General features: G+C 35.8%; 2 protein-coding genes and 2 pseudogenes across 2 annotated transcripts; 3 read left to right on the top strand and 1 right to left on the bottom strand.

The window, feature by feature from the left end:
• Positions 1 to 8,383: 8,383 nt before the first annotated feature.
• On the top strand, positions 8,384 to 9,595 carry LOC114263195 (uncharacterized; annotated as a pseudogene).
• Positions 9,596 to 17,269: 7,674 nt separating this feature from the next.
• On the top strand, positions 17,270 to 32,720 carry LOC114293004 (Protein kinase superfamily protein). Its single transcript, XM_028237011.2, has 6 exons — positions 17,270 to 17,723; positions 21,433 to 21,674; positions 21,809 to 21,944; positions 31,526 to 31,784; positions 31,931 to 32,063; positions 32,258 to 32,720. Exons 1-6 carry the CDS (start codon positions 17,567 to 17,569, stop codon positions 32,507 to 32,509), a joined length of 1,179 nt encoding a protein of 392 aa, XP_028092812.2. The 5' UTR covers positions 17,270 to 17,566; the 3' UTR covers positions 32,510 to 32,720.
• On the top strand, positions 27,972 to 28,771 carry LOC145795192 (elongation factor 1-alpha pseudogene; annotated as a pseudogene).
• Positions 32,721 to 55,357: 22,637 nt separating the features above from the next.
• On the bottom strand, positions 55,358 to 57,868 carry LOC114293003 (uncharacterized). Its single transcript, XM_028237010.2, has 2 exons — positions 56,815 to 57,868; positions 55,358 to 56,065 (listed from the first exon to the last, which is right to left on the bottom strand). The coding sequence occupies exons 1-2, from the start codon at positions 57,318 to 57,320 to the stop codon at positions 55,825 to 55,827; spliced, it is 747 nt and encodes a 248-aa protein (XP_028092811.2). The 5' UTR covers positions 57,321 to 57,868; the 3' UTR covers positions 55,358 to 55,824.
• Positions 57,869 to 72,089: the final 14,221 nt, after the last annotated feature.

The following is a 72,089-nucleotide window of genomic DNA, read 5'->3' as shown; positions in this document are numbered from 1 at the left end:
AGGTAAGGAGTTCAGTGTTTTTGTCCTTTAATGAAATGGGAACAATAGCAACATTAGGGCCTCATTAGTGAAATTCTGGATCCTCACTGTAGAGTAAATTTCTAGAAATTCATGCAGATGTTTATAAGGGTCATCATGAGCTAGTCCATGGAATGATGGTAGCATTTGGATAGTGCTTAATCTCATAATGAGCAGTAGTGGTGTCGAGTAACTGGATGCATGATGGTGATGTATATGCAGTGGGTGTGAAGTAATCCTTAAGGGTCTGGTTAGGTCCATTTAGGCCATTCGTAATTCACCATCTCTATTGGTTCGAAGTATGGATAAGGGTATTCAAGCCTAGGAACACAGGAAGACGCTCTAAGTTTCCTAAGATTCCTTTCTAGTTCAAGGTCCAAACTCCACAATTCAGGGCGACAAGAACGGCACCCGTACATACACTACTCATACACACACACACACACACACACACATACACATACACACACACTAAGTTTCGACTCTGTGCACTAAGTTATGAAAGCAAAATACCAAAGGGAGAAATACTCACAATAATTTAACGAAAACGCTTTACTCGTCTTGCGGGTGCTTGACATGTAGATGCTATCCCCAATTTCCATTTGAGCTCTCTAGTTTTAGCACTTTGGTGCTTTCCTTGCGAGTATTTGCTTCTTTTTTTTTTTAAGCACTTTGGTGTTGCGGTTTGTTTTTAAAGCTCAGTTGTGCTCTGCTCACACTTCGGTAATAACTCTACTTGCAAACACTCTGCACACTTAGCAATACAAAAATATAAAATCCTAAACTAAAAATTAAAATAGGAATGTAACTTTAAATTACTCAATTTCGCCAGAAGTCTCCGGCTACGGCGCCAAAATTTGATGGGTCGTTTCACACACCAAAAATAAATACTAAACTATACCAAATTCCTTAGAATAATGGTAATTAGTCCAAGTATCGATCCACAAGGACAAATGGGAAATTAAACTAATTTAATAGTCAAATTCCTAAATTAATTTTGGTAAAAAGATTGAGGGAAACATAAACTAATAATAATTAAATTAAACAAAGTGATTAAACTATCAATTATAAATAAAATTCAAATTATTGATTTTTGGGAAAAACTTAGGGTAATTAGTCCACCACTAGTTACATAAACAATGCTGCAATTTGAGATTCAATTATGTTACAGTTCGAACTAAATAATATTTCGCAACTACAAGCTCGAAGCATTTATCAAGAAAATTAACGCGTTCAACGTATAGGTACGAACCATCTCAAGTAGTACGAGTCATTCGCTCTAAACTAGGGTAGCAACACTACTTGTCTCTCGTAGTATGACTCGTTTCATACCTTGAACATGAAAGAGTAGAAAACTATTGTATGGAAAACATTCAACAATCACAGAAAGTAGAATACTCGAAGAAATAATGGAAAGTTATATTAGAAAACTTCTTGAGAACCATACAATTGTGAGAACCATTATATTTAAGAAAAAAAAAAAAAAAAAAAAAACTATTTACATGGCTAGGGTTTCATCAAAACCCTAGAAAAGAAGAGCCTAACCACTCATGGAGGAGTGGGAAGACATGAAAGAGGTGGAAGAGGAAGAAGCCCCCATTAAAGTTCTCCTTGAAGCTTGAGGAAAATCACCTTCTCTAAACCCTAGCCTCCCTTTCCTTCGAATAATTTTCGAACCCCCTTTCAACTCATTTTTTATTCTTTTTATTCCCAGCAGAAAAGCACAAAATTTTCATGCACACAACCCTTGTTGGGCCGCTCAAGCACCCATGTGGGCCACTCGAGCGGTGGTGCGCCGCATGTGTGGTGGAGCTTGGTCGCACGTGTGGTGAGGTGGCTTTCGTTTCTCGCATAGAGAATTTGCTTTCGTGCCCTTTTTGATCGAATTTGCATGTTTCCTGCCAAATCTGTATAAGTGCACAAAACATATCATCTCCACCAAATAAACAAAATTGAATGACTATAAATGTAATTTAAGCGACCTCAATGTGGTACCTTTCGGCCTTCATCACACTCGGGCAACTAAAACAGCCCTCAAGTGACTAGACACAATAAGTGAGACCGCTTGAGCGAACAAAGTTACCACTCGAGCGCATAATGACACCCTCCCAAAAGTTTTGTAGACAAAGGCTAACCATTTAAGCACAAGAAATACTGCTCGAGCGAAGAATGCCATACTCTCAGCATTTTTGCAGACCTGAAAAAATACTGGAAGTTCTCAAAGTTCGTTCAACAGTTTTGAAAAACTAACTTCCAACTTGTTTCAAATGTGACCAAGACACTCCATTAACCAAACTTAACAAGGAATAAGATGAAAGAAGACATGAACAACCGTGCACGACACAAATTCCCTGATCTAAATCAATAAACGGGTCGAGTCTAAACTAGAATCGCTATATCTATTGTTGTCCTCTAGAGCTCTCTCATTCTGTAGATTGAACTAGGTTCCTCCTCCAAACTTTGAAATCTAATTTTAAATCTAGATTATAAAGTTAGGGTTTTGATTGAGAAAGTAAAGTAGATTTGAAATTTAAAAAAACTAGGGCTTTGATTTGAGGCTTTAAAAAATTATTTTCATCGTGCATGATAGTGGTTCTGCATTGAATATATAAATGGTGTTCATAGTTTCATATTGTTCATGTATTTATAATCTCATTTTAGATTTTTATTGTTATTTTTGGAAAGTATTTATATTGTTGTTGTTGGTGTATTGTTGATGAATACAGTGACTTATCCTTATTATTAAGCTATTTAATTTGATTTTTTTCTCTATGTGAAGTTCAACTCGTATTACATTCAAAAACTCATTCAACCCTGCTTATATGCAAGATTATGCAAGACTATTTTCTAAGTGTCTCTACATTGATAATATACCCAAGAGAGCGATTATATACATATAGATTATTGACTTCTAGAGAGACAAGAGCAATATATATATTCTCTATTGCATGGGTATAAATGTTGCAAAATCAATAAAGAAAAGAAAAGAAAGTGGGAATATTTATTTTTGATCAAAGAATGAAAGTGGGTAGGCAACAACATCACCCCTCTCTCTTAATCCATTTATTGTTCAATAAGAAATTTTTGGAAACCCAATTTTTTTGTGATCATTTATTGGAAATCCAATTTTTCATGAAGTTAATTTGTGTTTATTGGAGGTAGATTCCCCTCAAAGTGAATCAGATTTGTTCTAGTTTCTAGGTGTGTTTCTACCATAGCTAAGAATAAGAAACAAGTTGTTTACAAAAGAGGCTGCTATTTGTTGGTGAGGTTGCTTGACATTAATTATTTTTGCTATTTTATATTTTTTTGTAGGTCAATGTCAATGTCAATGTCAAATACAAGTATGGCCAGCATTCATGAAGTTAGATTTGACAACCACAATTGTTGATGTGGCAGCAAAGCTATGGGTAAGATTTCTCAGTCAACGAATAACCCAAATTGTTTATATTTTGTATGCCCCCATTCTGTGAATGGCTATAAGTTCTTTGAGTGGCATATATACAGCATAATTTGAAGGTGGTCGAGAATGATATTCTTGAAGAACGCATGGATGTCTTGTCTACTCTTAGAGAAGTAATTATCTTGAATAGGGAACTCGAAGACATGATTGTGATGAGTAGGAAACAATTGAGAGATTTGACAGTGGTGATTAAAAGAGTTGGTGATAAGTTGAATTACGTCTTTGCTTTTATTATTGTCTTGTTGGTGGTAGTTGTCCTTCTAGTGTATTTGAAATAGTGTATGTAATGTCAGGTAGAATGAGTATGACTTGTATTTATGCTAAAATGACTTATAGGTTGAATGTGTATGTAATGTATAGTGGACGGCTACCATTTTGTTGAAGTGATAATGAATGTAATAGGTTTTTTTGTTTAAGGGTTAAATGTAATGACTTGTTTCTTCTTATTAGCTAGAGACTCGTAACAAAATTGATGGCTAAAAAAGGTTTAGTGTGTAAACAAGGAACAACTATTCAAAAGTTTATTTCAACATGATTTATCTAGTGGTAGAATGCATTGCAAGGAGGAATTTCCTCTTAATAGGCATGCATTACAGGCACAAAACATATGATGTGAACTGAATTATATGCAAATATGTCAAGATAACCCAAAATAAGATATGGTACAAAAGAGTATATGCAATAACATTTGGGCAGCAAAACATAATGAAGTACCCATTTTTTTTTGTCCTGATTTATTTAACAAACGCATCTCAAATTTTACAAGAACCCAAATGCACTCATCTTCAAATGCTACTAGAAACAAAATGGAATTTGTGCTATTCTCATGTTGATTCCAAAAGCCCCAAGTTTTACTACAAATGGATTAGAACATGAACTCAAAATAATAATAATAATAAATAAATAAATATAAATAAAAATAAAAATAAAAATTACAAAACACCCACATATTCTATAGTATATATATAGAAATATGACCAAAAAAAATATATATAACAGCAGCAACAATTGTGAGGCAAAAAATAGAAGCAGCAAATTGTGAGGCACAAATACCAACAGTAAAAAAACCACAAAAGCATCAACAAATTCAGTAATTGGATGCAAAATTTAGCAACAAGTTTAAATACAATTAATCTCTTATGCTTGAAATTTGAAGTGTCTTCCACCTCTTTGTGCCCATCTATACCCTGAGGAAGAAAAAAAAAAAGTAACATCAACATCAAATTCAGCAAAAAAAAAAATAAAAAAGAAGAAGCAATTTCAGCACAAAACAATAGCAAAATAGCAAAAAACAGCAACAAAAAAAAAACAAAACAACAGCAATTTCAGCAGCAAAACATCAGCAATTTCAGCACCAAAATAACAGCAAAACAATAGCAATTTGAGCAAAAACAACACCAAAACAGCAGCAAAAGAACCTGGCTACACATTACAGTATTTGTTGGTTGAGAATCTGTATTTGAGACTTCAAAATCTTAAATGTCATACCCACATTGAAGTAATGTCATAAATGTTAGTTGAGCACAATACGACAAATTGTTTTCCTACAATGAATTGATATTATATGAGGCCACATAATCATATTATACCCACACTAGCCACAAAAAAAAAAAAAAAAACACTAGTTAATAAAATATCATTCACATTATATATAGGCTACATCAGTGGAGGAGGAACTGAAGTACCACCCATGGCAAAAGAATGAGGAGGATGAGGATGAATAGGAGGAAAATTTTCATGAATGTAGACATCTCCTCTAGCAGATAATGGAGAAGGTCTAATTGTTGGTGCTGCTATTGGTTTTGAAGAACTTGCAGATTTCGCATGGGATTTCTTTTTAAAGCTTGCTTCCAACGCCACCTCACGCGGACCTTTTATCCTCCTTTTGCCCTTACTGGTTGGGTGCTTTTTCTTCAATTCTGTTGAAATTTGCACAACACGATTGTTGTCTTCACAAGCCATTTCTAAGTTTTGCGGTTGATCATCAGTACTTACTTCTTTTTTAGTACAAAAATGGGCACTTAACTTGCTTTCAACATTTGCACCTAATGCAGCGACTTGTGAAAATGAAAAATCAAAAGTTTCCTCAGTTTCAACAGCTCTATATGTTATTACTCTAAATGTGGTCATCAATGTCTTATATCGCGAGGCTTGTTAGAATTTGATATCTACTTGAATCTCATTCCCTAACTTGTCCTTCACAACTTTTGCTTTTGCTTATATGATCTACCTCTTTATAATGTATTGTAAAGGAACCTCTTTCAACTTCAATATTTCTTTCATAACCTTCAAACAGTGACTGCACAAAATCCCTTTCCTTTCAAACTTTGTACAATTACAAGCCAAAAAGCCATCCTTCTCTATCTTCACTTTCCTTGCATTTTTCCCAGTAGCATCAACAATTGTGTATAGGGTACAAGCCTCACGATATTCAATTGCTTGTATGTTTGATTCAACAACCATATTCAGTTGCTTGTATGTCTGATTCAACAAAAATAAAATACTCATCTTGAAACTCCTCAAAAATAATTTTTGTGTACACATTACCCATTTGACTTAACATTCTGAATGGGCTCTCATCCTTGGCAACCTTTGGCACAAAACATATCCTGTTTCTAGCTCCTTGTACTGCTTCTCACAGAGTACCCTTTCAAAATACATGAAGATTTTATTTAAATTAAAAGGAGAACAAATGTAATCCTTCAAAAATACATTAAAAGATTCACTGAGTTGTGTTGTACTTATTCCCGTAGCTCATGTTGATCTAACATATGTCCAACCCCATTTTTCTTCACCCTAAAAGTCAACTTCAACCAATGATTATCACGAGCATCATATGCATCAAACATTTCCCTCCACTTCGTTTTCCATTCATTTTCATTCTCAATACCAAACATGAATTTATTTAATACACCTTTCACCCCTTATCTTGGAAGAGACAGTTAACATGCCTTAATGCATTTTGCATCAAATGCCAAGTGCACAAATGGTGACTCGTGTCAAGCATCACAATGGGTATGGCCTTAGCCATTTGCACCATCTCAATCGGTAAACAAAGTTTTTGGCGCCTTTTTTGACATAGTCTCCAAAAAATTTGAAATAATCATACAAATGTTTTAGCAGTCTCATTATACAAAAAAGCGGCATCAAAAACAATTGTTCTCCTATGATGGTTAAATCCCACAAAAGATGCAAAGGGCCTATGCTTTTTATTTAACTTATAGGCAGTATCAAATGTAACTACATTGCCAAATTGGGCATAATCCATGATCATTTGTGCATCGACCCAAAACATATTTGTTGTTTGCTCCTCATTATCTAACTAGAAAGCATAAAAAAGAAGAAGATGGATTCTCTAAAGATTTTGGTTGAAAGTATTGAAACACATTACCTACTTCATCATATGCTAAACTTATTTGTCTTTTGGTTCTCAAATAATTTTTTTCATCTAATTTCAAAAACCTAAGAGACTGCCTCCCACTAGTTTCCCTACCCATGAGTTCAAAAGACTACCCTAAATGAAAACCAGATTGTGAGGCTAAGTCTAACTGAATTGCTTGGATAGCTGATATCTTTCTTTACGATGGCAATATGTGGGCACAATTTGGAGATACAAGTTCGTGGTTGTGTTTTTCTTTGAAATCACTCACAACAAATTTCCCAATAGTGACATCCAATTTAACAAAAAGTCGGGCTTTACAACTAGTCCTAGTTTTAGCTTTAGGATTTTTTTTTTTATCAATGGGTCTCGCTTGGCAACCTTCCGAAATCCCTCCTTGTTGCAAACAAAATTTCTAGAAATAATTTATTTAGTAAACTTGTTCTTGTTACAATATTCCCTTCTTATATTAAACTCCATTCTTCCACATGCATTATAAAAATCATACGCACTTTATTTTGATTCAAATGTCATTTCTACTTTTGGCTTCCAACCACAATCGTTGTTAGCTTCCATATCCATATGAAAACACAGCTGAAAAGTAAAAGCAATGAAATGGGAGAAGTATCAAAATGCCATTCATCATAACTATGAAGAGTTAATCCTATAGAAAATCTTTCTTCACGCACAACTTTAGATTTTTTTTTTTGAATTTATTAGTAATTAATTTGATTAAAGAAATGGTATCAATGGTTGTCTTATACATTAATTTAACATATACTATTCACTCTTACATTAATTTAACCTTTACGAAAACCACTAGAAAAGACGTTTCTATAACAAAACTAGCAACAATTTGACAAACAAAATTAAGAACAAACCAAACCAAATCTGACAGATTAATTAACCATTATTTGAACTACTCATCAAAATCGTAATGATTCTACCTTCATAACTTTGATGGAATTTAACAGTTCCAATCATCATAACTATGAAGAATTATTCTTATAAAATCATTTCTATAGAAAAACTTGCTTCACACATAGCTTTAGGAGGAAAAATAAAATAAAATTGAGCCTTTAGGAAATCAAACATCAATTTGATGTCTTAGAGCATCTCCAACGGTGAACTTCTTTTTTCACCAAATCTGAGTAAAAAATGACTCATTTCACCAAATCTGATATCACTAGCTCCAACGGTGCATCAAATCCTGTGGGGCGATCGGTGGGTCGATCGGTAATTGTAAATTTTTTTTTTACCCTTTTGAACTGTTTGAACCCACCTTTGTGAACCGGGGAAAGGGGAGACCGGTTGGTTGACCAACGGGTCGATCGGTCAACCAAAATTTTTTTTTTTCTTTTTGTTTCCTTCCATTTTTGTTCCCAATTCTTTTTCCTATTTCTGTTTCCCTCCATTACATATATGTCTGGCATATGGATTATGTTGTCGTATAAACCCATTATTCATATGCTAGACAACTCCACACAGCTGATACGATCATAGCTTAAACAAAACAGAGCGTAATGAATACCTTCAAATTCAAATCCATGATATTGACTTCATTTTCATCCTCTTCTTCTTCCTCTTCCTCTTCCTCTGATGATGAGTCTGATGATGATGAATATATCGTCACATTTTTAGGAGCTTATGAGCAGAATAATACTAGTATGTTTCAGATTCTTAAGTCAAGTGATAGCTCAAAGAAAATAGGTGGTTCTATTGTAGGTCATAGATATATACACAGAGATAGAAGGCAGGGTCATGATAGATTGTTTGCAGATTATTTTGCTGCAAATCCAGTGTATTCACTTACAATATTTCGGAGACGTTTTCGAATGCGTCCTCCTTTGTATCTACGCATTTTGAATGCAATCCAAGCACACAATTCATATTTTGTTCAAAAATAAGATGCAGCTTATGTACTTGGATTATCTCCCCTACAAAAAATGACTTCAACAATGAGAATATTATCATATGGTGTCGCAGCAGATGCAGTTGATGATTACATTCGTATTGGGGAAAGCACTGCAATTCAAAGTTTGCAACAATTTTGTAATTCAGTGATTGAAATTTTTGGAGAAGAATATCTGAGATCTCCGACGCCAACTGACATTGCTAGATTACTTGCTATTGGGGAGGTTCGGGGGTTTCCTGGCATGTTGAGAAGTTTAGATTGCATGCATTGGGAGTGGAAAAATTGTCCAAAGGCATGGCAAGGTCAATATGTAGGCCATCAAAAAAAGCCAACCATTATTCTTGAAACAGTAGCATCTTATGACTTATGGATTTGGCATGCATTTTTTAGAATGCCTGGCTCACACAATGACTTGAATGTGTTGGACCGATCGCCTTTGTTTTCTGATCTTGCGCAAGGTAAAGCTCCCCCTGTCCATTACACAATTAATGGACATAGTTACGATATGGGTTATTACCTTGCTGATGGTATATACCCTCAATGGGCAACATTGGTTCAAACAATTTCTTCTCCCCAAGGAGCAAAGAGACAACATTTTGCAATGATGCAAGAGTCTGCCAGGAAAGATGTAGAGCGGGCATTCGGAGTCCTTCAATCTCGATTCGCAATTATAAGTGGTGCTGTACGTTATTGGGATTCGAAAATGCTTGCCAACATAATGAAGAGTTGCATCATATTACATAATATGATTGTCGAAGATGAAAGGGAGGAGCACCTTGATTTCAATTATGATATTTCATCAACCAACACACCAGTGTAACTTTCCTCTACTCCTACCAATGACTTCCAATCATTTTTGTCTCATCATTTAAGTATTAGAGATAAGGATGCATATCATGCCCTCCGTAATGATTTAGTAGAACATATGTGGCATCTTCATGGTGAACACTAAATTCACCACATCAATACATGTAATTTTGTTTATAGTTTTGGAATGGAAGGTTCTCTTGTTTGTAATCTTCATTATGATGCACTATATTAACTAAGTAATTCAGAAGTTATGCGATGATGTGCTGTTGTAATATTCAATCTTTAATATTCAGAATTGTGCAGTGTTCAGTTCATGACAATTACAAATGATAATATACATAACTTAATCAGTTACAAATGATAATTTCACATAAAATTAATATGATTTTCTTAAATTCTGTGTTGATGTGCCACAAATGATAATACCACATCCATTTATGCACATTTCATAATCATGTCTTAAATGATAATTTAATAATAATATATTAAATTACTGATGTTCATGTGCATAATCATAATGTCTTCAATTACTGATGTTGAAGTGCATAATCATAATGTCTTCTTTTACTGATGTTGATCTGCATAATCATAATTTAATAATAATGTCTTAAATTAGTATTCTTAATTCAAGGCCAATTCTTAAATTACTGCATAATCATTATTTTTGCATATAGAAATTTATTGATGTGGCATTGATTTACTGATGTTGATCTTGCCATTCATTTATTACCCCACTTAAAATGCATTCAACATACATAGTTAAAAAATACATAATAAGCCATTCATTTAATCAATAGATAAATGCATTCCACCTACAAATCATAATGTCTTCAATTATTTATGCACACACTGCATACATTTGAACCACCTACCATTCATTTTACACACACCACCTACCATTCATTGAATGCATTTCATCTACCATGCCTCATTTTACACACTGCATACGGTTGTTGAGTATTAATTTCCTTACCACCTACCTCAAGAAAGGAGCCTCTATATCAGCTCAAAATTATATACAAACCTGCCATCAAAAAATTAACAACCTTCACAAAATACCTCTGCCCACAGATTGCTTGTCTGTCTACAGATTGCCTCTAAGAACACAATCAGTGTATTCCTTCCACCACTACCTTCAAATTCGGCTTAACCAAAATCTAATCCCAAACTCTGCATATTCAGTGTAGTGTAAGTGTGAATCCACAGATTGAGCAAGGGAAACTATTTGAATCAAGAAAGGCAGGAACAGAAACAAGAAGGCATCATCCAAGAGGTAGTATGTTGCATGGTGAAAGGCACGGGTCAACTGGTTGGTCAACCGGCCCTGTGTTTTTTTTTTTTCTTCTTTCAGTGTGTATGCTGTATTTTTTAAGTGTGTATGCTGTTTTTGTTCAATTTTATGTTTTATTTGTTCAAGTTTAACTTTCTCAAGAGCATGAAATTCATGTTTGAATCAAACTTTATGTTCAATATTTTAAAACATAAAATTGTTCAATATTTTAAAAATTAACAGAACTGTATGTTCAATTACTGATGTTGTTCAACTTTAACTTTCTCAATATTTTAATCAAACTTTCTGTGGTACTGGCATATGATGATTTTTAGGATTATTCATACAGAACTATAATTCATACAGAATAGAGAATATGTTGAAAGTCAACATAGAATATGAAAATGAACTCCCTATTGATTTTAAGGCAACACATAACTGTAATACAACAAATGAATAGCAAATGAATAGAGAATGTGCTGTATGAATTTTCAACTCCCTATTGACTTTCATAGCATATTAAGGCAACACATTCATACAGAACTGTAATTCATACAACATATTCACTATTGACTTTTAGGGTAATTAAAAAAACATGTAATATGAAAATAACATGTAATTAGTATGCATACTGAAATATGGTAATGTTTTTTCATTTTAATATGCATTGTAATATTAAAACTATATTCATTTGAAATTCAACAGATTTTGACATTATGCCTAAAACTAAAGAGCGAGAGCACAAGTTGGTGAAAGTTCCAACCCTCCACGACGCGAAGAACAACAGCCTCAAATTTAGTCATATCCTACTGATGATTTTCTCAGTGAAAGTCATGCACTAGCCTTTCCAAACTTCTCTAGCCGACCGATTGTAACAAGGAGGAGGGTAAATCTTCCATCTCAATATGATGCACTATTAATTAGTAAACTTGAAGCAATGGGATGGCTAAACTTAATTAATTTGCCCCAAAAGGTATATCCACGGCTGGTATCTCTATTTTATGTTCACCTAAGAGGTACTCAGGAAGAAGATGGAAATTTTATTCTTTTGTCATATGTGAAAGGAAAGGGTATACAGTTTGATATTCCTACTTTGGCAAGCATTATTGGAGTTGAGTTAGGTGATGAAAATATTCATTTTCAGACTGAGGCTGAGTTAGCTAATATCGTTGGTAATGCTACTGATGTCTATACTACTATTTGTCGGAACAGATTTACTGGGACTAGTTTACAAGCAAGACATTTAAAACCTTATCTTTGGATTCTCCACCGGTGGATTGTAGAAAATGTCACTCCAAAAAAAAGGCATCATGATGCGGTCCCATATTTTAATGCCTATTTGTTATACTGTTTTGAAGTTGGTCAGAAGTTAGATTTGTGTTACATAATTATGAAAGAAATGATACTGGCAAATCAAGGTCAATTCACGGGTCGGTCATTACTGTTTAGGGCACTCTTAACAAAAATTTTCAAACATTTTAAGGTTCACCTTGTAGATGAAATGGATATCAAAATTCGTTCACCAATTAATCAGTATACAGTGACCCGTGCTGGTGCAGCCTCCAATTTAATGGGAAGTGTTAATGCTCCAGACGATTCAGAAGATGAAGTCCCAGAAGATGATGCTCTAGAAGATCCTCATGCCAATGTGATGCCATCAACTGAACAACCTCAATATTGGACTGAGTTGTTGGCCATGGAAGAACAACGTTATAATCAACGCGTTCAATGGGAACATCAAATGGCTAATCAGGTCAATTCGTTGGGTACTCAGTTTGATACATTTGCCACTGCACATAACTCATTAATTCAACAATTTGGTGATTTCCGTGTAGATATTGAGCATCGTGTAGATATGATTGAGTATCACGTAAATGACATATACCATCACTACTACCCTTCTCCACTACCACCACCAGATAATGACTGCTGATGTGTTTCACATTATGTATTTGTATTGTTTTGTATTTTGTTATTTTAACAACCTTTTGTTGGGTTAATTTGTTAAAGAGGACGACATTAATTAAAACCTATTCAGTTATGACCATTGGCCTATGCAGTTATTATCACTTTACATTGTAGTTTTTCATTTTAATGCCTAGTTGACAAAGGACATGATTATGTACATCCTGAAAATGCTACAAAAAGGTCATTATCCAGTTATGATTCCTCTAGTACAAATCATGTTATAGTAGTCAATGACTTCACTTTAAATATCATTTTAAAGAAGACGAGGTTAATTAAAAAAAAACACATTGAACTACAGGCCAAAGATCTCCCTATGCAAAAAACATGGCAACAATTAGATATTGAACTTGGAATATGGCAAAAATACGTATCGGGGGAAATTCATAAAACCAATAAAACTAACCAATACAAGTTAGACGTAATATTTTTAAATAATAAAACCAATAGATGAAACCCACAAATACGGAACCTTTCAAGGCAATCTATTAGTTGTTCGAAATAAAATCTATCATTGAAGATCTTAGTAGTACGCCCTTTGCATAGGATTTAAAATTGTCATGTCCATTGACATAATTTTATGATCTTCATTTCGTTGTTTTCTTTCATTCATCATAGATAGGAGTTTTAGTTGTTCCTCCCTATCTTCGGCCCTTCTTCGACGCTCTGCAGCCTTCTGCTCACGGTCTATCGCCTTTTGTTCATCTCGCTGAATAGTTCTAGCGGAGATAGTTGATAACACTTCAACAATTTTGGATTGGTTGGCAGCCATTTCATCAAATCTACTATCGTGCATTGTTTGATTCTTCAACTTCTCTTTCGCTGCCTTAGTACCAATTGGTCATGTTGATGTATTAGATGGTTGTTCGTGCACCGCATTATTCTGGTTGGATTGAGAAGCCTCATATCCACTTGGTGGATTCGAACATGGATCAGCATGTTGCGTGCTTCTTTTTGATTGAAATTCATCCCACTTACAACTTTGGCGCAAAATCTCCCAACATGTATCAAATGTGAAGTGTTTTTTATGTATTGCATGATACATCCGTTTCGCTTCAGTGACTTACAAAAAAAAATTACAAAGATTTCAATAACAAGTATACATTTAAAAAAGAAAATTGATATTTAGTAACACAAATAAATTTTACCATATCTGCCCCAGTTGTTCTACTTTGTTGCCTCAGTTGAATTTGTTCAAGAAAACCACAGAATTTATTAATTACCTTTTGCATGGCAGACCAACGGTGAGTCAAAGAAATACGATTTCGATTTGATTCACTGCTCAATTGTGAATTAAAATAAATAAGTACTCGTTCCCAAAATATAGCCATAGTCTGACTATTACCAGTAATGGGATCTTGAGAGACTGCTAACCAAGATCTACATAAAGTTTTATCTTCTATAATTGTGAATGCTTTACCATGAGAAACACGAGAAGTTTCTAAAATAAAATGATTATCACTGTTCTGCGTGTTCTGTTCTCGTGAAGATTCCAACATAAAATTAATATGAGTGTTATGCTCAAACATTTGTGATTCCTCAAATATTTCGAAATCTTCCATAGTTTAGAAAAAATACAATACACTTACTGAAAAATATTATAATGATATAAAGCTCAAACTCAGAATCAGATAATTTAATCAGATAATATTAATTAAAATTTCAAGGGAAACAAATATCTAATGACACAAAAGAAAAAAAATTCACAACATATAAATGTTATTCTGAAAATGAAATACTCTGTCAGCTTGATATAGAAATCAGATCTATTTTATAGAGCACATCATCAACGGTAAATTTTCAAAATACTTTGTCCATCCAACGGTAAATTATTGTAACGGCTAGTTGTGAAATATGTATGTCAAATATATAGGGAATTTAAATTCATATCACCCTTCAAATTATTCATAATCCACAATTTAACCTATGTCCAAATACACCAGCTCAAACAAGTTGAAACCAACCAGTTCCAACATGTTCTTGCTAGTTGTGCACTGTAGTCGAATTGCCCAACCCGGTCGACTGGTTGGTCAACCGGCCGGTCAACCGGGTGGTTGACCGGTTGCTCTCCAACGGTCACGCGAGGCAGTAGTTCAAACCAACCCGTTCAAACCAACCAGCTGAGGATTCAAACGAACCAGTGGCTTAAATGGTGTACCGGTCGATTGGTTGGTCAACCGGCCGGGCAACCGGCTGGTTGACTGGTTCCTTCCTCCAACGGTCACACACAGTGTTTTGGTGAAATTTGTATGTTGTCCTCAGTTTGATGAATTGTTTGGTGAAATCTCAATTTGATATCGATTTGGTGCAACCGTTGGAGCACCAAACAGTAACTTTTCATCAAAATTTAAATTTGATGTCAACTTTGGTGAACCGTTGGAGATGGTCTTATACATTAACCTTTAAAAAATCAAACAATATCCTTTAGCTAGATGTCTTATACATTAATTTCATGTATGCTCTTCATACATTAATTTAACCTTTAAGAAATCAAATAGTAACAATTTTACAAATAAAATCAGCAACAAAATCAACAATTTGACAAAGGACAATTTGAAAAAACTAGTGAAAAAAATCAAACAACAGTGAAAAAAAGAAAAAGAAATCAAACAACAACAAACAATAAAAAGCCTCAATTAGTATCAAATACACCACTGAAAAAAAAAATATTACCTTAGGTTTCAAATTGGTGAAGAAAGCACATAGAAGGGTTTTCTTGTTAGGGCTCTAATTTGTAGTGTAAATCTTGAAGGCGGTAAGAGTGACGATGATGTGCTGAGAGAGAGGGAGAGAGGGAGAGATCGAGAAGGATTTTGGACCACTTTGCGAGAGTGGGTTTTGGGAAGAGAGGTCGCTGTCGATGTTTGCCGCTATAGAGCTTCGTTGTCGAGTTTGCGAGATGGAGTCGTTGTTGGTGAAGAACTCAAGAGGAATGGAAAATGTTGATGGGAAGATATCAGAGGGAAAATTGAAAGACTCTATTTTCCTGAAACAAATTTGTTTTCCTTTTTAGCTGAAGCAATTTGAGCCACAGGTTTTTCAGTGGGGTGATGCGGCCTAATTTGGTTTTGGTTTTGGTTTTTAGAAAACACTTTTCAGAAAAATTCTACTTTTTATTTTTCGTATTTTTTTATTTTCAATGAATTTTTTTAATAAAAAAAAAATTTAGACACACTTAACATAAATACACTTAAAAATATAATATTTGTGATTTTTTTTTAAATTCACTAAATACCAAAGATATAAAAAAATAAAAATTCTATATATTTTTCGTATTTTTATGTAATTATTAATTTTTAAAAATATTTTACTATTTAGATACATTTGAGTAATGTGCATCTAAAAAAATAAAAAAATTACTTAAAATTTTAAAAACATTTGTAAAAAATTAAAAAAAAAATTTAAGTTTTAGAAATTTGAAATCAAACCCACTAATTTCTTACTAAAAAAAAAAAGATAAATTACACTTACACCCTTGAAGTTTAGGTTTGATATATATCACTCATGACGTTTGGAAAATTATACTAACCACCTATCATTGTAATTATTTAGACGGAATAAAGACATTGAATTCATGCACTCTCTATTTTACTTTTTTTACTTTGCTTTACTTTCTTTTTTTTTTCCCCTTTCCTTTACTTTTTTTTTTAACGTAATTTCCTTTATTTTTCTACTAAGAATTGTTACCTTTTATATTAACAGAATACTTATGAAATGAGATTATTAAACATAAAAATAAAAATATAATTTTTAAAATGTCCACGAGTGAGTAGAAATTGGATTAAACCTTAAGGCCTCGTTTGTTTCCAGAGATGGAATGGTGAGGATTAATAGTGAGGGGATTAATAGTGAGGGGATTGTTAGTGAGGGTCGTTTGTTTTCAGAGATAGAATTGAGGGGATTGATAGTGAGGGGATTAATAGTGAGGGGATTGTTAGTGAGGGGATTGATAGTGAGAGGATTAGTAGTGAGGGGATTGTTAGTGAGGGGATTAGTAGTGAGGAATTGTTAAATTATTTTTATATAAAATAATAAAACAAATAAAAAATATAAAAAATTTAAAATTATATTTTTAAAAACATTTCCAATATATAAAAAATAAAAAAAATAAAAAAATTTCTAATCCCCTCACTATTTTTCTAATACCATCTCTACCTCCTCACTATGAATCCCCTCCCCAAGAGTATTAGTAATGCCAAGGTATTAGTAGTACCCTACCTATCTCTCAAAACAAATAAGGTATTAGTAATACCAAGGTATTAGTTAGTCCCAAGGTATTAATAGTCCCAAGGCTATTTCTCAAAACAAACACCCCATATACTAATCTCAAGGTACTAGTAATCCTAATCTCCTTGCTATAACGCAAAACAAACGGGGCTAAAAGTGTCAATGTAATTTATCAAAAAAAAAATAAAAAAATAAAAAACTAAAATAGGCGCGGTTCCTTCCGTTCTATTCAACTTTTTTTTTTTTTTTTTCCTTATTCTCCGCGCCACGACAAGAAGACAACAGTCAGCAGAGAGAGTACTGGATGGAGTGGGAGTGGGAGTGGGAGTGAGAGTGAGGGAGAGAGAGAGTGAGTGTGTGGTGAGCCATTGAACCTTTTTCCAGTTACGGAGCGCTTGGAATATCTCTGTGTGCTCAGTGGCTCGCTTCGGGAGAGGATAGCATACGATTTTCAATTCTACCCTAGGGTTAGAGAGAGAGAGAGAGAGAGAGAGAGGGGGGTAATTAGAAGAAGCAATAATGGAAGCAGGAGAAGAAGAGTACAAAATGAAGGAGCGCATAGCTGTGGTGGTGATCGTATCTCTGGCGTCTGTAGCTGTTGCTTCTCTTTTGGTGGCCTGCATCTACTACTGTTACATTTCCAACAAACTCTCCAAGCGTCAAAACAATCCCAAAAGTATGCTTCCCATCCCATCAACAATGCCATTTACTCTATTTTTCCCTCTCTTTTTTTTTTTTTTTGTTTGGATGGGAGGGTTGAAACGTTTAAGTCTCTGATTTCATAAATGTTTTGGCTTGTCGAAACCCTAAATCAGTTAAAATTTCTCAAAGCTTTTTATTTATTTATTATTTTTCTCTAAGAAAATTAGGAATTGGAATGAAAGCTTTAGATCTTAACACTATGTTTGGATTGAGTGATTTTGGGAGAAAAGAAAAGAAATGGAGTGATATGTATTTCTCTTATTTGTTTGGATAACCTAAGTAGAGAGAAATGAGAAGAAATGGAGAGAAACTCATTTCTCTTATGAGTCTCATTTTCAATCTTTGGAGAGATTGGGAGAGAAAAGAAATCATTATTTTTATAATACCTATTTTGTCCCTATAAAAATAAAAGAAATAAAATGATTGAAAATGTAAAAAGGTTATTTTGGTAATATAACATAAAATAATTTCTTTTCTTTTCTCTTAATGAAACCTAACCAAATTAGAATGAGAAAAATCACAATCATTTCTTTTCTTTTTTTTCTTCCTTATCCAAATAAAAATGAGAGAAATCACAATCATTTCTTTTCTCTTATTATTTAAGTAATCATTTCTTTTCTTTTCTCTCCTAAGTTACCAAACATAGTGTAAGTTTTTGGGTACTTACGGACTAATAATAAGTATACTTATTGTCTAATAGGTCTTATGTGAAAAATTTATCATAAAAAAAAGTCACTAAATGTAAGTTTTAGCGATAATTTATAAAAGTCATGACAAAAAAAAGTCACTAATTATTAATTTTTAGCGACATATATAAAAAATTGTCTCAAAAAAATTATTTTTAGCGACAATTTTATCAAGACTTATTTTCAGTTGGACTTGATGGGAATTAAGTCCAATGATTAAGACCTATTGGTAATTTACCTAGGTTTTTAATATTGTAGTTTTCTGGCTTCTTTTCAGTGAAGGTTATTGGCTATTGTTTTCCAGAGGTGGCTCAAGCATATTTGGGGCTTAAGGAGAAAGATCTATTTGGGGCCCTTTATAATTTTACAACGTAATTTTTGTTTTTGACATTATAGTTTTTATTTAAAATTTTTAACATTCACAAGTAAAACAATTTCATTTAGTCTAATTTCAATAAATGTACCTGTTATAATTTTGATAACTAAGTGAGGAAAGAGATTACTTTTTGTAACAATATGAGATTTTTCAACACAAAAGAAGAAGAGGGGAGAGGGTATAATGAGATGAGTTATTTTGTTTTAATCTGCATGATAAGAGAGAAGGGTACAAATCAGGGCCGTCCATGAGCTTTCAGGGGCCCTAAGCGAACCCATAATATGGAACTCTACATTTTACATAGCACTCAAAAAGATAAAATTAGCTTTAAGAAGAAATTATTACAACAATGTTAAAAATAAAATATAGTCTTGTTGCTTTATATTTTAACCATTTACACCAGAGAAAAAAAAAAACCAAATAAAAAAAAATTGAAATTGAATTAGCTACACTATAGTATCACTTCAACATTTTTGTTCTTGCAAATCTAATTACAAAATTGAACTAAGTGCTCCTATTTAAAATTGAATTAATTCTTCTTTCTTTCTTTCTTTCTTCTTTTATTTATTTATAATTTTTTTATTTTTATTTTTAAATGCGTAGATAAGTACTTTTTAGGAAGTTTGACTAAATCCACAATCCAACAAGCAACGAATCAACGATCAATTCAAATTCTAGATATTTTAATTTTTAGGTATAGTTAACAAACAATTGAAGTAGAACCTGGAATGATACAAAATCTATAGGCATCTAGAGAAAATCTAAGAAAGTTCAATCTCAGAATGGTGAATTGGGTTGGGAAAAAGTTTGGTAAAGTGAAATCAATTTCTTTGGGCCCTCCATTAATGAAAACAAAATTGTTTTTGGGTTTAGTATTAAGCGTTGGACTTAGTTGGGTTTTGATAAGTTAAAATTAAAATTATTGGGGTCCTCCATTAATAAAAAACAGTATTGTTTTTGGGTTTGGTATTGAGGGCTGGACATAGATGGGTTTTAATATGTTAAATCAAAATAATTGGGGCCCTTCATTTCATTAAAGTCTTGAAAAGAATTATGTTCATCCTTAATATAAATATTATTCCTAGATGGGGGCCCTATTTTTTGGCCCAAAGTGGTTGCTTTGTCGGCTTGCTGTCCGGGTTGACTCTGGTACACATTTATTTTTTTTGATATATATAATGACAGAGAAAACTCCATATTCCTTTTGCATTAATTGATGAGAGATAAAGAAAAGGAGTTGTATAATAGCACTTTGCTTTTGATTGACTATGAAAGAGAGAATAAATTATGATTAGGACTCTAAACGAGCTGAGTAGTAGGTTGTGCAAGCTTAGTTTGAAAACTTAATGAGCTTCAAAATATGTCCAAGCATGGCTTGTTTACATAATGAGTGGATCTCAAACTAGCTTTTAACGAGTCAAACACGAGTTGAGTAGCTTTATTGTGTATAGTGCATTTATTGAGCCAAGTAGTAGGTTGTTCAAGTTTGGTTTAAAAACTTAACAAGTTTAAAATTGTGTTGAAGCTTGGCTTGTTTACATAACAAGCCAAACTTGAATGAGCTTTTAACGAGTCAAACATGAGTAGAGTTCAAGTAGCTCGATTTGTTTAACAACCATAGTTATGATGAACTTTTATTTAATGAGTGAGGCCATTTTTTGAGAGTATAACATAAAAAGATTAAGGGAAAGCGAGTTATAATAGGTTCGTCTTTTAATATAAACAAGAAAGTGATAGAGAATAATGTTGGGTGTTTTAATTTTTCTTATAGTGTAGAAAAAGAGAACATGTCATAAGAGGTATAAAAATATCTTTTTTGTCCTGACCGAGAGATTTTTGAAAGATGTATAAATATTGAGGTCCTTTTTGAAAGATTTTTGAAAGATTTTTGAAAGATGTAATATTGAGGTCCTTTTTAATCCAATGAGAGAAGTGGTTTTGCTTTCTTGTTGATTTGATTGATATACTAAGATGACTAATGGAGTGATATTTTGTTAGGATAATTTAAGATTTGCCCATTTTTTATTTATCAAACCAAACCAAGCCTGAAGTCTCATTTTTTATTTATTTAAAAAAATATTTTTGTTTATTTTTTCCAATTTCTGAGAGATATTTTGATTGATGGTTTCTATCTATGGACACTGTATAATAAAAATATGATAAATGTGGCCGTTCTCTACTTGGGGCCCTAGGCAACCCTTGAACCGCCACTGTTGTTTTCTCAAATCCTATTTAGAAGATATATATATATATATATATATATATTTTACATTTTAATTATTTCTTCTAGTATTTTGTATTTTCTCAACAAGCAGAGCCAAAATCTTGCGCTGATTTTCTATCTTTAAAATTTGTTTTGCATTTTTTTCTCGTTCCCATCTTTTGCTTGCAAAGAAAACTGGGGACAAGAAATACAAAATAAAATTTAACAATAAAGAAAAAAGACTAATCTTTCGTATGTGCACAAATGAATGCAATTTTGCCTTTTCAGGTCCATTTGACGAATACTTTGGATTTTATATCTTTTACTTTCTTGTATTTCCTTGTTGTTGGTGGCTGCAAAACAGAGAATTAGTTGATTTTTATTTTTATTTTAAAAATTCTTTTCATTTTGTTTGAAGGGGTTGAACATGTGGAAAGAGGTAGCAGCTTTTCAAATATTGAAGTTGCCAGTGAGAAAGGACTTCAGGTATTCACCTTCAAGCAGCTACATTCGGCTACTGGCGGTTTTGGGAAATCTAATGTGATTGGACATGGTGGGTTTGGGTTAGTCTACCGAGGAGTGCTTCAAGATGGTAGGAAGGTTGCAGTTAAGTTGATGGATAGGGCAGGAAAGCAGGGGGAGGAGGAATTCAAAGTAGAGGTTTGCTTTCTAAAAAATTTCTATTTCTTTGCTTCATGTGAAATGTATAGGAATATTTTCCCTTTTATTTATAAAATAAAAAAAATAAAAAATTGGGGTTGCAGTGCTCTGAACGGTAACTGGATGGTTAACAGGTGGAATTACTAAGCCGGCTACATTCTCCATACCTACTGGCATTAGTTGGCTACTGTTCAGACAGTAATCATAAATTGTTGGTTTACGAGTTCATGGCTAATGGTGGTCTGCAGGAACATTTGTATCCCATCAATGGTAAGTGGATGCCATTGGTTTACGAGTTCATGGCTACTGTTCAATGTCTTTCTAATTTATTGTATTCATTATGCTTGTTTGATCCAAAGTGGTGTCATTTTAATGATTTGTCCATCTAATGTACAGCCTCACCCAAAAAAAAATTCAAATGGATTTCTGTTTGTAGAGCATATATCATGTGTTTTGACGAACTATATGCCTGCATGTAATGACCCAAGTTTTTAAAAGATTAATTATGCGGGAGATTAATCAATCTAGGCGGAGTTTAATGAGTAGGAAATATCCCTTTTTATTTCATCATTTAGGTTGAAAGTGTTCAAAAATTGGTAATATGGTGAAAGGTGAACAATAGAAAGGTTTAATTTCCAAAAAATAATTGTTAGATTTACAGAACTAGGATTAACTGCATTACATTTAACAAAAAGGGCTTAACGTCAATTTGTCAAATCAGTCCTAGTTCTAAAATCGTTAGTCCAAAAGTAGGTCTCTCTCCGTAATCAAGGCATCATGTCCCTAGTCCATGCCTGGAATGTACGGGATGAGCAAAAGAAGAATGTGCTATTCGATATCTCAACACATGTATGCTTGTTATGCCAAGTATAATTTCAATACTAAGAATAATTGAACCACATCACAGTTACTAAGAGTTGTGCAACTGCACCCACACATACTTTCATACTAAATAAAATACAGCATGAGGCCGTTTCCACAATTTAACTCACACTGCTTCTCCCTTCGTCATTAGGAAACACAACCAAAGGTTACTAACCCCCTACACTACGCAGTACCTTCCCAGGAACCGATAGATGAAATTCCACATGACCCAAATCAAGCTTACACCATCTTGGACTCAACAGTCCACCCATTAACTCATTATTAATCAAACAAGATTAATGCATCTCAACTACTCACAATTGATCAAAATGACGATTTCTCATTTCCATTTCATTCACTATAACTAACACAATGATTAAACAACTATGGAGCCACAAAATCCACTATTATTCACTCAAATATGGACAAAAAGAGTCCATAAACCACCCCTAAAATTCCCAAAACAAGTTGCAAAACTCCCAAGTTTGTTCTCCCAGCCTTCAAGACACGCCCAAGGCCTCACACTCACAACCCTAACTTAAGACAAAGAGAAGAAAAGAAGAGAGAGGAAAAAGGGAGAGAGATTTGTCTGCGAGAAGTAATCTCTCTATCAATACGTATATAGCAAATATAAAGGGGGGTGTACCACACAACCCCAAGGGGTTGGCCTAGTGGCAAGGCCTTATGTTTTGAGGGTGTGCTCCATCAAGATTTAGGGATCGAAACCTCTTATGTGCTAACAATTCCTTGGAACCATTGGACTGGGGGAAAACCCTTAAATTAACTGTGGTGGACTTGCGGGAAACTTCTTGTCAAGGGCTTGTGCATCCCTGGGGATTAGTCGGGTTTTGATCCGGACAGCTCAGTGCCAATCAAAAAAAAAAAAATGGGAGGGGGAGGGGGGGGGGAAGGGTTCCGCATTCTCTCCATGTGAGTACCTCAAAGCAAGAGGTGAGAGTGGTGGTAGGTGGAAAAAGTAAAATCTCCAAGATGTCCCTAAATTTAAATTTCTACCATAAGTCCCTCCATTTTTTGAGTTTAGGATCCAAACACAAAAATTAAGTTTCCCTACTCCCAGGTAATAAATATAAGGGGAAATTACAAACAATGACTCAAGGTTTTGACTCTTGTGACAAAATAAACTCTGAGTTTTTAATTTTTCAATTTAAACCTTAAATTTTTAATTTGTTTTTAATATAAACCATTTGCTTATTTCCGTTAAGTAAAACTGAAGGAAAAAAATGGTATTTTAATTATTGAACTCAATAAAAAGGGTAGTTTAGACATTTTTTATTCACCTGTCATTTTTATTTAAAAGAAATAAGCTGATGGTTTAGACTAAAAACAAATCAAAAGATTAGGATTTAAATAGACAAAATTAAAAATTCAGAGTTTATTTTGTTACATCAAACTCTGCGGGTTTTTTTCCTCCCTAAATATAAAGTCAATTAAATAGATCATTACAATTTTTTAACATTAAATCATATTTAAATTATTCAGGTCCTTACATTGCACCTGCCTTTGATGTGGTCTTTTAATGTTATTGGACTCCATTTGAAGCAAGAAGAGAAAGGATGCAAATCACCCAAAAGCCTAAAGATAAGAGATGGAGAATGAACTCACAGAATTAGTGGTTATATGAAAGAGGAAAATGGAAGAGATATTGAATACAATAAACTTATCAGTGTATATGGTTGACTTGACGGGCATTGTAAATGTCCTTTGTCTTTGTTGTCATTAACATGGATTTTGGATTTCTAAAATGGTGGTATAGACATCTGTCACAATTAAGGGAGAAAAATTGAAACAAACGAGGAAATATGGAAATATTTTTTTGGTTTTTTCCCCCAACTTTAAAATCATACTTATCCATATTGCACATTCATGTCTATGACCCAATTAGTTGTCATATTAGTAAAGCTATCTGAAATGGAAGAGAAATGTAGTTTTGAAATCCATCAGTTGTGTCTTGTTATGTATGAATCATGGAGTAGTGTGTATATGAATTTTAGGGTGTAAAAGGAGCTTATGATGGTTTGACGGTGTTGGAGAGTACTTCACAAGCTAAAAGGTAGATTTTTGTTCATGTTGTGTAGTTCATATTTTAGGAATTGTTAATCCTTCTATTGACTAGTTTTAGTGGGATGACCCTATACAACCCCACTAGAAATAGAGTGATGACCTATGTCACATGTATTCGGGTGCGGATGCAGGTGTGTATCTAGAGGTCGGATTCAGCAAATCTTAAATTTAAGGGTATACAGACTCGGCAAAAAGAGTCATATTTTTAATCTATTATGTGAGATAAAATGGTATTATATGTAACATACAATGTCAAAAAGGTGTTTTATAGCAATTACACAACAAATGATGCGTATAAGATAGTGTTAGTGTTAAATATAAATATATGAGAAGTGTCAAATGGAAAGTATCAGTCACATATCTCACACTCTTGTCTGAGTGCCGGGTGTTCGACATGGTATTTGATTTATTTTGAAGTGTCTATGTAACATTGGTGATGACCACCCAATAGTCATAGACTACTAAGGCCTAACTAAAACAAATTGATAGTAGTTTGTAGTATTGGGGTTATACTTGTTTAGATAGTGGAAAAATATAATCCTTGAATCTATTTTTCCTACAATTGAAGAGATATGAGATATTCATATATCACACAATTGTTAAGAAAGCATGTAGAGAGTTGAGGAAGCATGGAATGGATGTGTGTTTTGTTTTAGGTTTTGGAATGTAAGGTCCGTGTAGGGATATATTGGGCTGCCTGGTTTTTTGTCTGTATTTGGATGGCACCTCCATTTTGGTGCCTTTCTAAATTTGAACCGTAGCAGAAAGAAATAAACATTTAATGAAGTAGTGTTTGGTCTGGCATAGATGTGGTTCACCTTTAGAGTGTTCATGCCACTTAACTGGCAGCATCTAAGAATGAAGTATCCGTGATAGACATTCAATTAAATCATGCAAGTTACAGCTCAATAACAATGAATATACATAAACTAGTAGATATACAGGACTGTTTGATTGGCTGGACTCATATTCTAGCGTTTGATTGTAATTTTCTGTTAATGCTAATCCCACAAAAATGTGGGATACTCAGTATTGAGAGAGGTGTGGTATTCACAATCCTACGCTAATATTCAGGATTATTAGTCCACTCACTATTAATCTTTCCAGTCAAACAGAACCTATAGATGTTAGTTATGAGGGAATAATGGTTATGTGGCACTTAAGTGGCGAAATAATAACAGCTTGGACTTGGATTCTATGGCCATTATAGTCGGTGGATCAAGTCTTCTTTCATTTATCTTTGTCATGTTCTGCAATAACATTATTTTTCCTCAGACACTGAGTTTGAACTATCAGTATAGAAATAATAGCAAAAATGGGAGGAATGAAATTCACAATTGGAAACCTAGAGAACCTCCGAAATCTTGGGAAGATATTATCCAAGATGAACTAAACAATACTATTTCTGGTATTGAGAAGGAAGATATCCATCAGTAATACAAAATGTAAGGAAGCTATTCAAAGCCACAAACCTATTGCTTGGATAGACATGTTCAATCAATGGCAGTACTCAGCAGGTGCATGACTTTGAGCCATTTTAAGGTTGTGGTTAGGTGTAGAAGCGAAAGTGCTGAGGACTCAGAAATGGAAGGAATGCTTCAATGGCTACTTTCTGGATAAGAAGCTTCCTTTCATGCTGTAAACAATAAAGCTATGACAATATGGGAAGATTTGGACTGGTAGATGTACTATCAAATGATAATGGATTCTTTTTCTTTCAGTACAGGAAAGGAGACAAAGTTGCCTCACAAAAATCTTAAAGCAAAACCTGAATAAATGTACAATTTTATAATATACCTGTAGAATTTTGGACTGAACAAGGCCTCAATTGTATAGCCAGTGCTCTGTATCTTGATCTGATGAGTTAGCCATGCATAACGTCTACTTAGGCAAAAATCTGCTTAGAAGTTGCAATTGATTCTCACTACCCAGAAGAAATTGAGCTCCAGTTCTGAAATGGGAAAGCACGACTATTTCAGTTAAGTATCCATGGAAACCTCATGGGTGTGCCATGTGCATAATGTAAAAAATTACGGCATATATGAGCAACAATGTGTTGAACAAAAAGATAAACAGTGGAGAGATAGAGCTGGAAAAGAATCTGAATGAAATGAATCTTGGATCATCAAAACAGGCAAAAAAGAAGGTTGCGCTTAATGATGGCAAGAGCACTTGTGAATGTTCCAAGTACTGCTGATGAGGAGAAACTAGGGATTCAGGGAACTTGAACTCACATACTCATATTGTTGAACTGATGGCCCATATTCCTGTATACTCTGATGATCGGCAAACTAATACTGAGGCAATGGTGGAAGATAGTGAATTTAACAAAGCTGAATGTGAAATATAGAATAGAACAGATCAGTTGGAGAGTATGAAATACAGATGACATTGATCTGCTTATACACTTTGTTGCTCTGAAAACTATTGTTGATACCAAGAAGAATAAAAAGGAAAACATGTGTAAAGGTCAAGTTCAATTGGCCTTGGGGGCAAAGGATGCAACAGTAAGAAAGGAAGTAATTGATTATTAGAATTGGCGTGTAGAATATCAGGGGTCTTAATTACCCCAATAAGCAAAGGGAAGTCAGGAAACTGGTTGTAGAGTGTTTGTCACTCTTGGATAAAGTTGGGAAGGAAAATATTCATAGCACAGTTCAAAACTGTTTGCCTGAGCAGTGGGATATGATCCATAATGTTTCTGAGAATCCTGTGGAAAGAATCTGGTTCACATGGGATCAAATGACTTTTAAACATCACAGTTGCATTCTTCTGAGAAATGATCACCTGTAAAATGGAGATTATGGAAAATAGGAAAATCTTCTTTGTATCCATTGTATATGGGTATAATAAAGTTGCTATAGGAGAAGCTTATGGTCAAAACTCATCTCCCTGAACAACCTGATCATAGATGAGGCATGGATTGTTGGGGACTTTTAATATTGTCGGAAAACAAAGTATTAATATGAACTACATTTTGGGCTAGCTTAATTAGTCCAATAGTTTAAAGGCAACTCTCAATGTTCTTGTTAGAATTTACCATCACCTACCACCACTACCACCTCACCTACTCCACTAAACCTAACCCACTACACCACTACCACCATCCACTACACCTACATCTATATAAGGAACCATTTGTAATAGACAGAATATCAATCAATATAACATCAAGATCAATCAATAAATAATACAATTCTCTATTTCTCTTTATACATTAAATTTTCTACATGGTATCAGAGCAAGGTTAAACACTTAGTATTTTTCGCTTCACCGGCGGGCGGCAACCTCGCCTTGGCCGCCCGCCGGACCTCAACCTAATCTGCTAGAATTTTCTACACATACCTTAAACTTTCTTCGAGTCCACCACCACTGCCCCTCCTCTCACTGTTGTCCTCCCATACACCACCGTCTCGGTCGTCTTCATCTACAATGTTGCAGTGAAGGATCTCAAGCGTGGTTTTGTTGCATCCAACTCAAAGGATGATCCAGCCAAGGAAGCTGCAAATTTCACCTCCCAGGTTATTATTATGAATCACCCGGGTCAGATTGGTAATGGGTATGCTCCAGTTCTTGACTGCCACACCTCCCACATTGCTGTCAAGTTTGCTGAGATTGATCGTCGATCTGGCAAGGAGATTGAGAAGGAGCCCAAGTTCTTCCGTGAACATGCTCTCCTTCCTTTTACTCTTGGAGTGAGGCAGATGATTTGCTGCTGTAACAAGATGGATGCTACCACTCCTAAGTACTCAAAAGCAAGGTATGATGACATTGTGCAGGAAGTCTCTTCCTATCTAAAGAAGGTTGGTTACAACCCTGACAAAATTCCTTTTGTCCCCATCTCTGGTTTTGAGGGTGACAACATGATTGAGAGGTCCACCAACCTCGATATGATTACACAGCCCAAGAGGCCATCAGACAAGCCTCCTCTTCTCCACATTCTTGATAACACCAACAGCAACAGTTTGACGCATTTATTAGAGAAAAGGTCCAAAGGCAGCTCCTGTCAAAGCTGATGCTCAGCAGGCTGTACCACCTATTGAAGTGCCAGCACTATCCTTGCACATGGGGGGCACCCACTCATTTCTTTATTGTTTTCTTTTACTCACCCATGTGACCCACGATGCAACCTATACTTTTTCTTTTCATTACACTCTTGTTCCCCACTTTCTTTATTATATATATATATATATATATATATCTTTTTATTATATTATATTAAAAAAAAAAAAAAAAATCTTTATCTCTCCTCCGTTTGATTTCCAACTCCATTATTTTTATTTTTATTTATTTTCTCCAAACCACTTTCCTTATTTCCTCCATCTTTCATTTTTTGATTTCAAATATATTTTTATTATTTTTTCTTTATTTTTCTTTCACATTCTTTTTAATCTTTTTCCAATTCCCTTCATACCATATCGCTTTGCACACCAAATCATATTTTATTCATCTCAGGGATCAACCCCGATCACAATTTTACATAAAAAAAAAAAAAAAAAAAAAAAAAAAAAAAAAACAAACAAACAAACCAAAACAACAAAACCACATCCACAGGCGGGATTTTTCTTCTCTACTCTTTCGCCGGTCTTTTCTTCTTGCCTCCGTCCTGGGCGGCCCTTGACGGTGTTGCGTCCGTGTTTCCCACTCCACTGGGCACGATCACTCCACCCTGCTCCTCCACTACAGCATATGGCGGACCTCCAAATCGGAACATCACGGTGGCCTTCCGCTTCAGCTCCTTGTTTTCTGCCTTTAGCACACTTATCTCTGCTCACGCATCCTTATACATGCGTTGGAGCAGAGCCAGTTGGGCGTTTAGCTGCTGCACCTCATTTGTTCTACTCTGCAGCCGGTTCGACAAATTTGTAACCGCAGTCATGGTTTCCACACATGACTTCAATGTATACTGATTGGCCTCCACATCCGACTGCACTGCCATTCTTTGCTCCACAGACCGCATAGGAAAGTTCAACGGAGCAAACTCCGGGGCGCTTGGTTGAGGTTCCAGTGCCACCGCACCAGTTATCTCTCTTGTTGACTCGTTGAGGTCGGGAAAGAGAGTGAGCAGACCACGGGACGAAGAGGCCATATTCTGGGTAGCTGAACGGGAAGACGAGGCCATGTTATGGGTTGCTGAGTGTTTCAGAGAACGGTTGGTTACAGAATGGCAACAGAGTGTTCCAGAATCTCTTTCTCAGAAACAGAAGAGTTTTTTCAAAGGATTTTCGGCGGTTTCAGACTGGTTTGCACAGCCTCCGCCTCAACCTTGGTTAAATAGCCGAGGCCGACACGCCACTCTGTCGCTCACGTGCCTCGCCGCGTCTCCGGCTCACCTTTTGATGGCTCGACGCTTTCTGTCAGGCACGCCTTTTGATGAAGTGGGCGCGCCTTTTGAGGGCGCGACTTTTGAGGGCTCACTATATATATCCATATATATATATATTTGGGCAGCCTATATACACCATCATACAGTGTATTTTTTAAGGGTCTGACAAGACTCTGTAAACTGTCCCGACATTGATTCCGGTTAGCTCCTTCAAGGGTCCGACAAGACTCTGTAAACTGTCCCGACATTGATTCCGGTTAGCTCCTTCATGGGTCCGACAAGACTCTGTAAACTGTCCCGACATTGATTTCGGTTAGTTTCTACAAGGGTCCAGCAAGACTCCGTAAACTGTCACAACAACTATCACAACATTGTCTGCTACAACGGTCCGACATAAACTGTCTTCTACATCGGTCTGACACCGCCATCCAGTGTCCTCTACACCGTTATAACACCACCATACAGTGTCCTCTACAACGTTATGACACTCTCATACAGTGTCCTCTACAACGTTATGACACCACCATACAGTGTCCTCTACAACGTTCTGACACCGCCATCCAGTGTCCTCTACACCGTTATGACACCACCATACAGTGTCCTCTACAACGTTATGACACCCCCATACAGTGTCCTCTACAACGGTCTGACACCACCATCCAGTGTCTTCACCAACGGTCTGACACGACCATACAGTGTCTCCTATCCTTTTTTATTTTTATGTATTTTCTTGTTTTGTCCCTCTCTTCAAACTCAAGTTGGTTAGTTTCTATCCTCCTTGAGTTTGCGGGGGGCTGTTAGAATTTACCATCACCTACCACCACTACCACCTCACCTACTTCACTAAACCTAACCCACTACACCACTACCACCTCACCTACTCCACTAAACCTAACCCACTACACCACTACCACCATCCACTACACCTACATCTATATAAGGAACCATTTGTAATAGACAGAATATCAATCAATATAACATCAAGATCAATCAATAAATAATACAATTCTCTATTTCTCTTTATACATTAAATTTTCTACAGTTCTTTTTTTAATAATATGAAAATGAAAAACATTGATCAGGAGCTTAAAGCTCAGTAGAATTTGTTTCTTCCTCCCCACTCCCTCATTTTGTGAGAAAACGTCCAAACTGTGCTGATCTCTTTAATTCTGATCAGAACTTCAATTACTGAGTTGTATATAAATCATGTGGTCCCTATGTGTCTACCCGAGCTTTAAATTTGAAAAGAATTTCTAAATTAAAATACTAGTATATAAATCATGTTTATATTTTTTTTCCCTAGTTATGTTGCTATACATTACCTTACTTGCTTGTACCCAGTGCACAAGGCTCCCCCTTACAGCAGAATCTGGGAGATGGGAATAGGACGGGCAACCTTCCCCCCACTTTTTTTGTGGAGAGGCCGATTTCCTTGGCTTGAACTTGTGCCACTGCGCTGGAAGCAGATAACACTTGCCATTGCTTAATATTAATGTGTGGATCATGATAGCTGTAATTATTGGCATTTGAGATTCCACATGATGGAGCTTTTATTAGCCCTTTTTTGTCAAATCTGCAGGGTCTAACACTATTTCTTCAAGGTTGGACTGGGAAACCCGGTTGAGAATAGCTTTGGAAGCTGCAAAAGGGCTGGAATATCTCCATGAACATGTCAGTCCTCCAGTAATTCACAGAGATTTTAAGAGCAGCAACATCCTTTTGGACAAAAATTTTCATGCTAAAGTTTCTGATTTTGGATTGGCCAAGCTTGGATCTGATAAAGCTGGTGGCCATGTTTCAACCCGTGTGTTGGGCACCCAGGGATATGTTGCTCCTGAGTAAGCAATTTGATGAAAACTCTTTACCTCCAATAACAACAGAATAATGTATATTCTCTATTTACCATGTCGAATGTTAACAGAGTTTGTTGCAAAAATAAAAAATAAAAAATTAATGTTTAAATTTGACATGATATGCTATACAGGTATGCATTAACTGGTCGTCTGACACCAAAGTCGGATGTTTATAGTTATGGAGTTGTTCTTTTGGAGTTGCTCACAGGCAGGGTTCCAGTTGATATGAAGAGAGCTCAAGGGGAAGGTGTTCTTGTATCTTGGGTGGGTTCCTTGTCTCTCTCTTTAGTTGATTCCATGACATTTTATTTTATTTGATTAGAAGACCAATCATATCCCTCCACATAATATTTTATTTTAGTTTTTTCTCTGCTCTTTGTTTCATTTTCAGTAGTCCTTTTTGATTTCCCTCCTTGTCCTTGACTTCTTACATTTTCCAATCCTTTTGTGCAAAAAAGGTTTTGCCCCAGCTTACGGATAGAGAGAAAGTTGTAGAGATCATGGATCCAGCACTGGAGGGTCAGTACTCGATGAAGGAGGTTGTTCAGGTGGCCGCTATTGCTGCAATGTGTGTACAACCGGAAGCAGATTACAGGCCACTGATGGCAGATGTTGTCCAATCACTGGTTCCACTGGTCAAGCATCACAGGCCTACTTCTAAACTAGGCAGTTGCTCTAGCTTCCATGCTACCCAGTCTCCCAAGGCCTAGGACGAACTGTGATAAAGCAACTAACATGAAGCCAGGGTTGTCTATTTCCAATGAGTTTCCTAGGTTGATACTCGGTTTTTCCGTATTTAGGGCTTTTGAAGTCTTTTGTCATCTGTTTGGAGAAGAAACAGCATCTAGACTTTTGTGTCAGGGAAGAGTCTGTAATATTTATTATCCAAACCAGTTTTAATCCAAAATTATGGTTTACCAACTGCCTTTGATTTTTACACCACTAATTTGCTGAGCTGAGAGTGAGTGGACCAAATTGTCTTGCCTCTGCTAAAAGTTTGCTGATGTACTTTTTGATTATCCGAGTTCTGAATTCAGTAAGATACTGACGTGGGTCAAAAGAGTATTGGAGTAACAGATAATTGAGATCATCTGAGTTAGGTTCACTCCTGCAGCGCTGTTGCAAACCTCACTCACTCACTCTGGCTTTGTTCAATGAGAGAGGATGATTTTGGCACCTGATAACATCATGTGAGTAGGAAACTCGGGGCACGAATCTAATCTAATGAGCATTTGTCTTGTTTGCTTGGATTATGAATTATTATTATTATTATTTGAAGTTCAGGGAATAATATGTGCAAGTTTGAGGGAAAGTTACACTATGAAAGATATTGCAAGATTATAACATCAAACAGGTGAAAATTGCACTGTAGTATTTGTGGATCTTACCATTAAAAGAAGAAAAAAGAAGATATGGCTCGGCTCAACTTAGCTTGTGAGCTAGTTGTTGATTTGAATGACTTAAATTTCTAAATGTATTTTTGTTAGTGGACGGAGGGATTGGTTCCTTAGATTAGTTGGTTCAATGGACTGGATGTCGAGTTATAAAATAAAATATAAAAAAAATTTAAATGTATCGAGAATGACTTGAAAAGTTTCAAATTGAATTAATCCTAGAATCGTGCAGTTTGGTGATTTGCAAATTTGACTGTATTAGAAGAAAATTGAAGAGAGAGCATAATCAATTCAGGTGGTGAGTCAGTGGTGACCCTAACCTAACTCGACTCATGAACAACCACCCTAGCTCAGATGAAGCCTGAATGGAAGAGAAAAAAACCGCGCAGGGCCAGGAAGAAGCCCTGGTGCCACGCCATTCAAAGGCCTTGCTTCTTGTTTTCAAGTGGCACCACAACATTCAGCAAATGGTGCCATGCCATCTCTATTTCTGTCACACTAGGTTTTGTCAAAACTTATATTTTTGGTCCATGGGGGGCTCAACCCAAATTCTAAAGAGAACAGCCAAAACCTTCCTATATCGATTATTCTTGGTCTCCATGTACTCTATCTTGATTCCCAATACCATGCTATATAACCAACCATTTTCTCCACAGAAAAAAGGGTTTCAACATCCTCTGAGAGAGCTATGAGTGTTTTTCACCATATTGTGTTTAATTAATTCTTAATTAAAACCCAACTATACTGGAATATTTTTCAAAATTGAAAGAAAATGGTTTTTGGACGAAGCAATTGGACAGTTAATGAAAATTAATGAATCTGTGAATATTTAAATCAACTTATTTCAGCCTATAGAAACCTTTTATCATCATCATCAATAATTGAGACGAATTCAAATATGCTTCCCGAGAAAATATAATTAAATATTTTTTTGGAAGGAAAATAAGGAAATAAAGGTTGGGAAATAGTTACAAACATCTCCAACAAGCATAGCTAAATGAGTCCGGATCCCCTCCTTGCAAGTCCTCCTTGATCTCCTCCTTGCAATGGCTGAGATCTGCCGTTGCACATCCAACGGCCATTAAAAAAAATATATATATATTGAAATTTCATTTTCATTTCCCCGCCCAAAGACAGAACAGAGCCTATACAGATTTTGGTTTTGAATCACACTCACAAAGACACATTCATTCTTTCTTCTCCGTCGAACCCATCTTCACCAGCGACCCAATACCGACGGCGACCCAATCTTGACGCCGTTGCAGATCCGACGACGGAGAAAAACTCTCGACGCTGTTACAGATTCTGCGTACTTGGCAAACCAGAGCCGTCATGCTCTTCTGAAGCACACAAAAGAAGCATCTGAACATTATTGTTGGGCTATTTGTTTTCTTATTATTTGCTAATATGGAAGACGTACTGATTTGCAGAAAAAATGGTTTGGTTGCATGCAAGCCCCGGATGCTGAATCTTGAGGCTATTTCCCTGAGCAAGAGCTTCAGTAAAAGAACATGTTCATAGTTGGTCCCACCACATTTTAGGAGCTGTAGATCGATGATGGGTGCTGCTTGAATCCATTTTATGTGTTGTAAAACTGCATTTTGTGTGGGGAAAGAGTAAAATATGAAAAGAAAAAAAGGAAAAAAAAGAAAGAAAAGAACTTTATTGTATGTATATGTATTGATTTGGTGGATTATCATGTGAAGCTTTAGCTATTGGTTTGTTGTCTCTGCCTTGTACCATGGGCTGTAGAGCTTGTCCATTCTATGATTTTCTTTTTCTTTCTCATCTCATGTCTTACTTATTTGATTAGTGGAGTGGTTTTTGGTTCATGCGTTCTCTTGGACCTTTTTTTTTTTTTTTTAAACAAATCCTATTAAGTTATTTGATTTTGCTTTCAGAATCTGTTTCTGAAAAACATTGAAACTAATTTGGTAATAAAAAAAATTAAAAAATTTTGTACTACATTTTATTTGGGTGCAAGAATATTTTTAAAAAGGTATTTTTAAGTGTTTATTTTCACCAAATTAGCTTTTATTATTTTTAGAATACAGATTCTGAAAACAAAATTACAAAAGTCATATCCATGTTTGTTGGCAGGAAAATTGCCAACATCGGGCAACTAATATCAACTCCTGATATACCTGATCACCCTGTTCTTGATGGATCTATAAACCAAAAATTGATCACAATGAACAATCACATGCATCAGCTACGACGAACAACTAATTTCAATGCCTTGTTCTATAAACCAAAAATTGATCACAAAGATCCAAAACCATTGCATTTTGAGCAAGTTATTGATCCTTCATTCCAAAAACAGCCATCGTATTCAACCTTGTGTGAGAAGCATTCCTCCCTATCAATCACAAATCTAATCCCAAAGACCAATTGCAGGCTTGACAATAAAATTGCGAGTGTCACAACCACAGCAAGTCCAGTGGACCAAATTTTCATCTGAATTAGAATTCAAATTCCATGATTTTTTTAGCACAGTGCAAATAACTCCAAATTTTGGAAAGGAACTAGAAAAGAGAAGTTTGTAAATCAACGTCAATTATAGAATCAAAACTGCTGTTTGTTTTCGGAGAAAAAAAAAATTGATGGGTAAAAAAGATTTTAACTTTAGGGGCTAGAAGACAATCTCTACTGCAAATTCAGGGGACCAAGTTTTCATCTGAATTAGAATTCATATTCCACACATTGTTTGGCACAATGCAAATAACTCTAAATTTTTGGAAGGAAAAAAAAAAAGACTAGAAAAGAAAAATTCACAAATCAACCACAGCTAAGAATCAAAAACCTTCGTTTGTTTCCAGAGAAATAATTTCTTTGGACAAAAAAGATTTGAACTTTAGGCTAAAAAAACATTCTATTCTGTAAATTAAGGGGCCAAGTTTTCGTCTGAATAATTAGAATTCAAATTCTAGGATTGTTTAATAACTCCAAATTTTGAAAGGAAGAAAACGAACTAGAAAAAGAGAAATTCACAAATCAACTTCAACTACAGAATAAAAGACCCCTGTTTTTTTTACAAGTACACAGAATCTGTAATGGCGTCGAGAGTGTTTCCCGTCGTCGGATCTGCAACGGTGTCGAGACTGGGTTGCCGTCAGTATTGGGTCGCCGGTGAGGATGGGTGAGTGTGTTTTTGTGAGTGTGATTTGAAACCAAAATCTGTATAGGCTCTGTTCTGTCTTTGGGTGGGAAAATGAAAATGAAAATGAAATTTCATTTATTTTTTATTTATTTATTTTTTTTATGGCTGTTGGATGTGCAACGGCTGATCTCAGCTGTTGCAAGGAAGAGATCAAGGAGGGCTTGCAAGGAGAGGATCCGGACTCTAGCTAAATAGCTATCCCAAATTTCACTTTACTACTTTAACTGGCCACTTTTTAAACATACACTCTAACAAAACTCTCTACTTTTAACTATATTCTTTTAAAATATTATTATTCTTTAACTATCTTCTTTTAAAATATTTTTTCTTCTATATATATATATATTTTATAGCTACAACTATATTTTTGTAAATTTTATATTTTTTTACAGTGGTCATGTTTTTCAAATGGTCATATTTTTTGTAATGAACAAATTTTTTCAATGGTCATTTTTGTAACAGTCATATTCTTCAAATGGTCATTTTTTTGCAACGGTCAAATTTTTACAACCACCATATTTTGTAACAATCATGTTTTTTTTGTTTACACTTTTCAATTATAAATCTCAACCCAATTTTCTATTCATCAATTCTTTGATATCTCTCTCTATGGCTTCCAATCTTCTTTATGATATGCTTCCAAATGATTCTAATATTGATGATGAATTGGAAATGTTAAAAGCTATTACTATGGATGAAGAACTATTAGATAGTGAGACAGGATCAAACTCGTGTCGCGGTTTTGTTAGAGGTCGTAAGGTCATTAAGCGCAACCATATTCAAGGCCATGAAAGGCTTTTTCTCAACTATTTTGTTGAACCATTAGTATATCCTTTTAATCTATTTCGGAGGAGGTTTCGGATGAAGCATTCTCTTTTTCTTCGAATTCAAGATGCATTAGAAGTGCACAATCCATAATTTCTCCCAAGAAGAAATTGTGTTGGAAAGCTTGGTTTATCTTGCTTATGGAGTAGTCGTTGATTTTGTGGACAAATATGTGAGGATTGGAGAAAGCACTACAATAGAAATTTTAATTTTTTTGTTAAAGCAATGGTTGATATTTTTTCTGATGAATATTTGAGGTCAGCAAACAACAATGACATTGTTAAATTGCTAGCAGTTAATGAAAGTCGTGGATTTCCTGAAATGCTGGGAAGTATTGATTGTATGCACTGGAAATGGAAAAATTGCTCAACTGCATTGAAAGGTATGTATATTGGTCACATCCATAAACAAAAATTATTTTGGAAGCTGTTGCATCGTACGATCTTTGGATTTGGCATGCATTTTTTGGATTACCTAGGTCTCATAATGATATCAATGTGCTAGAAAGGTCTTTTGTATTTACCGAACTTGCTCATGGACGTGCTCCTCTAGTTAATCACACCATCAATGGTAATGAAATATCTTTTTGGGTGAATACATGGGACACTATCTTGCCGGTGGTATATATCCACAATGGTCAACATTTGTGAAAACAATTCCTTCTCTGCAAGGAAATAAGAAAAAATTATTTGTTACAACCCAAGAATCAACAAGAAAGGATGTAGAGCGTGCATTTGGAGTGCTTCAAGCACGACTTGCAATTGTGCGCAGACCGACATGTTTTTGGAATTCTAAAACCCTAAAATATATTACGAACTCATGCATTGTTAGTCTAGCAAAATAATAAATAGAATAATTAGTATGAATATTATAATCTCGATGACAATAAATAATAATATATATAACCAAACAAAGCCAAGGAATATGCATTCAATTCATTTTTCACCTAATTTCTTCATTTTAGGTTCAGGCAATCTGACTATTGCCCTATAGCCCTACGTTTTCAAGTAACCTAGATTAGGTTTCTTGTTTTTCCAAAGTTCATAAGGAGTAACATTTCTTCCCTTGAAAGGAATTCTATTGAGTATGTGACAAGCAGTGAATAAGGCTTCACCCCAAACCAGAACTTAGACTGGAGTAAGAAAGCATAGCATTAATCATTTATGTTAATGTCCTATTCTTTTTTTCAGCTACTCTATTTTGTTGTGGTGTGTAAGGTGCAGACTTCTCATGAATAATACCAACATTTTCATAATATTCTACAAAATGGTATTCACCGCCTCTATCAGACCTCAGTCTCTTTATTTTGATATTATACTGCTTTTCTACTTCTGTCTTAAAAATCTTAAATTTATCTTACCTCATCTTTTGAATGCAAAAGATAGATATGGCAGTACTTAGAAAAATCATTAATAAATGTTACAAAATATTTCTTACCACCTCTAAAGGTACTATGCATGTCACATACACCACTATGCACAAGTTCAAACAGAGATGTAGATTTATCTATTTTAGGAAATGAAATGTGAGTAATTTTAGATTATACACAAAATTTGCATTTTTCAAACATATCAAAATCATACTTAGGAATTAAATCTAAATTAACCATATCATGCATTTTCCTAGTATTAACATGACCTAAACGAGCATGCCATGAAGAAAGAGAATCAACAATATATGCAGAAACAGATGTATTATTGATAACGTTAAGTTTGAATATTCCTTGATACATGCAGTTTTTCCCAACAAAAATCCCACCCCTTAGACAGGACAAATTTGTTCGACTCAAATGCTAACCATGCTTATTAAGCAGGCTTCCCGATACAAGGTTTTCCTGACATCAGGTGTGAGAACTCAAATATGCAAATCAAATAAATAATTAAGTAATAATTATTTTACAATCTCAAATATTTTGCTTGTGAATCTTTAAGTGCAAATTAAATATTATTGGATGGTCTTTTAATTAATTTTAAAACCTAAAATAAATTTATGGTGAAAGTCTTTAATTTAGAGGCAAGATTTATTATTTAAAAAAAAATGAAGGGGCAAGTTAGTAAGTATATTTTGATATAATAATAATTATATTTTATTTAAATTAATGGGATAGAAAATAAAATAATATAAAGAGATAATAATTTAAAACCTTTTGTTTAGATATATAAAAAACAACCCTAGTGTTCCTAGCAGTAGCAGTCGCCACGGGAGAGAGATTGGGGGAAAAGGAAAAAAAGAAAAAAGAAAAAAGGTTGCAACAAAGGAAGGATTGGGTGTGTTGTGCTGCGTGGGATCATCAAGGATAGCTCTCCTAGGTTTTCTTCTTTCTTTCTTCTTTATCTTTATTCTATTATTATTTAGTTCATTGATAGAGAGGTTGTAGGTTTATGTATTTTGTATATATATACATTGTTAAGAAACCTGAGGAAATAAATTGCGTGTAAGGAATGAGTTTAATTCTTAGTTTAAAAATTCTATACACAACCACAAACTTTAAAAATCGAGGAATCATATCAAACAGATGAATTTTGAACTGAAATTTTTACAGTAGATTAATTACATATTGAATTGCATATCAGAGTTCTCTCATAATTTTTGGGAGTCAAAATCTATATTAACTGGTGTGTTCAAATCTGTCCAGAAAACTGGTGTAAAATAGTAACTTCGAAAGTGTCTTTCTCTTTGGGTATAAATCCAAAAATTATCAAATCAGTGTCATTAGAACCGGTTACGAGTCTAGTTTCTTACATTTTTGGACTTGCATTGATTTCTCGTGTATACTAAGAGAATCATTAATTTCTTTAAAGTGCTGCAAAAAACAATTTGTTTGGGCATAATTAATTGTAAATAATTATTTTGATAAGAAAATCAAGTAAAACCAATTGGGTTTGAAACTTAGGATATATTAATTGATATATGGAGGGTTTTGAAATTTTTCGAATAGCGTGGAGTGAGTTTTTAATTTTCAAAGTTAGCGAATAGATTGGGCAAAGTTGTTTAAAATTCTGTTTTATCTTAAAGTTACTTTTAATTAAGTTTCGATTTGAACCCATGTCATGAGTAATTTGAGAACTTGAAGAACATGAACTTAGGTATTATTTAAGAGTAATGGTGAGTGTGGTTAAGCTGTGTTAGTGGGATTTAGTTTGGGGTTACTTAGTTTATTATTCCTTTTAGTATGTTTGATTAGTAGTGACGTGTAGTTTTATTACTTTGTTTAGGGCACTAGTTGGACTTTCATACTTTATTCGATAATTATATTATACCGTGTTCAGGTGAGTAGTTGCATGCTACATATTTTTATAAATGTTCTCCTACCCTGAACTGTTGAAAAATTAAATTGTTGTTTCAGAACTAAATTGTTTTGATAAATTATTATATTATCAATGGAATTAAATTATTTCAGAAATATGTGTAAACTTGGCATACTGTAAACTATTTGTTATGATCTCGTGTTTATAATGGTGAACTGCAATGTTTTGCGAAACTGAATTGTATTGATTATCAAGGACCATTTGTATATTTTAGTCTAGGGAAATTATTCCACTGTGTGTGGTGACTCTGGCCACTAGGGAACAAATCCGAGTTGGGCCGTGATGACTCTAGTGCTCAATGATTGTAAGGAAAAAAGCTAGGCTAGGCTAGGTGACTTTCAATCAGATCGTCTTAGAGAAAAGGTCCAGGTTGCCACCCCGAGAATGACTTTTGGTTCAATATTGGATCCAACAGGCTTATTGCCTTGAGAACTTTGTGGCATGTTACTTGTTATTCTTGGTACCTAGAAAATTATTGGTGTTCATGTTGTAATCTGTTTTAATTGGAAAATGTCATTTATCATGTTCTTGAGAGACATGAGTATTTTAATTGTTGAACTGTTGAACCTTCTTTTTGAAACAAATTATCTTTATCAAAATTGTATACTAATCTATTTCTGTGATATATATCTTATTTTGGAATTGAATCATGTTTTCAAAACTGTATTTACTATCCATGTTGCTACTCACTGAGCTATCAGCTGACTCAGTTGTTTATTACTTCCAGGTGTTAGAAGAATTTAGAGTGGACTTATGGCGTAGCGGGAACTCAATTATATGGATCTCTAGGACATTCATTATTTTGTTTTAGCTTGTTATGTCAGTTTTGTGCATACATTGCGGTTGGATTTTATTTAGAATTATTTTATTTTATGGGCGGTTTGTGTTCCATTTAGTATATATTTTTGGAAGTTGGTTGTGGCTGGTTTTACCATTTATACTTGTGACTTGTCACTGGTTTGGGTTTTGATTTATTTATTTCTAGGCTATCGTCACATTTATTCTTTATGATTTTGGGTTTATGTTTAGGCTTACGTGTGCCTTGGGCTAAGTTTCTGTGGGGCACGACCGGTCATGCCCTGGTTTAGGGTGTGACATCAGGTACATGATAAACATCATTAAGACTTAAGACTTTTCCAGACTCGAACTCTAGATCCACCATCCCTTTGCCTTTGATAGCAGCAATTGAAGAGTTGCCCATGCAGAGAATTGTTCTATCACTCACTTGTTCATAAGTAGTGAAACAGCTCTTGTCGTTGCAGACGTGCCTTGTTGCTCCTGAGTCAACCCACCAGTCACTAGCATCTTCTAGCATGTTCACCTCGGATACAATAGCCATGAACTTGTTCTTGGCATTTGATGCTTCTGGCTTATTCTTGTATGACCGGCATTCATTTCAGAAGTGCCCTGGCTTGCCACAGTGCCAACAAACGCCTTTCAGCTTCTTAGCATCTTTATCAGGTTAGGGATAGTGCTTATGCTTCTTTTTGTTGAACCTCTTGCCATCATCCACCATGTGAATCTTGGAAGTCTGAGCCAATTGGTTATCTTTACTTACAAGAAGTCTTGACTCTTCCTCAACTTGGAGGTGTTGAGCCAATTCCTCTAAAATTAGATCTTCCTTTTGTGTTTTAGAGTTTTCTTAAAATCCTTCTAAGAAGATAGCAGTTTCTCTATTATAGACAAAACTACAATAGATTCATCCATGTTCATATTCTTTTGTTGAAACTGACTCAGAATATGTTGGATCTTATGGAATTGTTCCATAATGGGCTTTGTATCAATCATAGTAAAACGCATAAAATTACTAATAAGAAATTTCTTACTGGTGGCATCCTCAGTGAGGTACTTTGATTGTAATATGTCCCATAGTTGCTTTGCCGTTTCTAGATGTTGATACACATCGAATAGAGAGTCTGACAGCACATTTAGAATGTGTTCTCGGCAAATGTAGTTGTCATTTTCCTATTTGGTTCTGGTATGGGTTTGCTCCCTAGTCTTGTCTTCTTGCTCCACCGGATAGGGGTAGTCAGCACATAGACCACTTTGAGAGTGGTGAGCAAAAAGTGCATCTTCTTTTGCCAGCGTCGGAAATTTATGCCATCAAATTGGTCAAGCTTCATGAAATCTTGAGTCATTTTCTGAATAGACATCGCCATATCTATATATTGTTTTTAGATTGTTAGAACAATTCGTCTTGAATTTTTCAGTTGGTGATCTTCGGGTCTTCAAAACTTGGCGACAATCTTGCCTATGTAGAATAAAAAATTAGTGCTTCAAGTCGCGTTCTTAGTCGTTTTCCTAAAGACAATATTTGCACCCACCAAAAGGTGTGCAAGGGGTTACTGTTGGAATTAGGAAATAGTGATATTATAATTATGGTAGTGTTGGAATTAGAAAAGAGTGATACTGTAATTATGGTAGTGTGTATAAAATTTGTGATTGTGTTAATCACAGATTTAATACATTTTTTTATCTTCGTTTCCTATTTTGTAATATTGTTTCATTATAAATACAAGGCTCCACCTTATTCATAGGTAAGCCAAATAATTCTTTTCATTCTTTTTGGTATAAGAGCCCAAGCACAAAAACCCTAGACTACCCCTTCCTCCCTATTGGCCCCTGTTCTTCACTGCCCAGCAATTTCGTCATCTTCTTTCTTCCTCCTCTAGCAGCTAACAGACCTCATCTCCCCTCTAGACCACCCGATAGCCTAACCCACCACTTCTAGACCACCTAACACCACTTACCCACCCTCCTATACCCCTCGGCAGGACTGTATTACACCTGCCAAGGGCCTTGCTGCTGCCAACCAGGTCTCATCCTGGCCTAGAGCACTTCAACTAGGTCTTCCTCTGGCCTAGATCGGTTCGACACCCTCTTTAGGGTGATTTGAACCCCTTTTCTCCCTTTTACAAGGTGTAGTGCTGATGTTTTAAGCACTTTAGCCATTAAGTTTTTTTCCAGCTTTTCTGGTTGTTTACTCGGACTGTGTTGCCGTGTTGCTGTATTGTTGTCTATTTCTCCCCATGGATAACTTATCTTCTACCATTCCTACTGAGGCATCTACTGCGGTCTCCACCAAACCTGTGCCTGTTCCAAGTACTGATTTTTCTCTTTCCCATCACACTCCTATTCATCGTATTATGAGTATGGTGTTGAATGGGAAAAATTTTGCTGCTTGGAGCCGTTCCCTTAAACTCTACCTTCGGAGAAAGGGATAGGGCCATTGGCTTTTATCTACTATTACCCTGCCAGCTGCGACAAACCCTACATGTGCTCAGTGGGATATCGATAACTGCACTATATTGGGATGGATGTTCAATTCCATGGAAGATCGAATTTATCATATGTTCCTTTATTGCGATACAATTTCGAGTTTGTGGCTGGCATTGTCACAGATGTACGCTCATACTCACAATGATGCCCGTATCTTCAAGCTTTACCAAGATATAGCCTGGGTCTCTCTGTCCTCTCTTGGCCTTTCTATAGGGAAATTCTTTGGCTATTTTTAGGCTCGTTGGGAGGAACTGGCTCAATATGAGCCTTTGATTGACCTTTCACCAGAAGCCGTCTCCCTTGTGTCCAAGCGGCTTGCCCGATAACACACTTATCAATTTCTCATGGGTTTAAACTCTGAATTTGAATCTCTTCGAATTCAGATTCTCAACACATCACCCAGGCCATCTTTTTATGAGGCTTTTGCCACTATTGACAGTGATGAGCGTCGCTGGCGATTGGTTCAGCCTAGTGTTCTCCAGTTTTAGCAGATCCGATGGCTCTTGCTGCGAGTTTTGGTTCTTGAAGTTCCACCGGTTTTGTTACTTGTCATCATTGTGGTGCGCCAGGACATGTCAAAGCTCGTTGCTTCGAACTTCATCCTGAGTTAAGGCAACGCCCTTCTTGACCTCGTGGTCCTGCTATACGTAGTTCTAGTTCTGCTCGCAATACTGCTTTGGTGGAAGTTACTTTTGCTTCTGAGCCTCCTACTGTCCCTAATCTACAATAGTTACAAACTCAAATTGGTCAGCTTCAGGCCCAACTTGGGTTTCTCACCACTGGTTCTCTTGGTCCATCATCCTCTACTAGGGATGGCAATTTAAACCCGACCCGATGGGGACCTGATCCCCCGACCCCGATTAGAATGGGTTTTCCCCGAAAATTATCCCCATAGGGCTGGGGATGGTATTGAAAATTAAATCCCCGACAGTTTCCGGGCCAGGGACGGGGATAGGTTTTTCGGCCCCGGCCCCGGCCTGAATTATCCCCGAAAAATTCCCTGAATATTCCCCATATATATATATATATATATATATTTTTGAAAGGCCCACATAAAGGTCCACATATATATATTTTTGAAAGCCCACATTCTGATATGTATGTTTTTGAAAGGCCCACATAAAGGTCCCCGAATATTCTGATATGTATATTGTTTTGAAAGGCCCCATATATAGATATATATGTTTGACAGTGGCTCTCTCACTCATTCATATTCTCTCAGAGCCTCTCTGTCTCTCTCTGCGCAGCTGTTACTCTTCACGGCATCGGCAAAGATCTCTCTCATTCTCCGGCCGATCTCCCTCCTCCTCCGCTTTTCTTCGGCCGATCTCCCTCCTCCCATCACCGTCATCGCCGATCTCCTCTCAGCACCGCCGATCGTCAGAGTTCTATCACTCCTCTCATCTCCATCACCGCCTATCTCCTCAGATCTGTTGAATATATATGTAGTCAGAGTTCTGTTATTGAATTTTTCGGGGAATATTGCTCTGATTTTTTATTTTTTATGTTGTTGAATATTTATTTTTTATTTGGTGATGATATTGTTGTTGGTGTGCTCAGATCTGTTTTTTTGTTGAATATATGTTTTTTTTTTTTTATTATTATTTTGGCCGGGGAATTTTTCGGATTGGGGAAATCCGATCCCTGTTAGGGGACCGGGGGGGCGGTGGTAGGCTCCCCGTCGAGGATCGGGGTCGGGGATGGGGAAATTTCTACCATCGGAGATCGGGGACAGGGAGTGCGATCCCCGGCCCCGCCCCGCCCCGCCCCATTGCCATTTCTATCCTCTATTGCCACCTTTGCTACAGGTACTTCTACTGCTTTCCATGTCCGATTTGCTAATCCTTCGTGGATTCTGGATTTTGGGGCTAATGATCATATGACTGGTGAGTTTTCTTTTCTTTTCTTTCCTCTCCTGCGCCCACCATTGTTGCCCAATCTGCGTGTCTTACTGATGATTCTTGCTCTTCTGTCCAACATAAGGGTGTTGTGTCTTTAACCCCTGATATCACTTTATCTTCTGTGTTGCATGTTCCTAAGTTTGCTTATAATCTCTTATCTGTTAATCGTCTTGCCAAAACCTTTACTTGCGCCGTCATCTTCTTACCTTCTTCGTGTCTTTTATAGGACCTAAGTTCGAAGAGGATTTTTGGCAGGGGATACTATACTACTTTGGGGATCCACCGGACCAACCTTTTTTTGCCTTTAGCTAGTTTTTAGGCATCTATTTTACCTGCTTCTATATCTTGTGTTTTTTCTGTTCAAACTTTAAAGTTATGGCACGCTCGTATGGGTCATATTAACTTTCAATATTTATGTCAACTTTTTCTGTTGTTAAATAAAGCTTGTAAGGATTCTGAATTTCATTGTGTTACTTATGAGTTGTCTAAACATATCAGTACTAATTATATACCACATATGACACGTGTCCCTAGTGCTTTTGACCTTATTTATTCTGATGTTGAGGGTCCCTCTCATGTTCCTGCTTTTTCGGGTCATTGTTATTATGTGACTTTTATTGATGATCACACTAGGTGCACTTGGGTCTATTTACTTCGCTGCATGTCTGATGTGTTTCCCATGTTTGTTTAGTTTTTGCAAATGGTTGAGACACAATTTTGTGCCATTGTTAGGAACGTCCGCTCTGATAATGGTGGGGAATACATCACTAATGAGTTTCGTTCTCACCTTAATCGAACGGGTATTCTCACCTTTTAGGTATTCTTGGACCCCTGAACAAAATGGTGTGGTTGAACGTAAAAACCATCATATTATGTCTGTTGTGCGTTGTCTTCTTCGTGGTATGAGTGTGCCCAAGTCTTATTGACACATGGCTGTTCTTATTGCTGTCTATCTCATTAATATGACTCCTAGTCGTGTGTTACATGGCCTTATTCCATTCTATATTCTTATGCCTAATACTACCTTTTTTCCTCTTTTGCCTTGTGTTTTTGGGTATACATGTTTTGTTCAGGACCGGCGTCCCACTCGCACTAAGTTAGATGACAAGTCTATTCATTGTGTCTTTTTGGGGTATTCTTCCATATCTAAAAGGTATAGATGTTTTGATTTTGTGTCTCATCATTTTCATCATTTTTTTAGTCCTAACCCCCCGTTGCATGTTCTTTTCCACTTCTCAAAGTGTTCGCCTGGTCCCCATTTTGGATGCGGTTGCGGATGAGGTTGCCCCCCTCTCATCCTCCACCTTCGTCTCCTTCCCTCCTCCCTTGCTGGTATACTCTCGCCGCCCTTATGCTCAGCCCCCTCCTGCCTCCTCTCCGGATCTTGGGTCAAGTATTTCTTTCCCTTTACATACCTCTCATTCTCTTCCTCGCCGTAATCCTCCTCGGGATCGCCATCTCCCCAATCGTTGGGGTTATCTGTGTAGTACTAATCATCCCATATCCTAGGATTTCCGACTCATTATTCTTTCCTTGGCAAGCTTGAGTCCAAGTATATTCCTTCGTCTGTGTCAGAGGCCCTTCAGAATCCAAAATGGGTGGCGGCAATGCAGACTGAAATGGCAGCTTTAGAATAGAATCATACTTGGGATTTGGTTCCTTTACCTTCTAGCAAGATTATCGTGGGTTGCAAATGAGTCTTTGCTATTAAGTACCTACCTGATGGCTCCATTGACTGTTATAAGGCCAACTTAGTGGCCAAGGGCTTCACTCAAGTTCTTGACAAGGATTTTGGTGCTACCTTTGCACCAGTTGCCAAGCTTACCTGGTTTGTCTACTCATCTCTCTTGTAGCATCCCATTCTTGGCCCTTTTATTAGCTTGATGTCAAGAATGCCTTTCTTCATGGGGATCTTCTTGAGACGATTTATATGGTCCCTCCTCCTGGTTTTCAAGCTACGGGGGAGTATTCGGGGCAAATATGTCGACTACGCAAGTCTTTGTATGGCTTAAAGCTATCTCCACGAGCTTGGTTTGGATGATATGATTCTCGCTGGTGATGACTCTATAGGCATTGAACAAGTCAAACGGGATTTTGGACACACCTTTGATATTAAGGATTTGGGGAATCTCAAGTATTTTCTAGGGTTTGAGGTGGCTCGCTCATAGTAGGGGATTTTCTTATCTCAAAAGAAGTACACTTTTGACTTACTTAAGGATACTGGTATGTTGGGGTGTAAACCTGCTTCTACTCCTATGGATCTTAATGTCAAGCTCAAATCAGAGTCCGGTGAATTACTAGAGGATCCAGGTATGTATCAGCGTCTTGTTGGGCGTCTCATCTATCTGACCAATACTAGACCTGGCTTGACATTTGCGGTTAGTGTGGTTAGCCAATTCATACATGCACCTCGTACAGAACATCTTGATGCGGTTCATCATATTTTGAGATGTTTAAAGACCTCTCATAGCTTGGGATTGTTCTCCACAGCTGATCCTTAATCTGGACTCTCCTGTTTTATTGATGCTGACTATGCAGGATCTAGAACGGATAGGTGTCCTACTTCTGGCTTCTATAGTTTCTATGGTGATCATCTTATATCATGGAAAAGTAAGAAGCAAACAGTTGTTTCTAGGTCTTCTGTAGAAGCTGAGTATAGGTCTATGGCACAAGACACTTGTGAGATTCTATGGTTGCATTCTATTTTGGCAGAGTTAGGATTTGAGGAGATAACTCTTGCTTCTTTTTTTTGTGACAACAAGTCTACTATTATGTTGTCTTATGATTCTGTCCTACATGAGATTATTAAGCATATAGAGGTTGATATACATTTCATTCAAGAGAAGGTTCGGATTGGTATTGTGAGACCATCCTTTGTCTCTTCTTCTCAGCAGTTAGCAGATATGTTCACCAAGTTTGTCGGCCCAACATTACTCCAGTCGTCTATCGGCAAGCTGCGTTTATTGAATATTTTCACACCAGCTTGAGAGGGAGTGTTGGAATTAGGAAATAGTGATATTATAATTATGGTAGTGCTGGAATTAGGAAAGAGTGATATTGTAATTATGGTAATGTGTATAAATTCTGTGATTGTGTCAATCACAGATTTAATACTATTTTGTTTGTTTCCTATTTTGTAATATTGTTTCATTATAAATATAAGGCTCTACCTCATTCATAGGTAAACCAAATAATTCTTTTCATTCTTTTGTTATAGCAAATTCGCCCCTAGAATACAGTCAAGTCTGATCTAAAGATCTAGTCTACTGGCATCTGTACTGACAACAATAGATCAAAGTACTCTTAATATAATCAAGAAAACCAAGACACTGATAATCAAGTCTGTAGAATTTGATTACTTGTAAGAAAAGCAGAAACTTACTCAAGAAACTCTTGATCGAAAACTCTAAATCAAGAGGGAGAGAGAGAGAGAGAGAGAGAACTACAGGAATGCTTTCTGAATTTTGGATGGATTAAAATGGCTGGTTTCGTAGCTTATTTATAGGTCTTGATGCATTTGATCGAACGGTTTTGTCCCTTGATCGCATCCGATCAGATCTAACCGTTGGATCGATGATTTATGGTGCAGATCATTCTTACACCGAATAGATGCCTTGATTGATCATACCTGATCATGATCGGGTGCCATCACATCCATAGGATCACGTGCATCTCCAATCAATGGCTATGATCAAACCGCTCCAGATCAGACACGCAACCGTTCGATCGGTTGATTGACTCATTGCCAATGGACGCCACATCACTGCCACGCGGAGCTGAATCTATTCCATGTCACCCATGCCACGTTGGATCCACGTTATCGCTCCAACCTGTCCGATGCAAATAGGAAAGCGCGCTCATGATGCCTTGCGCCAATGAGTCCGTGCAAAGTGCGCGTGTGCGTGTGCGTGTGCGTGTGCGAGGGCAAGTGCGTGTATGGATGGTCCGAAGCACCATCCTTGCAGTGTGAGTGCATGTACACTGGCATCTATCCCACAATTCCATATTCAAAAGAATATTCCATGTAGCACTTTATTAAGTGCTTCATCTTTTCCTCTCTTTCCGATGTGGGAAAAAGTCCCCAAGCTTATTTCAAGCTTTCCAAAGAAAAACAAGAAAGGTTTTGAAAACACCTAAAAACTAAACAATAAATTTTGTAAACCCATTTTGAAAATTCCCTAACACTAAATGACATGAAGGTGAAGAGAAGATCATCTAGTATTACACCTATGCTGTATATTCACTGTCGGCAACTAGAAGCAGATTGAGTGTTAATATATTGCATAATTTGAGAGAGTCAAACATGCTCTGTAAGGGATTAGAGATGCTTAGATAGTGTAACTAGATGGGTCTGGGGTATATGAGACGTTTTATTTCTTTGGGTTGATGTCTCTATGCTGGCTCTTCTGAGTTTCTAGTGTAAAGCTCCCACAGACAGGTGTTCTCAGCTGTCGCACGGTCTATTGGCAAGTATGAGTTTGTTCGATGTTTGGGCATATTGAGATTGAGATAGAGATGCGGCAATGTCATGCCAACCTATGTGTGAATGGGAGATGTTGGAAATCGGGTTGGCTTTTGGACTAGGGTTAGAGAGCTCATGATGGCATGACCTATGACCCATTTAGAGATTCTATTAGTTTGAGTCTCAAGCCACCTTATCCTGGGGATAAGTGTGAACAACCCACTATCTCATCTTGGGGACATAGAGTTGTGGGTGGTTAATTCCTTATATCTATATTACAGATACATTTTATGTATTATAGTGTGTGGTTTTAACCGAAAAGATCTTTGCAAAAACTCTCTAACTCTGTGCCATTGGAGAACAACCATGCCTCTGTACTATGAATTGTGTGGATAGTTCTCTAGTAGTTCTGCCCACTGTTGGGAATTGTTCGACTTCATCATGGAGGCACATGGTTCACCCATATGGTTCATGGATTCATTTTGAGTGTAAAAGGTATGCCTAGATCTATTTATTTCCGTTGTGTATTATTTTTCCTACAAATATTTTTAAGCAACAAATGAAAATGGTTCATCTGCTACAATTGTGCCAAACATGCTTAATCTGCTGGGTTTGCTCCCCCATTAGAAGCCACCATTTCTATTGTTTGCATAGACTTTACAACTAATTTTGGCGATAGTTAGGACAACAGAAGTATATTCCATATGCCAATATTGGTTTGGTTTCATAAAGGCAACTTCAAGCTGTACTGCGGATCGAGTCTATGGCCTGGATGAACCTAGGGTGAAATTAAGTGGAGGTCCTGTAGATATCTCCCACTCTTACGTGGGAGATGGTGTGTGTAAACACTTAGATGATGACTTGTGTTTTGACATGTCAATGTGGAGCTTACACATGTTAACTTTTGAGGGGCACATGTGCAACTTAAGCAAAGCATCATATGGGAGCATTAAGTTCATCCCAACACCACGGTGCATCACTGGGGGACTCCTCACTGTGATTGTTCATCATGCTTATTGATGCTGTGGTATTCTTCTTCCCGCATGCCTTAACGTATGGCGGTTTAGCCATAACTGCCCTACTCAAGTGCCTAAGCCAAGAGGCAAGGTTTAGGCATGCTAATGTGTTTGGCATGCACCGGAGGGTGGTTGTGGTTTGGAGGCTAGAGGTACAGACTTCACCACAACACTATGAGCTGCCTTTGGTTACTGAACGATAGACGGCTCTCCACTGGGTTATAACGTATTCTAACAGAATTTTGGAATATCCAGAAAGCTTGTTACAGATCCACATGACCTACCTTCTATAAATAAAAGGCAATAATACCCCTTACATGGGAACATACAAGTTCTTGGTACATCACCCTCCGGAGGTGATCCCTAAGCTACAGCGAACTCTTAACTCTAAGCCCTTTGATTTAGGGTTCTGTTACTGTACTACCTCTCCTTCTCTTAGGTGGATTAGTCTGGGATGTCCTCGGAGTTTGACATGTTTGACCACCGGGCTGTTGAAAGGGGTATCGATTGGTTAAGAAAAGGTGAATGTGTCCCACCTTCAATTTGCTGATGACACATTTCTCTTTTGTGAAGCAGATTGGGATGAAATCTTGTGTATCAAAAGAATCCTAAGGTGCTTTGAAGTAGTTTCTGGGTTGAAGATTAGTTACTCTAAGAGTATGGTCATTGGAGCGGGTGTGGAAGACAACCTAATCAGTGAGTTTGCAGATGCACTAAATTGTACCAAAAAGGAGGCTCCATTTAAGTTCTTGGGTCTTCCTCTAGGTACCAGCTCCAGACTAAGTCCACCTGGGATCCTATGGTGAAGAGTTTTAAGTTGAGGCTTGCAAGCTGGAAGAGGAAACTTCTTTCATTTGGAGGTATGCTAGCCTTAATTAAGTCAGTGCTGTCTAATCTGTCCATGTTTAAAATGCCTGAAGGTGTGGCTAAGGTGTTGGATAAATTACAAGCATCTTTCTTGTGGGGTGGATCAGATTTGAAAAGAAGAAGAGTGCATTTGGTGAAGTGGAGTGAGGTAACCAAAGGAATGGATGTAGGAGGCCTTGGAATTAGAAGATTGAGAGATGTGAACTTGTGTCTCCTTGCCAAATGGTGGTGGAAATTTGGGGCACTGGACAATGTCTTATGGAAAAATGTTGTGTGTAGTAAGTACCATTATGCAAGTAGCAAGTGGTCTCCCCTGCCTGAACCTCAGTCAAGGGTTTCTAGAGTTTGGGCTGACATATTATCCGTGGCTTCAGTCAACCCACAACTCTTCAATTTCTTTCAATCAAGCTTATGTATTCACATAGATAATGAGAGAAGGAATCTGTTCTGGAGGGATAGGTGGTTTGGGAATGTCTGCTTGAAAGAGATGTTTCCAAGACTGTTCCTGCTGTCAGTGGAGAAAGAGGGAACTGTGCTTGATTAATATAGTAAGAGGGTCTTGTCAGGAGAGTGGAACTTTGCTTTTAGAAGACATTTGACGACCCCAACATGCATATCATTATTGCATTTATCTTATTATGTGGAATTTGAATGTTTAAATGTGTGTTATATGCTTGATTTGTATATATCTGTTTGAATTATGGAATATCTGTTAGACTACCTATTTCAAATCAAAAATTGAAGGCTTAAATGAATTCAGAAACCAAAATTGACAAGTTTAATAGACTAAATATTTTAGAACTTTTTGAGAAGTTTAATAAAATTTAATTCAAATTAAAAATTTATTTGAAATAATCAATTAGAATTAAACTAGAATTAACATTAAGCTTGCTTAATTAGTCTAATCTAATCTTATGCATATATATATATATATATATATATGAGCTAATGAGAGTTGGAACTCATTTTTCTACATCTTCAGCTGAGATTTTAGAGTGAGATCAAAACTCTAGAGAGTGGGAGAGAAGAAGAGTTGTGAAGAGAAGAAGAGGAATTGGAGAAATTTGTGAAGTAGAACTATAAATTCAAGCTCTAGGTATGTATTTAACCTCTAATACTTGAATTCAATTCAACTAAGAAGTGTATTCATGATGAAAGTGTAAGTTTAATGTAAATGTTACTATGGAATGTTGAATGAGATTTGAGCTTCTTATGAAGATTACCATATAAGCACAACTCAATGGACTTGTTTATTTATTGTCATTGCTTCCGCTAAGCCCCTTAATTTATGAAATGGTTTGGTTTTGTCATTGAGGCTGTAGGTAATCTATGATTACCGGCCGGTCATGACCTAGACCTCTAAGGGCGGGTTTGGGTCGTGACATTTGTTCACTTGGGATATGGAAGAAGTTACTCTGTTAAATCAGATGCTCCTCTTTGCGCATGTTCTCAGCTTGACTGAAGAAGATAGACTGGTTTGGAATGCGGATCCATCAGGTATGTTTTCTGTTAAGTATGCTAATGAATGGCTTACCTTGAGTTATGGTCCTATGGTCAAATTACCTGATTTAATCTGGAAGAACATTTCTCCTCCTAAGATGCAATTTATCAGTTTGTTGGCTTGGAAAGTGAAATTAAAAACATCTGCCTTTCTACAGATTATTGGGGTGTTGGATCAAAATGCTTACTTTATGCATATTCTGCAGGTCTGAAATTGAGATGGGACCATGTGCTACTGCACTGTGGTTTTGTCTGGAAAATTTGGTCAGAAATACTGTTATGGTGTGGTGTTCAATGGGTCTTACGTGGCTCCATTAGTATTTTATTGAATTGGTGGGATGGGGTCAAGTTTAAGGGAATGGAAAAGCTGATTTGGGAAGCAGTTCCATCAACTATAATGAGGAATGTGTGGAAAGCTAGAAATGTTTGTAAGATTGAAGGGAAGAATGTTAATTGGGAAAGCTTGAGTGAATCGATCAAAGTAAATATAGCTCTATGGGTGAAGTTTAACCTCAAAGGTCTTGCCTACTCAGTTAATGACAGTTTACAGATTGGAGTCCATAAGGGGTTGCTGAGCTTATAATGGTAACTGCTCTTTTTTATTGATGTGTGGAGGGGCAGCAAAGTGTTTTAGAGGGAGGTGTGGTGCTTGTGTAATTTCTTTTTGTTGTATGCATAGTTGTTGGCTGAACTCTTGTCAACCTTGGATGGCTGCTGGTTGATGTTGCAAATGATGGGCAATCCCTTTCGTGCCAACCTAATTGGGGTGATTTGGTTTGTTGTGATGCTTATAGCATCTTCCAGTTTCATTCTCTCTTTATTGATGTATGATGTATGGCCTTGGCCTTGATTCTAATCAATAAAGATTATTTTTGCTGATAAAAAAAATTCCTCTCCATCTGCAGGTCTGAACAGACTGATGTTGAAGAATCAAATGGATGACGGGAGAAGAGCTCTATGTTCCTCTCATTGGTTCTCAGCTCCCTTTGAGTGTGAGCTTTTGAGACATGTTGCTCTTTGGGGGAGAGAGAAGAGCACAATATGACGACTGACGAGAAGAATTAGCATAGTAAGCAGGTTATCAAACTGAATTTTCAAGCTTTAAAAGATAAGATAGTTTTGAAATTGAAGCTGTCTCTAGGAATAAATAAATAATAGACAATAAGTTGATAGCTCTACTTCTTGTTCCACCTCTGTCATATTTTCAAAAAGTAATAAAGAGATTTTTTTATTTTTTATTTTTTTAAATCAGGGAAAGATGAGGAAATCTCTAATTAAGGAAAAAAATATTTTGGAGCTTCATTTACACTGGGCTTTTCAGACTTGGATGGGAGCATGATATCTACGAAAAGACTGGCCAAATTTTTGTTGGAATTGTTGAAACTTTTGTGCTCTCTTAGATGCTGAAGCTGTTAGATTAAATGTCAGTTAATCAAGGCAACAAAAACAGAACAAGGTTGAAAGAAGAAAAAAAAAAAAAGACAAACAAAATGTCAATTGACAGAGAAAAATCCTAAAGAGCAGGGAATACCCACTGTTTTTGATTGGCCACTGTTCCACACGGTAAGTCGTGGTTTTCTGTTCTGCTAGGAGCTTTAGAGTTTCTATAAATTCAGTTGATTAAAACTTGCTTTGGTCTCTTCTCCTCTGGAAACCAAACCAATAGTTACATTTATGTACAATTAAGAACCAAAGCCGTGCCCAATACCCAACCCCTCCCAAAGAATATATATATATATATATATAGATGGAGAGATCAAAGTCATTTTCTTTTCCTTCTCCTGGAAACTATGCAAATTAGAACAACCAGATTAACCTCATGCAATACAATAACCATATGTCAACATGGGCAAACAAACAATTTTGCTTATATTCAATGTGAGAGTGAGTTACTGGTAGTTCAAAGAAAGAAAAAATATATCACCAGAAGGCGCCCAAAGGAAAAAAGAAAAGAACAAGAGCAAGAAAAAAAAGAAAGAGTTACAAATTTACAATGTCTTCCCAACCTAAACACTACATTTTAGTTGGTAGTATAATTTACAAGAAACCTAAATAAATGAATTGTAATGTCGTAGAAGCAGTTTGCAGAACTCAATCAGTTAGGTAGCAACTCCAGTATATATGGTTGGTGTATTCACATTATCTATAATAAATCTGAATTCTCATTTATGTGTTGTACAGGTAGGAAGTTTACAGTCGCTGGATTTTTGAATGAATAGAAAACTGATGACTGACCTTACACCATCAACTGGAACTGAACTGAGCTGAGCAATAATAACAATGGTGTATTAGTTGTTATGATATGATATGATATCATAACATATCAACTCGGAAGAACCATGGAAGTATAAAGGCCAGTACGAGGCATGCTAGTAGGAAGTTGCAGAAGGAAGGCCTACAACGACGTGAACCCTCTCTGCTCAATGATGAAGATGAAGGGTTTGCAGCACTACTGCGCATACCCATCAACCTCATTTCGTTCCACTCCATAACTATTCTTGTGTCCTGAATTCCAGTTATGTTTTTTGCTGTCTTGCCACAAATCTCACATTGTCTGCACCAATAAGAAAACAAATGAAAACTATGTCTGAATTGAAACGAGAAATTTATTTTCTTTGCTGTTGGTGGGAAATTTTTAATGATTACTACTACTAGTTATTATATGCATTCAATTTTGTAGTCCATGAAAGAAGCTATTATTTGATGAAGAGCACTCTTAGATCTCAAATTTATACTGATAAAGTGAATTTGAAGATGCACATCACACACACACACACATATAATTTATGATTTCCCTTCAGTACTTAGTCATCAGTTTAGAAGCTTTTGCCTCTGTCTATAAATTGATACAATGACCTCTGAGAATACATCCTCCATGTAATTGCAAATCTGGAAAGCATATCAATTGATTGAAGAGAAGGAAAATAGAAAGAGAGAGGGAGGGAGGGCTATAATGTGATGATAAAAAGGATTTAATCTTCTTCCTTCCCGGGTTTCTGTTTGGCTTATTTAATTTGATTTTGGTTTTCAATTATGTGGTGCGACTACGAGTATAAGGGGAAAAAAATGACATTCTCCAATTAAAATATATTATGGGTTTGAACTAAGAAGTAGTGGTGGATTATGAAAGAAAAACAAACAGAAATTGCACAATTCTGAAGCAATTTGGGAACAAGAACTGCCCAAGTTGTGAGAAGATGCAGTTTTTAAGTGCATTATGAAGAATTTAAAATATGAAAAGAAACAGAAGGATTGAGTTGTGTGGAAAACAGAGGAAAAGCAGGAAATGAGAATAATAAATACCTATTGCCTTTATGCTTAAACCAGGTCTGAGCACAATGAGGGTGGGAGACACCAAGTTCACCTTTGCATCCACAACCAAGCTGGATGAGGAGCTCTGAATTCTCCTCTGACAAACTCATGTGGCATATCCTGCAAACCTTTTCTGCTCTCAAACCTTCATCACTGTAGGATGATCCCGCACCACCATCGCCGCCACCACCGCACTTGACATCAATAATCACACAATCCTCCTTTTTCTCTGGTGGTGTCTGTATTTGTGTTTGCGTTTGTTCGTCTCCTCCTCCTCCCCCTGCTGCTGCTGACGTTGACACATGAGGAACGTCTGTTTTGTGGCTTGAATTGCCATCTTCTTGTCTTTCGATTTCATTGTCTTTCCTTGTGATTGCAATAGCAGCACTACTACTGGGTTTGGGTTGAACTCCACCGCTTTGTGAATTTATTGAACTTTGATTGTCTTGTTCCTTCTGTATAACACCACCAATACTACTAGCCTCCTCCATATCCATTACTGACCCAACGATTAAATCTACCTTCAATTTCACCTTTTTTTCCTTTTGAAAATCAGCCAAAACATTTATTTACATTGAACAACAATTTAAGGCATTTTTTTGATCATTCAACACTGATCCAAATATAAGGAGTACTATAAACTTGATCATCTATGCTTCAGAAAAATTTAAACATTTTTATACTACTAATATGAAATGCCACAAAAACAAACCAGAAGTTTCTTTAAGCAAGTCTTTCAACTCCATACTTTCCTTGGAAACTTCGTCTTCCAATGATGAAACAAAACAAAATGAAGTTGTTTGTTAATGTGAAAGATTTATAGAAAAAAATGGTTGACTATACATGAATATTGAGGAGAGGAGGTTTTCCTGGGTTAGGTGACTAAGATAAGTATTCGATTATTAGTATTTATTAAAAAGGTTGAGAGCATATGAATGATAAGTTGATTGGCAAAGAATTTCAGATTGCTTTGATTGGAAGGCAAGTGAGGAACTGCACCAAATCTGAATTCCCAGTTTGTGTCTGTCCCAGACTCCAAATGGCCATAACACCCTCCCCTCCATGCTATATATATATATATGTATATCAGTTTCAGTGCTGGCAGTGCCTTCTTGTTCACCTGGCCAAAACCCATGCTTTTTCTCCTCTGAAGAGATTTGAAATTTAACAAACATTAACATTTTAACTGAAAATCAGTTTTGTTTTTCATAAATCTACTGAGTTTGAATTTGCCACTTTTACATTGTTCTATAATTCTTACTGCAACTAGGCTTCGTTTGGGAAGTGGATCGACTTTTTGGGTTTTTGACTTTTTTTGATTATTTTAGCCTGGGCTAAAAAGCTTGGTTTGGGAAGGACTTTTGGCTTTTTTGATTTTTTTTGTGAGAGAAAGAATGTAATGATTATGGGTTGAATGTGATATTTTGTTTTATTGAACTAAAAAATCTAGTTTGTTTTTTGTGATTATTTTAGCCAAAAATGCCACAAAACCTTCTTTCCAAACATAGGCTATGTAGACTATGTATGTATGTGTACACTCACCAAGTTGCACCTTCCTAACAGTCTCTTTAGATGGATGGATTTTAGATGGATGGATTTCAAATAAATATAGATTTGTGGTTAAATGTTACAAAAGTCAATGAGAAATTAGATGGATGGATTTCAAATAAATATAGATTTGTGGTTAAATATTACAAAAGTCAATGAGAAGTTAGATGGATGGATTTTAGATGGATGGATTTCAAATAAATATAGATTTGTGGTTAAATGTTACAAAAGTCAATGAGAAATTTAAGTGAAAGCTATTTTACTAGGTTCTTTCAAGGATTAAAATAATTACTTTTACATTATTTTTTTAAATCTGTAAAACTTTCAAATTCAATATTGAAATCTATATCTAAACTATTAAATCTATGACCTGACTTCTCTCCAGTTGGAGAGAATTTCAATTTGGTCTAGTTGTGCATAAGGACCTCAGTACAAATTTTATTTTAATGATCCAAATCGTTTATCTTATAAATCCTTGAGTGCAGATAATTTATGGAAAAAATCAAATCGATCTAGTAATCGTATAATTTTATCAAATTTGTCTTTTAAAAAATGAAAGATTATTTTTAAAACTGTACTTACCAACTTTTTTTAATTTTTATGGTTCTTCTGCAATACTCCCCTAAAAGGGATGTACCATATTTGATGCGCTAATTATCGTGCATATTCTATATCTTTATTTTATATTTTGTTAGATTTAATTTATATGATATATCTTATTATGTTTATTTTCATGTTTTTAGGTATTTTGAAATTTTAATGGAGAAATGTTTTAAGGAACTTGGAATCTGCACGGAAAAGAGATTAAAAAATTAGGGAATGGCTTTTGTCTAGTGTTTAATTAGATTAGATTGTATTGTTGGATCCGTGGAAATCCATTACGGGTCTTGTTTTGATAATCTGAACCGTGCAATGTGTAGAACTCGTCGAGTACTATATGTCTATAAAAAATCACATTGATCGGATATCGATAGCTATGTGATCAAAACAGATTTTTGTCAACCGTTAATTTATTCACCGTCCATTTTTTTTAATATAAAACTGATTTGATCACATAGCTATCGATATCCGATTAATGTGATTTTTTACAAGTCTATAATACTCGATGAGTTCTACACATTGAATGGTTCAGATTATTAAAACGAGACCTGTGGTGGGCCCCCACCAGTTCAATAGCACGATCCAATTCGATTAAGGACTGGACAGAAGCCATGCCCAAAAAATTAAATGGGATCAATTATGACACAACGAGATATTTAGCCTAGTTGGTAGTTTGGTGATTTCATTGTTGAGATTCTTACATCTTGTATGGAAACATGTTATTTTAATAAGTTTTTAATTTTTTAGTTAAAATATGAGATAAAAAAAGTTGTATATTTAGAATAATTTTTTAATTTTTTACGAAAAGATGTATAAAAAGTAAAGAGAAAAATAAATCTTTAATTTTTTAGTTGTTGGCTTATTTTTCCTACGAAGGAAAATATCACAAATGCGAGCGTGCCAGTAAGGATTGAAAAATCCTTACAGATTAAATTCAAGCCAATTATCAAGCGATTGCGTTGACGGTTCTTTTGCCTCAACGAAGAGGACTTCAAAATTACCAAAGTGTAGAGAAAAGAAAAATTAAAAGAAGAATGAGGGACGGAGAAGGACGATTGAGTGAACAATCAAAGTAATAATTACTTACCTCTACTCCTATGCTTCGAAAAAGAAGTGCATAAAATGCATCGAAATGGAAATGCTGAAAATAAATGCTTTGAAATATAAATCTATGTTAAACTACTCCTAAGATAAGGAAAATGACAAGAAATATTGAAATAAATTGTATTTGATTATAGTTCTGCCTCCTTTACAATGTAACCATTAATGGCTATTTATAGAAGAAAAAAATACAGCAATAACTATTTAGTAACTACCCATTTCTTCCATCTTCATTCTTGTCTTGCCATGTGTCCTTCCACTCATTCACTTTGTCCTCTCACTCATCCACTTTGTCCTCCCACTCATCCACTTTGTCCTTCATATTCTCCATTGTCTCTATAACTTCTTTTAACTTCCAAATGAATAAAATGATGACACGTGTCCTGCAATTATATAAATAATAAATAATAATAAAAATTGCAGATTTATGGTGCTAACATTACCCCCCGCGGCCCTTAAAAATGATGTTTACTTGAATTTTTGAAGGGCCGAACCAAGCACATGACTAATCTAAGCAATAAAATGCTTCGAATAATATCAACAAAGTGCTTCGAATGATATAATAGCACCAATGAAGTGTTTCGAATGAGTATGACATTATGACTAGATGTCTCGAATGCTAGCTATTATGAACTAGTAACAAGCTTCGAAGGTGGTACAAAGAACTAAAATTATCTTTCGACGGTTGAAAGTGCCGACAAAGGACAAATTACATCCTTAGAAATACTCGGCAAAGTTTCGAAGGTTCACAACCACCATTATTGTTTCTTCGAAGCTATTAATGCAAGATGGAGTGCTTCGGAGCTTACGGAATTATGGCAAAAGAGCCTTCGAAGCAACTTTTGGCCAACATTATAGTTATTCACATTTTGTATGTTCTGGTTCATACATAATTAATGAAAATATTGATTTTGTGCTTCGAACTAGTTATTAATTTTTCGAAGACACCAAAACCGTTGTTCTTCGAACCAACTTATCATGCCAAAAGTAGGCATTATTCGACAACTAATTAATTGTCATTTTACATATATTTGAAGAGATGTACACATTTCGAAAGTTTTCAAAGCTTTATACAGTTTCGAAGGTGAAGTAATCAACCTTCGAAACAACTCTTGATGTTTCGAATGTATCTTCAAAGCTTTATACAGCTTCGAAGGTGAAGTAATCAACCTTCGAAACAACTCTTGATGCTTCAAATGTATCTTCGATGCTTTGATTGTGTACATACAAACAACTGGCCATCAATTTGAAAAGATAAACCATTCTCAACCATTTATTTAAATGCACAGGCTTTTTCTAGCCAAATTCATGCATTTTAAATGGTCATCCCTTATTTTTAGTGCTTCGAACTCATAAGAACAATTTGTTAATTTTATTAGCCACATCTTCAAAATTATATTTTGATGTGAACCACAAATCCAAAAAGGATTTTGAACACCAAAAGTCATGGTATGGTGTGACCATGAAAATTCATACTTTTTGACATTTTGAAAAATGTCAAAAATTTTGAATTCATGAACAGTGGCTTGTTCATTATTCTTGACCATGTTTGTTTTAAAAACATGACTTTTGCCGAATAGGTTTTCATAATTATTTAGCAAAGTGGGTTGTTTTTCCATGTTAACCATTAATGGCTTATAAAAATCACCCATAGATATGTTATTTTCATGACTTGACTTTCTAAAATTTGGTTTTTGGACCCCCCGAGTCATACATGGAATATCATTCTTAGCCAAATTTGGCTCAAGAACATGCTCTTTCGTTGTGTTAATTTCATAATTTGGCTCTTTTAAAACGGACTCTTGAACCCCCCGCGCCATTGATGAAATCAACTCTTTACTTTTACTATTTTTAACTATGAAAAAATTATGAAAAAATTTACCAATTCCGGCCATTAAAGCCTCAGTTAAAGACTTGGTAGTGAGAGTTGATAACTCATCATTCCATTGGCGAATTTCCATATCAAGTTGATGAATTTCTCCAATTAAATGGTGTCTTTTTTCTTCCACCAAATAATATTGTAAGGGATGAAAGTTTATTTCATCAAGAAAATGGATCTCTTCTTGAAGATCCAAAATTTCTCTTTCACGCCAATATATTTCATATTGACAAGTTCGAATGGCGAAATCCAAATAGTTTGTCATTTCTTACACTTGGCTGTCCCACTGGGCGTGCCAAAAAATGTTGGCTTATTTTTCCTACGAAGGAAAATATCACAAATGCGAGCGTGCCAGCAAGGATTGAAAAATCCTTACAGATTAAATTCAAGCCAATTATCAAGCGATTGCGTTGACGGTTCTTTTGCCTCAACGAAGAGGACTTCAAAATTACCAAAGTGTAGAGAAAAGAAAAATTAAAAGAAGAATGAGGGACGGAGAAGGACGATTGAGTGAACAATTAAAGTAATAATTACTTACCTCTACTCCTATGCTTCGAAAAAGAAGTGCATAAAATGCATCGAAATGGAAATGCTGAAAATAAATGCTTTGAAATATAAATCTATGTTAAACTACTCCTAAGATAAGGAAAATGACAAGAAATATTGAAATCAATTGTCTTTGATTATAGTTCTGCCTCCTTTACAATGTAACCATTAATGGCTATTTATAGAAGAAAAAAATACAGCAATAACTATTTAGTAACTACCCATTTCTTCCATCTTCATTCTTGTCTTACCATGTGTCCTTCCACTCATTCACTTTGTCCTCCCACTCATCCACTTTGTCCTCCCACTCATCCACTTTGTCCTTCATATTCTCCATTGTCTCTATAACTTCTTTTAACTTCCAAATGAATAAAAGGATGACACGTGTCCTGCAATTATATAAATAATAAATAATAATAAAAATTGCAGATTTATGGTGCTAACATTAGTATAACTTATAGGTTTTTTAATTTTTTAAGTAACTTTTTAACTATTAAATTAAAACTACTCCCCAAACGAGGCCTTAGTTCAGGCCATGCAAGCAACACTAATTCTATATTTTTATCAAATTTGGCACAATCCAATGTATCAAAGTACCAGACAGGAAAGAGTTTATTTATTGGGTAAATTATAAATACACCTTCTGAGATTTACTTAAAATACAGATTATTTTATGTGATTTGAAAAATTACAAATACCCTTCTGTTAGAATTTTTTATTTAACAGAATTAATTAAAAAAATGAAATTTATAATTGCTCTCGTATACAATAATAAAATTATCTAAATTATTAATTGAAACGTATTTCTAACATCATTAAAAACTGTTAATTGATTCGATGATTTATTAACAAAAGAGGCGATTTGTTATGAAATTAGACACCTCAAGGGATGAAGTACATTTTCTAGAACCACAGGGGCAATTAGTATTTTAACCAAATTTCAGGGGGTGTATTTGTAATTTACCCTTATTTATTTAGGATAAATTACACTGACACCCCCGAGATTTTTATTTAATACAGATCCCCTTTCACATTTAAAAAATTACATTTTCCTCCATGAGGTTTGTAATCTTATTACAAATTGCTAATGTCATACTCTAAATTTTTTTAAATGATCATCTTATCATTTTTCCTACTATTTCTTCTTCTTATCATTATAACTACATTCTACAACTTTCTACTACCTGAACATATTCTTATTGAGTGATGATACATAAATATAAATTTTATATAGATTTTTCAAACACAGTGATATAATTTAATGATGACCTTTCATTTTAAAACAAACACCTATAAACATGATTTATATTTACAACAATATCACTATCACAACATTTTTATGATATTTTTTGTATAAATTTTTATGTATGAATATAATTTTTTATTTTTATTTCCACCATTATACTAGATTAGATCAATTTAATTTAGATATATTTAAATAGTATAAAATTTATACAATTTTTTTTTAAAAAAAAATCTATTGAATACAACAAAATAAGATAATATATTAAAATTTTATATTTTTGTAGTTTTATATATATATATATATATATATGGTGAATTTTAAAAAAAATATAAAATATTATACTTCTAAAGTATATCTAAATTAGATATATCTAAAAATATTAAAAAAATTCAGTAAAAATAATATAAACACGAAAAATAAAAAAAATTCAATTTTTTGTGTGATTTAAACCAAAGAAGATGATTGTTATTTTTCTTGAAATGATATGAATAAAATATCTGTATTGTTTTATTATTTTATATGTATAAAGGTTAATGAGTAAATATGTTATTTTAATCTGACAGGAAATAAGTGTAATTTTTCAAATGTGAGGAAGATCTGTATTAAATAAAAATCTCAAGGGGTGTCAGGGCAATTTACCCATTTATTTATAAATTGTATTTTTTTATTTAATAATAGTTTACTAACTTTTTTCTTTTAATATACTAGTTGGACCGGGTGAGGTTGGATTACAATTTCAATTATTTTGTTTTTATTTTTATATAAGACAGTGGTCTTTAAGTAATTTTGACATTAATATTTTGTAAAATATTATGCATAATATGTCACAACATACTGGGAAATTCTATTTCCACACACCATGTTGTCTCTATATACATCATTTCTCATTCCACTCACTTAATAATTTTATTTTTAGATATTTATTTCAGTCCACACGCCCCACATTCCAAATATACCCATTTAATAAAAAATATATGCACACTCTTATCTTCTTCATCTTTCAAACTCTAATCCTAACCAATAACCACCTTAACCAACAACCACCTTATCGGCAGTGACACAGCACCACTGTTACCAGGTCAGGTGCCAATTCTGCTTCAAAGTTGTTATTTGTAAACTTGGCTTGTTTGCCTGTCATATGTACAACTGCTAGTAACTGTGTGTACATGGCATTGTCAAACGTCGCTTGTGCTTGCTCATATAATGCTCCTGTCAAAAAATTTAAGTTCCAAATAAAAACAATTATGCTTCTTGCTCAAAATATAGTTCCCTTACTGGAAGAAAGAAAAAACAAAATCAGTAAATATCCATGTAGAGGTGGTGGGTGTTGGTGGGTAATGGTCGGTGATGGCTACTGGTAATGGGTAGTGGCTAGGGTTTTGATTGAGGGTTAGGGTTTTGATTAAAGGAGATAGGGGCATTTTGGTAGTTTCATTTTAGGACAAAAATGTAATAAAAAAAAATTCATTAAGTGTGTTGATAGAGAGTAAGTGGTCTGTGGAAATAGAATTTCCCCAACATGCTGTCCTGTGCACTTTGGTGAACCAAAACCTTATAATTTTTTAGCTCGACCACTCAGGGAACTACTGGCCAGCGAATGGCCGGCAAGCCATTTTTAGAGGGCCAGCCGTATCCCTTCATCGCCGGTCGGCCATGATTAGCGCAAGAAGATATTTTGACAGCTGGCACCTACTCCCATGCACATGCCTTGGGCCAGCTGTCTCTTTGTTAATATTTCCAACGTGAGGAGTTGTTTTTCTATAAATACAAGATCTCCTCTCATGGTTTGGGGTTAGAAAATTTTGCTAAAAGCCATAACTTGTTCAACACGCTTCCCTCATCTCTTGCAATATACATATACTATATATACACCTTCTAAGCTTAAACTTGAAGCTTTTGCTGAGGTTCTTAAAGATAATTTCAGATCCCAAAGAGTGTTAAGCTAATGGTTTGTCAACCAAGAAGAACATCCTCTCTTTAAAGAGGTAATCTTTGAACTCTTTAACCATCTTTTCTCCCTTTTTGTCTTGCATTTTCATACTGATTTCAGAGTTGTTTTTAAGCTTAAAATGTGATTTAAACTTCACAAAAAGAGGAGGGGCTAGCCACCCTTCCTTAGGCCTTGTCCCATAACTTGTTGCTTTGTCTTTCCTACCTTGTTTCTTTTTGATTTTGGCCACTGTTTTTTGAGTTTAGAGGCTGTTTTAAGTGTTTATTTAATTCATGCTTTGACTATTATACTTGTGTTGTTGTTAGTCCTCATGGATTTGGTGTGTAGGCCATAGCTTCCAATCCATTTGAGTCGATAGTCTTTTCTATCATTTTTTATAGCTTTTATGTACATATTCATGTCATTGTAATCACCCACATTTCAGTCATAATCTGCAACCTTCCTTCTTTTTTTGTTTCTTTTGATTAAGAGTTGTATCAAACAAAGATTGCCGCTCAAGACATAAGAAAGAGACCCCTCATGCTAAATGGTTTAATCTCTTCGAAGGTTCATTACTAGGGCATTACATCTCTCTTATTCTAAGCATGATCTTTTGTTTGACACTTCCCTTTATCGCCAGTGCATTACTTCTAAGAGACCAATTTTCTAGTTAGACCATTGGAAATCATAAACGAAAGATTCATTATAGCTCATTATCGAGTTTGGATTTGGAGCCATTATCGCTCATTTTCGGTTTGACTCCAAATTCATTATCGCTTGTAAATGAGTTTGATTCTTTCTTTGTAGTTTTCCCTGGAGAAAAGGGCTCGAAGAGCTCATTTCTCGAGTCAAGTTATGCTTGCTATTCTTTATTGCTTTGGCTTAGTAGACGTAATCATCACCTTTGGACAAAAATGAAGAAAAGATAAGAAAATGAAAAGGTAAAGTAAAAAGGCTAATAAAATTGGAGTAAAAAAGAGGTAAAAAGAGAATAAATTTTGGTTAGGTTCAGTCAGATGTTTTACTGAATCGGTTGCTTCTAGAATCATCGCATACTATTGTTGTGATGTTTGATGATTCATGAGGCACATCTACCCCTCCCTTGAGGTAACTCCATGATAGGGAAGAGATATTGTCTACATTTTGTTGTATTTATTAAGCTCTTGTCCTATTATTTCTAAGGTCATCACGCAACAAATTTGCGGTGATTGATGATTTAATAAGCGAATTTGCTCATTCCTTGATCATCTTCGTGATAGAGAAGGGCAGAGAGGATAAATATCTCCTGGAAACACTTTGTCTTGCTTTGTTTCAGTTCTGTTGCAGTAGGGTATTCCCCAGAAACAGTGGCCGGCTGACCATTACTATGTACAACCGACCACCAATCTTTGTACAGGCAGTGGTATTTTTACAATAGAACATAGCAAATCCTGAGGCCAAAACAGAACAATTTTTTGACTGTAAACAGAGCAGGTTCTGGCAGGAAACAAAGAGGTTTCCGGAGGGTGTTTTCGATTATGCACATGTGGTTCCTCGTCTCCTATTCAAGTCCATTAGATTAGTAGCTTTTAGATTCGTGTTGTAATTAATTAGTTGTTTTGCTTTCATTTGGACTTGTAATAATTAGTTAATTAATTCATTCAATTGTGTTGTAATAATTAGTTAATTAGGACATTCATTCGGACCCTCTTGTGTGAGGGCAAACTTGTAATATTTGTATGTCTTCCAAGCCCCATTTCTTTCTCCATTTTATTTATATGCTTACCGTGGTTGTCTATAGCATCATGTTTTTGTTTTATATTATTACCATGACTCGTATCCATCTTTGCATGCACTAAAATTCGGCTCATCATATATAATGCTCTTACAAATTCCTAAATGATTATGTGTGCTACCTCATGCTTTGAGTTACTTCACATGACATGTTAGTAGCCGAATTTATTAGTTGCATTTTTTATGTGTTGCATTAGCCATTTTGCATATAGGATCATGCATTTTTCTAAATTGCTTTCTTTTTCTTTGGCTTGCCTTGGAGTACTAGGTGAACATTTTTGCTTTAGCATATTACATGTGTGTTTGTGTTGACATGTGAATGAAGGCTATTTTGCTTAAGTTGGAACGACTTTGATAAATGTACATATGAGCTTGCTTTTCATTCAAGTAGCACATATTCAAAACTCTTTTTAAAAAAACACGAAATCAAAGCATTCCGAAGTAAGGGACGTAGTCTATACTTGTGTGCCTCACATAGTAAGTTAGCATAATAATCAGAACATGAGCATATTTTGTCCATAAAAATCATATCATGGTTAGTAGAGGTTGATCTTTGATCGGGTGAGTGGGGTGCTCAATTCATGACCTTCCCCTCTTATACCTAAGTTCCCGAGCTGAGACACTTTGGTTATGACGAACAAGTGGCCTTTGGCACGAGTCACGGGTTTTCTAAATTTTTCAAAATATTTAGGTGGCAACTCTGAAATCTGACAATGCAGTCCATTTTTGGCATATCTGATGATAAATGGATTTTCTAAGATTTGTCGGATTTGGACTCTCATTTGTGTTTTTTTTTGTTTCACATTGCACTTGTGAAACCAGATTCAAAAGCACGGGAGTCCAAACTGTAGGGCTATTGTATTCAAGGAGACTAAACCCCTTCGAGGAGCACGAAAAGCAAGCTATAGTGGCCTGTGCTGCTTTCTCAACCCTTAAAATGTTCATAGACTCCTGAAGTGCATCCGCTAACTCCCGAGCCAACAAAGCTATAACACCTTATACCTCTTATTAGGTCATGTCAGTTTGGACAACTCCGTCTCCTCGATAGAAAACAACCCAATCACCATGATGAGGTCTATCACGGCTTCTACCACTACGTCCAGACATCCTATATAAGAATAAGATAAAACTTAACTCACAAATTATCCCATGTGAAACCCCATATGCTATCCAAATTGTCTACACATATCTATAAAGATAACACTTTTCACAATGAACGCGCCATATAAACGCATAGTCATATAAAGTACATATGAATTATCCTCCTAAGATGTCAATTTGCCCCATAAACATTCAAAGACTTCGAGTTAGAGTGGCATTGATCAAGTGCCCTCCTAACAAGACTTCTAAGAAGTTTGTAGGCACAAACTTCATCTTACGAGTTTAATTCCATACTGTAGACGTGCCCGAACGTCCCGGGAAAATCCCGTTTTGTTCGTTGGGCTCACTACAGTTCGGACTCAAATGTCACGGTTCTAAATCTAATCTCGCAAAGTGCAATGCAAGATCGATAAATCACCAAAGAGTCTAAATCCGGCAAATCGTTTTGAAAAACTGATTTTTAGAAAGAAGTGCCAAACATGGACTGCTTTGCTAGATACAGAGTCGCCACCTAAATATTTTGTTTTGGGAGAATTTAGGAAACCTTGACTCGTGCCTAAGGCCACATGTCCGTCATCACCAAAGTTGCCTCGGCTCGGGAACTTGGGTACGATTGGGGAAGGTCATGCAATGGGCACCCCCGCTCGCCCGATCAAAGATCGGCCACTGCTAAACATGATATCTTGTTTTTGAAAACACATGCGTTCTTATTCCAGTTTGTTAGCCTAGAATTACTATGTGATGCACATAGCATACAAGTATAGACTGGATCGTCTAAGTTGGAACAAAACATCTCATTTTTTAAAGCGGTTTGCTACTTGCAAGTAGGCTATAATGCGGATTTTGCCACCCTCAAGTGGGCTTTAGAAAATATGGTGTTTTGCCACTCTCAAGTGGGCTTAAAACTCGCAATCAATGAATTGTTCCAATTTAAGTAATCCAACCTTCACCCACCGGCATTCAGGCATGTATATCACATAAGCGGTTAGCGTCATGGCAAGCATGCTATCATGGCAATCACTCACACACATGCAAGGATGCTAAAGCATAAACACTCACCGAGTACTCCAAGCCAAAACATAAACTAGTTAGTAATCAATGCATGATCCTAGTTCATGTTAAGATGGCTAATGCAACACATGCAAAATGCAACTAAGATAGGCTCGACTATTCTAAGATGGCATATGAGATGCGACAGATAACATGTATTCAACTTGGAATTGAAATACAATGCAGTTAGTATGATGCGCCGAGCCCGGTGCATGCAAGACAGATGAATGAATTCAAACATGCGAAGTATAAGGATGCTAATTGAAACATGCCCTAAAACTAACCATTGTAAGCTGGTAAATAAAAGGGAGAAAGACGTGGGGTTGGAAGGCATGCATCACACACATGCACACTTATTACAAAATTCGCCCTCTCGACGGAGGGTCCAAATAAATAATACAGAACCAGCTAGCTAATCTAAGCTAATCTAATTAAACTAGTTATTACACAACAGAATAAATAACGAGCCACAGCTAATTATTACACAACACTAACTAGTTAACAAATCAACTAAATTAGTAATTAAATAAGCATGCAAAGTATGTGAAGTGGGCTGCCTCAGCTCTGCCTCAGATGATGAAGGATGCATGCATGCTCGAATTGCCTTGTTCGGAAATCCCTCGCGACGCTCTGACTTGTCTCTGTTTGCAATTGATCTTAGAAACTGCACAAAGCTCCAGAAGGTTGAAACTCCACCCTGGGGAACTGTGGGAAGGCTGCCGATCAGCTATTGGCTTTAGAGACCACCCACCGACCACTTTTGTGGTGAAAAACCAGAAAAAGTGGTCGGCCAGCCACTAAATCTGGTCGACCAACCAGTTTCTGCCTCTGGTTTCTGGTTTTCTGCAACAGAAGGCAAGAGAGAGAGATAGTAAAGTACTCGCAACACATATGTGCACGACCACTCTTCCCATCATTGCATAAGCTCAAAGGAATGCAGTCCTTGACCCTCGGGTCACCAATCACGCATTTCGATGCATGATGGCCGAGGAACCGAATTGCACAACTCAATGTGAAATGAATGCACATACAAGCACCTAAAGCCAACAACTCCATCATGGGTAGTCAAGAGTGTCGGCGACCGAGAATCGAGACGCGTTTCATCACTTCGAGTATAAAACGCTCCTCGTTTCCCATGTTTGGGCTAATTCCTATCCCAAACACAATGCAACAAAAGCATGGAAGCACAATGCAACTATGATTAACTACAATGCAATGCATGCAAGCATAATGGAATGCAACATAAGTATGGAAACATGCAATGCAAGGGACAAGCATGCAACAACATGATCAAACCACCAATGCCAATAGCATGCATACTTAATGCAAAGCAACATATGCAACAATATGACAAAATGCGACTAGCATACACAATGCGAATATCAAATAACATACTCAATGTGACGAACTACATGGCATGCGCAATGCTATGAACTACAATGGCATACTCAATGCAAAATGGACTTAAACCGAAATAGATGGGCCTTAGCCACACCCAAATCAGTGGCCAATAATGATGAAATCAAGGCACCAAAACACATGCAAGCATACAAAATGCAATGGCCCAAGCCTAAGGCACCAAATGCAACTCTCCAAGAGCATTGAAGAGATGAAACATGGAGTACAATGGCATGTGCTCCAGCACTGAAATAGCATACAAAATGACTCCGAATGATGTAAACAACTCACACAATGCATGTTGAATGGCTCGAGCATCGAAACTAGTGAAGTGCATTACACTATGGGCATGCAAGGCAATGCTCAAATGGCCAAACCAACCCCAAGCAGTCCCTATGCAGGCCAGAATAGGAGCAAAAATGAACTAAGATGATGGCTTGAAAGGCACAAAAATGAAGCTCATGCAATGGCTCACAAATGGGGTATAATGATGCAACTCTCAAGCACATTAAAAGGGTGACAAACATGAGAATATGGCCAAGTAATAAGCTCTGAAATAGCATTCCTCATAAGACCAAAACATGCAAATACCTCAAGTAAGCATGCAAGGGACCTCAAAACTCAAAGCTAGGCAAGGCTATTACACTACAAGCATGCATGACAAGCATCATTCGACCAAGAGGCCTCAAAACAGAGCTAAGGCAGCCCAAAATATGAACAAAATCAGCTTGGATCATGGCCAAAATATGCTAGAATAGAAGGCCAAAACATCATGCATTTCAAGCTAGTAAACCATGATTTACACTACAAGTATATGAAGCATGTGAGAGGCTACCAAACCAGCCAAAAATAGAATCATGGCATGCCAAATGATGGCCAAAAACCCACTGAGACATGACCAATACATGCAAGAATGAGGTGCTACTTTCATAAGCCATGAAAGGGATTATTCTACACATGCAAGAGGCCAACACAAGGTGACCAAACCAGGCATAGACAGAGTCTAGGTAGGTCCCAAAAGTCACCAAAAAGGGCCTGAACCAAGCCTTGGAAGTATGAAAGTAGGTGCTCCTTTGAAAGGCCAAAAATGCAAA

The sequence above is a fragment of the Camellia sinensis genome, chromosome 7 (genome assembly GCF_055761805.1).
Source record: "Camellia sinensis isolate YWXY chromosome 7, ASM5576180v1, whole genome shotgun sequence".
Classification (NCBI taxonomy): domain Eukaryota; kingdom Viridiplantae; phylum Streptophyta; class Magnoliopsida; order Ericales; family Theaceae; genus Camellia; species Camellia sinensis.
This window is presented reverse-complemented; position numbering and strand designations above follow the sequence as displayed.

Excerpts from the sequence above, each read along its gene's own strand:
- LOC114293004 (XM_028237011.2), top strand. The coding sequence starts at position 17,567 with ATGGAAGCAGGAGAAGAAGAGTACAAAATGAAGGAGCGCATAGCTGTG. Across the intron at positions 17,724-21,432 it reads GCGTCAAAACAATCCCAAAA|GGGTTGAACATGTGGAAAGA; the intron begins GTATGCTTCCCA and ends TTTTGTTTGAAG. Across the intron at positions 21,945-31,525 it reads ACATTTGTATCCCATCAATG|GGTCTAACACTATTTCTTCA; the intron begins GTAAGTGGATGC and ends TCAAATCTGCAG.
- LOC114293003 (XM_028237010.2), bottom strand. The coding sequence starts at position 57,320 with ATGGATATGGAGGAGGCTAGTAGTATTGGTGGTGTTATACAGAAGGAA. Across the intron at positions 56,066-56,814 it reads TTTAAGCATAAAGGCAATAG|ACAATGTGAGATTTGTGGCA; the intron begins GTATTTATTATT and ends TTATTGGTGCAG.